At 36.0% G+C, this 72,089-nt stretch overlaps 2 protein-coding genes across 5 annotated transcripts; one reads left to right on the top strand and one right to left on the bottom strand.

Moving 5' to 3' along the window:
- The first annotated feature begins 17,854 nt into the window (after positions 1-17,854).
- Positions 17,855-32,278, top strand: GNPNAT1 (glucosamine-phosphate N-acetyltransferase 1). 3 transcript variants are annotated; one of them, XM_057542917.1, is made up of 6 exons: positions 17,855-18,025; positions 25,886-26,053; positions 27,062-27,124; positions 28,628-28,755; positions 29,688-29,749; positions 31,043-32,278. In XM_057542917.1, exons 2-6 carry the CDS (start codon positions 25,900-25,902, stop codon positions 31,188-31,190), a joined length of 555 nt encoding a protein of 184 aa, XP_057398900.1. In that variant the 5' UTR covers positions 17,855-18,025; positions 25,886-25,899; the 3' UTR covers positions 31,191-32,278. The 3 variants fall into 3 exon arrangements, with proteins under 3 accessions (XP_057398900.1, XP_007192929.1, XP_007192927.1); XM_007192867.3 differs by having other exon boundaries at positions 17,858-18,069; XM_007192865.3 differs by having other exon boundaries at positions 17,859-18,079.
- A 1,516-nt stretch (positions 32,279-33,794) lies between these two features.
- On the bottom strand, positions 33,795-70,770 carry STYX (serine/threonine/tyrosine interacting protein). 2 transcript variants are annotated; one of them, XM_007192864.2, is made up of 11 exons: positions 70,392-70,770; positions 59,367-59,399; positions 57,876-57,929; positions 54,033-54,130; positions 51,178-51,238; positions 50,738-50,774; positions 50,272-50,311; positions 50,129-50,179; positions 47,983-48,055; positions 39,836-39,929; positions 33,795-37,358 (listed from the first exon to the last, which is right to left on the bottom strand). In XM_007192864.2, the coding sequence occupies exons 1-11, from the start codon at positions 70,446-70,448 to the stop codon at positions 37,285-37,287; spliced, it is 672 nt and encodes a 223-aa protein (XP_007192926.1). In that variant the 5' UTR covers positions 70,449-70,770; the 3' UTR covers positions 33,795-37,284. The 2 variants fall into 2 exon arrangements, with proteins under 2 accessions (XP_007192926.1, XP_057398899.1); XM_057542916.1 differs by lacking the exon at positions 50,129-50,179.
- Positions 70,771-72,089: the final 1,319 nt, after the last annotated feature.

Raw genomic sequence — 72,089 nt, 5'->3', positions numbered from 1 at the left:
AAGTGCTATATTGTGTGATGGAGACTTCAAGACTATGAAATTTGGAGAACAAGAGCTAGGCTTCCCGTTCACTTTCACAACGTTATCTTCTCACCTTGGAACATTGGGGCCAGATGGTCTGAGTTGCCAGAAGGACAAACATATAGTCACATTCCACTCATACATATAAACAAAAACAACAGAAGGGAAGAGTACTTTATGAAACACACCTGAAAATTACAGATGCATTAGGGCCAAAGCAACCTGAGAGAAGACAAGAAAAGTCTTTTAAGAGCCACTGTTGAGCTTATGTGTATTTCATGTTTCTCCTTTCCTTTCTTGTTGCCTGACCCTTAACCATTTTGCTTCTTGTTTATTCTTTCAGTGGTGGATACGTAGGACAGGGGAAATAGCAAATAAACTTTAGTATACTATATCTTGTACTCTTTAATAATAAAAGGTATAGTGACGAGAACATTTCAAAGTGTTAGCTAAGCTTTGTGTACGGATATGGATGTGAATTCCAAGATATATTGTTAAGTAAAAATAAAAACAAAACCCAAGGTGAGAATAGTGTGTATTTATGTCATTTCTGTTAAAAGGGTGAAAAAGAATATTTATATTTATGTATAAATGCTTTGGTAAAGATACACAAGAAACTGGTAACATCAGTTGCTCCTGAAAAGAGGAATTGAGTGACGGGTAGACAGGGTTAAAAGGAGAGTTTTCACTGGATACCCTTTTGTTATTTCTTGAATTTTGAACCATGTGTTTGTATGACCTATTTTTAAAAAACAAATAACCTTTTTTAAGAAAATTGGCAAAGAGGAGATTTAGGAATCTCAATCCTTTCTTCTAAGAGGTTTCATGGTATAATAGAAAGAGCGTTGTTTTGGGAGTTTGAAAAAAAAAACAACAGATCTGGTTCCCAAACCTGGTCTGCTGCTTACTACTTTTGTGACCTTGGCCAAGTTCCTTAAGTTAGCTGAATCTCAGTTTGTGCATTAATAAAATCAGTATAACAAAAGCTACTTTGTGAGGATTAGACATTATATAAAACTGCCTTGTGCTTACTAAATGGTAGCTATTATTCTGTGGATTTCAATTATCCCTGCTATTCATTTCTACCAATTATGTGTTGGATGTTGATTAAAGGGAACCTGAGGTATGAAGGAGGTCTAAGAGAGTCTTAGTTTACAGATATCAATTAACTACCTTTGGGAGAAAACTGATCATTCTTTTAAAAATTGTATTCAGGTGCTTTTTGGGTCTTTGGATATAAAGTCCAAGGGCTTTTTAAGGCTTCTTAAGGACTATTCCAAGAGATCAAGCAAGCAATGGCATTTAATAATGGCCAACTCCATAACGCAATTTCATACTGGTTCTCCCTCCTTCCTTGCTTCACTCTTTTTCTTATTCCTGTTTCTTGGACCGGCTTGCCCTAATAAAGTGATACCACATAAGCCTTTTGCCTCAGGCTATGTATACTTGCTGGGGAAACCCAAGCTAAGACTGGGGCCTGCCTAATACTATTGAAGAGAGTCGGGGAGTGTGCAGCAGGTACTATTGGTGCCCTGCCCATATGCCTTCAGGCCTCAACATTAATAGGGCTTGCTTTCCTGACTGCCAGTATTTGCATCTCTTGCACTGCTAGAGAGCTTTCTTTGCCACCCTCAACAAATATTTTCTGCCATTCTGTGGGGTGTCTTTAAATTTCTTGCCCTATAAAGGTTTTAATTTTGATGAAGTCCAATTTATCAATTTTTTTTTTTGGCTGCACGGCACGGCATGCGGGATCTTAGTTCCCTGCCCAGTGATCAAACCTGCGCTCCTTCCATTGGAAGCACGGAGTCTTAACCACTGGACAGCCAGGGAAGTCCCTCAAATTTATTATCTTATCACTTGTCCTTTTGGTGTTTTTGGTATCTAAGAAATCATTGCCTAACTCAAGGTCACTAAAATTTACTCAGTGTTTCTTCTAGTAGTTTTATAGTTTCTTTACACTTAGATCTAGATCATTTTTGGTTAATTTTGTGTATAGTTGAGGTAGGGGGTCCAATTTTATTCTTTCATATGTGGATATCCAATTGTCCCAGCCCCATTTGTTGAAAAGACTATTTTTTCCCCATTGAATTGTCTTGGCATCCTTGAGGAAAATCAGTTGACCACAAATGTAAGGGTTTATTTCTGGATTCTCCATTTTCTTCCATTAATCTATATGTCTATCCTATGCCAATACCACACTGTCTTGATTACTGTAGTTTTGTAGTGAAGTTTGAAGTTGGGAAGTGTAAGTTCTCCGATTTTGGTCTTCTTTTTCAAGATTGTCTTGGCTGTCATATTTGCCTTTTGATTTACAATTTTTGGCTCTTCTTTTTCAAGATTGTCTTGGCTGTCATATTTGCCTTTTGATTTATACTTTTTGGCTCTTCTTTAAGAAATCCTTTTGGACTCCAAAACCATAAAATATTTTTCTATGTGTTTTTCTAAAAGTTTTATTATTTGCCCTTTTCAGTTAGACCTTTGATCTATTTGGAATTTATTTTAGCACATGGTGAGAGGTAGGGGTCTAGCGTCACGCATTTAAATTGTATTAACACTTTTTTTTTAAGTCCATTCTTTCTTCAACTGATCTGCAAAGCAAGCCTGTTACAAATCAATTTTCCATTTAGGCAGGGTTCTGGTTGGGTGTTCTATTCTGTTCCGTTGGTCATTTTTTCTACCCCTGAACCAGCATCACCCTTCCTTAATTACTACATATTTTAATAAGGTAATCTGTAGGGCAATTCTGCCCATCTTGTTCTTCTTCACAAGTGTATTTTTGGCTCTTACATATCAATTATGGATACAGCTTGACAAGTTACACACATACATATACACACACAAAAACTTCATTTGGATTTTGACTGAAATTGCACTGAATCTATAGATCAATTTAGGAAGAAATTATTTTAAAAATAATATTGAGTCTTATACTCAATAAACATGATACATCTCTTTATTTCCTTACATTGGGCCACAGTGTGGTAAAGTTCCAGGGGTGTCTCTCATCCTGAGATCCATTTAGATCTTCTCTCCTTTATGCTACCTGCCTTGTTCCTGAGCTTAAAGAGAATGCTTTCAACATAACAAATTAAGAATAATGTTAGCTGCTGTATTTGGTAGGTAACTTGTATCTGGTTAGAAAGGTCCTTTTTATTCCTTGTTTGTTAAGAAGCATTTTAAAAAAATCGTGTGTTGAATTTTATCATACATGCTTTGTTTCTAATATTAAACTAATCCTGGATTTGTGAAATATACCCGTCCTGGTAATGATGTGTTATCACTTTTACATACGTCAGATTCCATTTCCTAACTGAACTTATTTAAGACTTTCACTATTAAGATTTTCACTCTGGTCAGGACAGGTCCTTTACTGTCTTAAGTTATACTGACATATTGATATCAAAGTTATATCAATTTTATAAACAGAGTTGGGGAGTTCATCTCTTTTTCTATTCTCCAATATAGTTTATATAATATTGGAACTGTTTGTTACTTGACTGGTAGAACTCTGGGTCTGAAGTTTGCTCTGCAGGAAGATTTTAATTGACTGACAATGTATTTCATGGCTACAGAACTACTTTTCAGAGATTCACTTTCTTCTTGAGATAGTTGGAGGAAGTTATATTTTCTAAGACTATCAATTTTCATCTAATTTTCAAAGTTTTTAGCATAAACTTGTTAATATCTTATCTTTTTAATGTTGGAAGCACTTCTAAGCCTCCTTTTCATTCCTATTATTGTTTACTTGTGCATTCTCTTTTTGTCTTGATGAATCTTGCTAGAAGTTTGCTGTTGTTATGACTCTTACATTGGCCTTGTATAAATTTGTTTACATGTTATTATTTTCCTCTCTTATTATATTACTGTCTCCTTCCATACATTTTGTTTATTCTGCTGTTTATTTTCTAATTTCCTAAGTTTTATGCTTTGAGCATTAATTTCCAGCCTTTCTTCAATTCTAACAGAAGGAGTTAAGACAATAAATTTCCCCTGAAGCTCTGTTTAGCTGTCAATTTTCACTTATAGAATTTCCACTTAGTCCTGTTTTTCTAGTTTCCATTTCTCTACTGAGATTCCCCATCTGTTCACTCACACTTTTCAAGGAAAACTTCATCTTTTGCTTTAAACCCTTGAACATATTTATAACAGCTGCTTTAAAGTCCATGTCTACTTATTCCATCATCCAGGGTCACTTATGTTTCTATTGACTATCTTGTCTCTTGATTAAGGGTCACATTCCCCTGCTTCTTGAGTTACTTTTCTAAGAGTTTCTTCCTGTATGTGGAACAATTTTGGCTGCTACACTGTGAGGAACTGTATGATACTGTCTTTCTTTAAAGTGTGTTGAGTTTTTTTTCTGGCAGGTTGTTGCTTACACTGATTCACCTTGATCCTACGCCGGTTTTGTCCTTAATGTAGGGCATGGACCTTACTGGAGTTTCAATTGAATGTTCAAGGTACTCAGTAAGATCCCTCCAGTCTGAATGGATTGGATTCCACACTCTTTCAGCACTGGTATTTCTGTTACGTTCTTAGTCCCCTAACAGTCACTACTGGCAGGCCTCACATGGTCTTGACTTGCATATGGGCAGTCCAGCACGTAGCCATAGTCCTGAAGATGACCTCCTATGAGATTACCCTCTTCACAGCTCTGTCATTTTGGGTATACTGACCCACAAATTGCAGCCACCTCAGCAGCCCAAATCTGACCTCTGCCTCTTCTACTCAGCAAGGCTGCTGCTCTGCACTTGGGCCCACCTCCCTGTACCACACATCAAAAAGCGCTCCTGTTCAGAAAGGCAAGGCAAACATGCAGGTCACCTCACATGTTTCCCTTATGTTAAGGATCATTGCCCTGTGCTGTTGTCCACTGCCTGAGAACACTTGCTTTGTATATTTTGCTACTTTCATAGTTGTTTGTGGCACAAAGCTAAGCCCAATATTAGTTACTCTAGCATGTCTAGAAGCAGCAATCCCCATCATTTTTTAATATGCAATACTTTTATCATTCAGTTTAAACATTTTTAAATTCCCATTATTTTCTTAGTGGTTCATAAGTATGTTTCTTAGTCTCCAAACATGAACTTTTTATATTTTTTCAGTGCATATTTCTTATTTAATCCCAATGTGATCAAAGAAAGCAATATATATGATACCATTCTTTGGAAATTTGTGCAGACTTCCAATATCTGGTCACAAATATTCTGCTTGAAAATGTGTATTCTGCAATTTTGGGGTGGAATGTTCTATATGTGTCCATTGAATCAAGTATATTCATTGTTTTGTTCAAATTTTCTATATTCTTGTTGATTTTTTTTTTTTGTCTGCTTGATCTTTCATTAAGAAATGGGTGTTAAAATCCTTCATTATGATTGTGGGATTTGTCTCCAATTCCTTATTGTTCCTGGTGATTCTTTTATCATATCTAGTGACCTCTTTATTTTTAGTAATGCTCTTTGCTTTAAATTCTTACTTTTTTCTGATATTAATAGATTTATCCTAGCTTTTCTATTTGCCTGATACATCTTTTCCATGCTTTTGTTTCCAACCTTTCTATATTCTTACTTTTAGCTATAGCTTTTGTGAAGATTTGTAGACATTCAGTTCAATCTTGCTTCATTACTGTGAAACAGGTGTCCCCCAGCAACATTTGGCAATAATAGTTTGTCATAAAGATATGCTTCTTCCTTCATAATAGTTTTCTCATTTTTTGTTCAGTTTTGGAAATTGGTAAAACATAGGGAAGATTAGCAGCTGGAGGGTAGAAAGTGATTGAGTATATTAGAATGCCACGGAGAAAAAAAAGTATAATAAATGAAGAAAATTCAAACTGTGGGAGTGATCTTCAGATGAAATCAGACATTACATGAGAGATTTAAGGATAAGAGAAAACAAGAAATTATGGTTTTAGAATCTGTAAGAAAGGGTAGGCTTTAAATAGCGCAATTTCAAGCTAACACCAGTACAACACCCAATGCCTGGACTAAAAGGATCTGAAATGCCCATGAACAGGACTGTGAAAGACCACTAAAAGGATATAAATATCCAAAACTTATAAAGCAAGACTTGGGGATCAAGTAATAAGCATAATTTTGATGAGAACCTGTATTTGCATATCTATATGTAATCTGCACCTGAGATTTTTGTATTCTAAATGGCTTATTGTATATGCTATGTGCTGGTCAACTATGATTCACGACTCTCCTTCCCAAACCTTCTCTTCTTCCAGTATTCCTTATTTAAATAAATGACATCCCCCTGTTTGGTTAAGCCAGAAGTCTGGAAGTAGCCTTGATTCATCTTTTCCTCGCAATCAAAGCCTATTGATTCTGTCTCTTAAGTATCTCTTGAATCAGTCCACTTTTTCTTCCTCTTCTCTTCCAACTTCCTAACTCATTTCCTCTAACTGCCTCCTAACTGGTTTCTCCACATATATTTGTACAGCATCCTCTCCTCCATTCTGTACATAGCGCCTAGAATGATCTTTTAAAAATGCAGGTGACTATGTCACTTCCCTGCTTAAACATATAAAACAAAAAAATTAACAAACAGAAAACTTCAATGGCTTCCCTCCTATTACTCTCAGAATAGAGACCAAACCTACAATAAGGCCTCAGAGATCTGGCTCCTGTCTCTCTCACTGCAGCCCTGCTGGCTTTCCTTTCAGTACTTCAAAATCAGTTCAGTGCTGTTCCCTCTGCCTAAACCACTTTCCCCTCTATTCTTCGCCCAGCCCACTCCTCCTCATTTTTCTTGTTTTAGCTTTGATATCTCTAAAATCCATTCTGACCTCCCAAATAGGTTACATAATCCCCTGTTGAAAGCTCCCACAGGGAGCTTTCTGCTACTGCACAATCTCAGTGCACTTATAGATGCTTGTATAATGTTGGTGTCCCTTGCTCTCTTAACAGTTCCATGAGGGCTGGACCTTGTCTATCTCATTCCTCTTTGGATCACCAGTCCTTAGCATATTACTTGGCACATGGTAGGATCTTAATATTTAGCAAATGATCAACACACGAAAAGAAAGAAAGAACGAATGATCATTGAATAGAGAATTTGTGATATGGTAAAGGAGTATAAAGCAAAGCTCTAGTCCTCAGGTAGAAATCTAAGGAAATTCTCCCTTCAGAGGAGGATTGGTAATTAACATAGGGAACCATCTTTTGAAGGGCCACATGAATGGTTCTTTTATGATTCTTTATTTTTCCCTTTGTTCGGGTTTCTGCCTGGAAGAACCAGGCTCAGGATTTTGGTATACTCAAACCATACCAGTAAAATGCAGAAGGAAGGTAATCTGTATCCCTGTTTTTCAGATGAGGCAATTAAGTTCAGAGATCAAAATTACTGTTCACGGTCTCAAAGAAATTTTGTGACCTTTGAACTAAGATGATGCTATATGTTTCCTGTGTTTGACATTGAGGTATGGCCACTATTCTAAAACTGTTTTTATGATTAAATAAGGCCTGTGAGTAGACAGTCTGATACAGAGAAATGAATCATTCCAAATCCTAAAAGTGTCTCCAACTGAATGTCAGTGTAATGCAGTAATCCTTCCTTCCTGAGGTAACAACATTGTTCTCAAAACGGAGATCGTGCCTCATAAAATACATCATGACTACGGTGAACTGAATTATGAAAACAAAACTTTTTAGGCACCAGACTTCCAAGTTATCTGTGTCACCGAAGTGCAATTCTCTCTAAATTTGTAATTCTCTTTTCCTTGGCCCCAGCTCTTCCAAAATAGCTTCCTAGCAGCGTCATGCATTTTCCTTTCAACATGATGCTCTGGTTGTGTGACTAACACTGACCAAATTTGCCCTTGATGAGAGTCTTCCTCACTGCTTGACCAAGCCTGTCACCACTTCCCTTAAATGCAGGGGTATTCAATGATCTCTCAGACACTCCTCCTTGGGGTCTGGGTGTGGCCTCACAATCTAGCCAAGTCAGTTTGAGAGAGTCCAGTAAACTCTTTGGGCTGAACCAGGCTGATTTCACTTTTTTGCTTCAATCGTTATCATCTAATTGTTGAGACATGGTCATTTTAAGGAAAAACTGACAGAATTTACTCAAAATGTTTGTGCAATGTAGCCTAGTTCCATGGCAACGGAAAGTAAATCACTGAAAGAACAAAATTTTTAGTGGAAGAATCATGATAAGAATATGACTAAGAAAAGTCTCTATTCAAACTATACCTCACATCGGCCAATTACTTGAAAAAAGTACCTAAAGTATTTTTGAACCAGCTCTCTAATCCTCAAAACTTTTAAATTGCTTGTGGATGTACTATTTCGTGCAGCTTACTTTTTTCTTTCTTTTACATTCTCAGCACAGCAACATGCTGTAAGAATGATTTGGGACTGATGTTGTATTTAACAAGGTCATCACTAAGTTTTATTTCTCAATCTATAATTTTCATAGAGAATGTATCATATGTCTAATCACATTAAAGGAATGATAGAAAGGGAGATAAAAAGGTAATGATTAAGAGTTTAACAAATAATAAGAAAAATAAGACTAACATACACAAGTATGCAGGGATAAACAGCAATATGTAATCAAATGCTAGATTGTTTAGTACCCAGAGTTAGTGAGGATGCAGAGAAATAAACAAGTTAAAACATTGTTTCTGAGGAAGTAAATTGATAAAATCTTTTTTTTTTTAATTGAGGTCTATTAAATTTTCTATCATGATTTTGTTTTTCCAAAATGCAGATATAAAATTTGGATGTGGGTTTTACAACCAGGGTTACTTTTTCATTTTTAACTTTTTTTCATGGAAAATTTTAAACACATATGAAAATAGAAAAATGCGTTTTCATGTACACATCACCAAACCTCTAGAAATAATCACAAGGCTGACTTCTTCATACCTTTCAGAGTTTAACTCAAATCACCTCAAAGAGGCTTTCCATGATCATTCTATTTAAAACTGTATCCTCAGAACACCCTCTACATTTCCCTTATTTCCCACCATAATATTTATTACTTTCTAACATATTATACTTTAAAAATATTATATTTCCTATCTATTTGCAATGCAGTAAATGATATGAAGGTAGGGATTATCAAATGTTTTCTTCATTGGTATATCCCGTACCTAGAACAATGTCTGACACATGGAAGGGCTTAATAATGAATGAATGAATGAATGAATGAATATATTGATATGGAGAGATGTCCATGATAAGTTTAAAGAAACTGAACAATTGCAACACAGTTTGAGTAATATTATACCATGCTGAAGGGAAAGAAGTAGATTGTGACAGAGGTAGTAGCACTCACCAGATATTCTTCACTCCACACTCCACATTTCCCAGCTTACTTGCAGCTATGACCAATAAATTGTAATTGGATGCGGAGAATTATGGGCTGAGGCAGTAAAAAGTCCATGTGAGATTTTACAGTCTATTTTCACTGCTATGGTGACCAAAGGGGCCTTGTATTCCAGCGTGTGACCACAACGTGGTGGAATCTCCCTACCCTGGGTCCCTGAGTGACTGCATGGAGAAACCACCCTGCCAATCTGTGTAAGACACGCAGCATTGGCAGGAAATAAGCTTTTGTTGTGTTAAGTCACCAAGACTTTGGGGGTTGTTTGTTATTGCAACATAATCTAGCCTATCGGGATGAACACATGTACAAAAAATTGTATTCATTAAGCACTTAATGAATAGTTAAGCAGGAACCATTATCTTACATATTATCTTATTAAACCCTCACAAACCCCTGTAAGCCAGTACTATTACAATGAGGAAACTGAGGCAGCATGAGGACAAATAACTGGTCCAAGGCTGCCAGCTAAATGAAAAAGCTGGAAATGGAACCCAGGCAGTTTGGAGTAAGAGCTACCAAGCTGTTAACAGTAGCTATCCCTTACAAAACAGAAACAGACTCACAGACATACAGAACAGACTTGTGGTTGCCAAGAGGGAGCGGGGAGGGGGTGGGATGGACTAGGAGTTTGGGATTAGCAGATGCAAACTATTATATACAGGATAGATAAACAACAAGGTCCTACTCTACAGCACAGGGAAGTATAATCAAGATCCTGGGATAAACCATAATGGACAAGAATATGAAAAAAAGAATGTGTGTATGTGTATAACTGAGTCACTCTGCTGTACAGCAGGGATTAGCACAACACTGTAAATCAACTACACGTCAATAAAAAACAAACAAACAAACAAAAAAAACCCGGTAGTTATCTCTGAGGGCAGGGTTATGGGGACTTATCACTCTTTGTTCTTCATTTCTGCAATGTTGCAAATTTTTAATCATTCATTACCTTTGCAGTAGGCAATAAACAAATAGATAAATTATGTTTAGATACTTCAAAACTATGAATTCAGAGATGGAAGTCAAGTGACCACTGGAGCTTGGCATAATTAAGAAATGTCTAAAAATGGCCCTCTACCATCTATAGGCATACCTGGTTTTATAGGTGAATTTCAGCAAATAAAGTGAATCATATTATATTTCACAATAAAATTGGATTTGTTTCATAGGAGAAAAATACCCCTATATGTTTTAACTTTTGGCAAGGAAGGAATTAATAAAATGGCCACGCCCATAGCAGGATGAATGTTGTAGTTTTGGGGATGTTGTGTGGTTTTTCCCGTACTGCTGTCTGTCCCTCAGTACCTGCAGGGGATTGGTTCAAGCATCCCTTGTGGACACCAAAATCCGCAGATGCCCAAGTCCCTTATGTAAAATGGTATAGGGCTTCCCTGGTGGCGCAGTGGTTGAGAATCTGCCTGCCAATGCAGGGGACACGGGTTCGAGCCCTGGTCTGGGAAGATCCCACATGCCGCGGAGCAACTAGGCCCGTGAGCCACAATTACTGAGCCTGCGCGTCTGGAGCCTGTGCTCCGCAACAAGAGAGGCCGCGATAGTGAGAGGCCCGCGCACCGCGATGAAGAGTGGCCCCCGCTTGCCGCAACTAGAGAAAGCCCTCGCACAGAAACGAAGACCCAACACAACCATAAATAAATAAATAAATAAATATTTTTTTAAAAAGGTATATTATTTGCATATAACCTATGCACATCCTCCCCATATACTTCAAATGATCTCTAGATTACTTATAATACGTAATACAACGCAAATGCTATGTAAACCGTTGCCGATACATGGCAAATTCAAGTTTGGCTTTTTTGGAACTTTCTGGAATTTTTGTTTTTAAGTTTTTGATCCACAGTTAGTTGAATCCATGGATGCAGAACCTGTAGATATGGAGGGCTAACTGTACTTAAGAGCGCTCTTTAAAAGAAAAGCAATAATAATAAAATAATTCCTTATAGTTAAACATGGCTTTATTAAGTGTGTATTTTAAATGTTCTATTCAGCCATATTTAAACAAAATATACATGGCATAATATACAATAATCCAGTATACATGTAGTTTTGCTGGCTGCCCAGGCTCTGAATCCCCATTTGGGGAATTGAACAACATATGACTTTTGACAGGAGGAAACTGAAAGGCCAAAATACTGGTCCTCCCAGACTCTGGGCAGCTAACCGGGTTCTTGGGTACCTGGACTCTCTTGGCCTCTATCATTGTCTGAGGCTGGTTCTCGCCAGCCTTCGCACCGATTCTGTAAACTAACAACTCTTCCAGAATTGGTTTCTTTTGCATGGAAGCAAGAACCTGACTACCAACCAGGCAGTAGCTACTGACAGCTATATAATCTGAAGGCACAGTATTAGGAGAAAATGAGCCACCCTTGAAGGATTCAAGAACAAGACAGAAATCTATAATATGATAATAAATGCCATAAAAGCACTTTGACCAGATTTGAGATACTTTCGTACCACCACATTTCTCCCAGGCTTGATCTTTTGCTTCCTCTCCAGGAATTTCTGTTGTATCTGAGTATTCCCTGACTCCACACATAAAACGCCTATGCTTAACTCCCATCTTTCATCTTTCATTTATAACATCCCAGTTTCAAAAAGGTGTCATTATGGATCATGATCTACTCAACAGTAAAAATGCTTTAAATTTGTGGTTGAATGTTACAGAAAACAAATCACTGAACTGTTTTTTTAGGTTAGGTTCAAAAGTATAAAATAAAACACCACCTCACCTATAAGAAAATGAAAATTACCTGAGTTTCATCTGCCTTATCGCACAGTATTCATATGAGGATCAAATGAAACAACTGATGATCATTTTTAGAGAATTATTATTTTAAGATATGAACCACATTTCATTAAATCTTAAGATACACCTATTGTAAGATGCACTATTAGTTTATTATATACCACTAAGAAAGAAAAATATTGCCAATTAAAAACTGCAACACATACTTTCTTATCACTTGAACACTACCATTTAGTAAAAGAGCCCTTTATACTTAACTAGACACAGGTTATTATATCTAGTTCTTGTGCACATACTGAGAGAAAAATATGAATGAAATAAATTGGTTAAGGTAGTCTTAAAACTTCTCATTGAGTCCAACATTCCTGAATCATTTCTCAATTCAATCACTGATATTCATGTTTTCCCACATAATATCAATACCTATTCCATCAAGAATGTTGGCGACGCAGCATTTCTTGTAAGAATCTGTAAAATGTTTTTCTGGTTCAAAATGGCAACACAGGAGAATCCTGAACTCACCTCTCACAGACACACTGAATCTACACCTACACACAGAACAATTTCCTTCGAAAGGTATCCAGAAACTAGTTGAACAGCTCTTACACATTAGAGGAACCAAAAAACCCACATCAAATCAGGTAGGTGAGACGCCATCTCACCATAAACCTCACCCCCATGCGGTGACGTAAAACTGGGAGAGAACTCACAACTCTCGGCTTCTCCCTGAGGAGCGAAGGGTTTGGACCCCACAGCTGGTGCTACACCTTTTAAGACTTCCACCTCAGAAATGGACCCCAAAACATCTAGCTCTGAAAGCCAACAGGGCTTGCATTCATGAGACCCACAAGGCTATAGGGAACTAATCGAATAGACAGTTCTTAGAGTGCGTGGATTCTCGGTGGCTAATCCTCCAGGGCCCAGTGCAGAGGCAGCAGGCTGAAACGCCCAGTCTCTCCAGGAGAGAGGACTATCAGCTTGTTAATAGTTGCGGCCTGAGGGGCTAGCTGCACTCCTCTCCAGAGACCAGGGAGGCCCATGGGGGCCACCTTCATGCTCTCTCTCTGCCCTGCTCCAGACTGCTGGTGCCTCTGAGAAAGGAGCTTACGCACACTTCTGCCACCCGGGGTTCTGGGACTGCCTCAGAGAGGACACACCTCCTGCTAACCTGGCACTGGTGACCAGCGGGCCTTGTGTTCATGGGTTCAATGGGATGATAGCAAATAAAGAAACAGTTTTAGACGGGATATCCCCCCCCCCACCCAAGGCTCAGCGCAGGGGGCGCAGACAGATACATCTCCTAGTCTTTCCCCGAGGAGGTATATTTACACCTTTAAAAGGTGCTGCCTCAGGGTCTGGCTTCCATTCAGTCTGCGTCCAGGTGCTGACTGAGATCCTCCCCTTTGGGATGCTGACAGGGCTTGGCACACCCTCAGCTACTGGGAGCCTATAAAAACACGGAAGGCTGCCAGGATAACCACAAAGGTTTGAGAGAAAAGCATGAGCTAGGGCAGGGCTGAATGATAAGGTGCATCTCCTAAATGAGACCACTCCTTCAAGTCCTGGGAGTCCTAGACAGAGTAATTAGGCAAGAAAAATAAAGGGCACCCAAATCAGAAAGGAAGAGTAAAACTGTCTTTATTTTCAAATGACATGGTATTATACATAGGAAACCCTAAAGTTTAAAGACTTCACAAAAAAACTGTTAGAACCAACAAATTCAGTAAAGTTCAGGATACAAAATCAATGTACAAGAATCAGTTGTGTTTTTCTACACTAATAACAAACTACCAGAAAGAGAAATTTAAAAAGCAGTCTTATTTACAATTGCATCAAAAGAACAAAATGCCTACAAATATATATATATATATATATATATATATATATATATATATCTCTCCAAGGATGTGAAAGACCTGTACACTGAATACTACAAGACACTGATGAAAGAAACTGAAGAAGTCACAAATAAATGGAAAGATATTCTGTGTTCATGGATCAGAAGAATTAATATTGTTAAAATGTTCATACTAACCAAAGCAATCAACAGATTAAATGCAATCCCTATCAAAATCCCAATGGCATTTTTCACAGACATAGAACAAATAATTCTAAAATCTGACCACGAATAGCCAAAGCAATCCTGAGAAAGAACAAAGTTTCAGGCATCACACTTCCTGATTTCAAACTATATTACAAAGCAGTAGTATCAAAACAATATGGTAGTGACTTCCCTGGTGGCGCAGTGGTTAGGAATCTACCTGCCAACTCAGGAGACAGGGGTTTGATCCCTGGTCTGGGAAGATCCCACATGCTGTGGAGCAACTAAGCCCATGTGCCACAACTACTGAGCCTGTGCTCTAGAGCCCGCGAGCCACAACTACTGAGCTTGCGTGCCACAACTACTGAAGCCCGCATGCTCTAGGGCCCATGTGTCACAACTACTGAGCCCGCATGCTGCAACTACTGAAGCCCACATGCCTAGAGCCTGTGCTCCGCAACAAGAGAAGCCACCTCAATGAGAAGCCCATGCACCACAACGAAGAGTAGCCCCTGCTCACTGCAACTAAAGAAAGCCAGCACGCAGCTACAAAGACCCAACGCAACCAAAAATAAATAAATTTATTAAAAAAACAATACGGTATTGGCATTGAAAACAGACACATAGATCAATGGAACAAAACAAAGAACCCAGAAAGAAACACATACATGTATGATACGTTAATTTACAACAAACAAACAAGAATATGCAATGGGTAAAGGATAGTCTCTTCAATAAACAGTGCTAGAAAAAGCGACAACTACATGCAAAAGAACGAAACTGGACCCCTATCTTACATCCTACACAAATATCAACTCAAACTGGATTAAATACTCAAACATAAGACCTAAAACCATAAAACTCCTACACGAAAACATGGGGGTAAGCTCCCTGACATCAGTCTTGGCAGTGATTTTTTAGATTTGATACCAAAAGCAAAAATAAACAAGTGGGACTACATCAAACTAAGAAGCTTCTGTACAGAAAAGGAAACCATAAACAAAATGAAAAGGCAACCTACCAAATGGGAGAAAACATTTGCAAACTATATATCTGACAAGAGGTTAATATCCAAAATATATAAAGAACTCATACAACTCAATAGCAACCCCCCCAAAACAAAACAAACAAAAACCCTCCAAAAGACAGAACCCCAATTTGATTAAAAAATGGGCAGAGGAGCTGAATAGACAGCTTCCAGTGTAGACATATGTAAGGCCAACAGGTGTATGAAAAGGTGCTCAATTGTCACTAATCATTAGGGAAATGCAAGTCAAAACCATAACGAGATATCACCTCACACCTGTTAGAACGGCATCATCAAAAAGACAGATAACAAGCATTGGTAAGGGTCTGGAGAAAGGGGAACCCTTGTGTCCTACTGGTGAGACTGTAAATTGGTGCAGCCACTATGGAAAATAGTATGGAGGTTCCTCAAAAAATTAAAAATAGAACTATCATATGATCCAGCAATCCCACTGTGGGTATTTATCCGAAGGAAACAAAATCTCTATCTTATACATCAAAAGATATATGCACCCCCATGTTCATAGCAGCGTTACTGACAATAGCCAAGACATGCAAACAATCTGTGCATCCACTGACAGGTGAGTAGATAAAGAAGTTTAGGCACACCCGCACATGGTGGAATATTACTCAGCAATAAAAAAGAAGAAAATCTTGCCATTTGTGAAAACATGGATGGACCCTGAAAGCATTATGCTAAGTGAAAAAAGTCAGACAGAGAAAGACAAATACTATATAATTTCATTTATATGTAGAATCTAAACAAAAGACTAATTCATACATACAGAGAACAAATTGGTGGTTGCGAGAGTAGGGGGATGGGGGGTGAAATGAGAGGAAGGTGGTCAAAAGATACAAACTTCCACTTATAAGATAAATAAGGTCCAGAGGTATAATGTGATATATGGTGACTATAGTTAACAATACTGTACTATATATCTGAAAGTTGCTAAGAGAATAAATCCTAAAAGTTCTCATCACAAGAAAAAAATCTGTAACTATGTGTGGTGATAGATGTTAACAAAACTGACTGTGGTGATCATTTCCCAATATTTACATATATCAAATCATTATGTTGTACACCTAAACCTAATATAATGTTATATGCCAATGATATCTCTATTAAAAAAAAGAATCCATAAAATAAATAAAAATCACCAGAGGACACACCAACGGTTCTATTAAACTAGAAGTTGACATTGTCACCTGGCTACCTTGGGCTGCTCATTGCAACAGTCAAAGAAAGAGGGTCACTGTCTGGTCAGAGTGACTGACTTTGTTGCAGAGGAATTGGGTTCCTATGGCACAATGAGGGTAAGGAGTAGTATGTCTCAAATGCAGATCTTTTGGGGTACCTCTTAGAACTCCTGTGGTCTCTGATACATTTTATAATTAATTGTTTCACTCTGATAAATGATAAAATTTACAGGGTTCTTTTGCTCAGGAGGAGCTCATTGTAAACATAGGGCCAGAAGTCTGAAAGAAAACAAGGCTATATGTTTCCTAAGATTAGTGGTGTTTACTTTTGTTTATGTCTTAATTCTTTTGTATGTTTAAGGGTAAAAACAAGGATAGATACAGAGATATTTGAAGTTATGAGAATACATCAATCATCAAAAGAGTTATCTGAAATTTAAGTCTCACAAATAAGCAGAAAATATTATTTCTGGCAGACTATATATGGTGTTAATTCTTTGCACCGTATTAAGAACAATTTCAATAAGTTGAAATTTATGGTACAAGGCAAGGAATGGGAGCTACTAGCCACGTAACTTCGGCAAATTACTTAACATCTCTGAAACTCTTTCCCAATCTGTAAAATGAGGGCACGTGCTAGTTAGGTAAGACGCTTTGTAAGTGGGAGTTCAGAGAAAAGTCAGTTTTCTTCTCCTAACCCAGGGTTTCTCAACTTCAGCAATACTGACATTTCAGGCCAGGTAATTCTTTATTGTGGGGAGCTGTCCTTTGTATTGTAAAACATGTCGCAGCGTGCCTGATCTCTACCCATATCTACCCGCTATCATCTGGAGAGATGCCAGTAACACCTCTCTCCCAGACTTGAGGTTGAAAATTACCACACATTGCCAACTGCCTCCTGAGCGGCAAAATCGCCGCAGCTGAGAATCATTGTCCTAACCTCCGTGTTCATCCAAAAAGGATCTGAGCGAGAAATAAAACGTAGTCTCGGAGTAGAATGCAGGGGTCCCACCTCACAGAGCCAGGATGTGTGACTCAGAAAACTGGGGATGAGAAGCTTCGAGCCTCCAGCGAGTAGCCGAAGTCCTAATCAATGAATTAACTGACTACGAAGGGAAGGTGCAACGAGGGGCAAACGAAGAGGGCAAGAGGCCGAGACTCTGGTCTCTGAGAACCAAAGATGCACACACTGGTCACCACTTACAGTGCTTTGCTGACTCCGAGGCAAAATTACGTCCAGTTAAACCGAGACGCTGAGGCCGCGGGGGAAGCCTTAGGGAGCGAGGAGCAGGTGCCGCGCGGGGCCGAGATTCCTTGCCGGCATTCGTTGCCGGCACGCCTACCTGGTGGAGTCCCCGCGACGTCTCCGCCTCCGCCTCACGTGCTGACGCCGGCCGCAGGCCCCGCCCCTGCCCGACCCCCAGGCTCTCGACCCCGCCTCCTCCCGCCGTCGCCTCCTCCGCCTGCGAGCGGTCCTGCGTAAGCGGGCAGGGGCGGGCTGGAGGTGTCGGTGCTGCCACGTCTTGGCGGCGGCTCGCGGAGCGGCGGCCTTGCGGGAGACTGTAGCGCCGGAGGTGGAGGAGGTGGGGCTGCCGCTGAAGCCGGATGTGGATCTAGTGTTGTGTACCCGGGTGGGTGAGAATCCGACGGGCTTGGAGAGGAGCGCCGACTGCAGGTCTCTACGGGTGAGGGGGACCGGGGGTCGGGGAGAGAGAGCGGGGCCCGGCCGGATGCCCTGGCTGCCGGCTTGGGCCTGCCCTTCAGGTATCAAACAGGTGTGACTGCTACCCCCGAGCGAGACGAGCTAGGCCCGGTCCGGGGCGGGGGGAGGTTCCGTTCGGGGAGCCGGGCATTTATCTTCGCCAGCTGGGTGCGTATGAGGGCGTAGAGGGCAGTTTGGAGCAAGTTGAGCGGACACACGCGTGGAGCAGAGGTTAAGGGTGATGGCCAGTGGTCCAGCCGTGCAGGAGGTGGCCCTAGCAGGCAGGAACAGAGACTGGGGTCGAAACTAATTCTTCGTTCGTCAGGCTTTAGCGTGGGGGATTGAGACAGTTGTTCACAGTCTCTGCCGCCATCGGTTTTGAAATGGGCACGAACGCCTCTGGCCCTGTTTTCCACCTTTCCTTTCCGAGTAGCACCCCACGGCGGTCAGGAGCTACTTGAGGACATGATTCTGCTCCGAAGATCACCTGTACTGACTAAATCGGGGTTTTCACCGCAGGAAAGACGGACACCCTTGGTCTCTTCCGGGGGCTTCTACCCCTAGAAACACTGAGTACTGTGATTTCTCTTATAGGAGCTGTTTATGTAAATCAAACTCTTAAAATTTCATAAAAAATCGAAGGGCGACTATACTTTTGTTAGGATATACACTCGTGAATAAATCCTAGAATGGATCTCAAGAAATCATTTAGGTCAGTTTCATTAGGTAGGATTCACTGACATTTTTTAGAATAGGGGAGACACCTCCCTGTCTGGCACGATGATGTAAATATTGGCTTCTATTGAGTATGGTACTGTAGAGCTCAAGACGGGAGAACAACATCGGAGGATTTAGTCCCAATTCACTCATTGGCTGTGTTACCTTGGGGTCAAGTACTGAAAGCTCCACGTGCTCCAGCTTGCTCATGGGTAGACTGGGAATAATGCCTAAATCACAGGGATCAAATAAACTATCAGGAAATTTTAAAATTCTCAACTTAAGTGTAATTGCATAATTTAATAAATATAGCTAGGCCTATTAAAATCATCACCGAATGAAGTGTTCTTTAGATTCACAATTCAGTCAGATTACTATTGAAATAGTTATAAAATGTATGTAGACGAACCCCAAAGTCTCAAACAGCACACGGGCCCCCCTCCTGCTTTAACCATGTACTGAAGTCATACAGTACTGCCCCGAAAGCTCTTGAGATATATAAAGGCCATTTAGATTTGACCTTAGATTATGTTTAAAATTTTTATATCCACTTTTGAAATCTTCATTTCCAGTATCTTATTACTTGTTGCTCTCAGTTGCTTGATTCTAGCAGCAGCTAGAATGTGTATTCTAGCTGGAATACATGTGTATTCTAGTGTATTCTAGTGCACTATAGATGCTGAGAAACCTGTTGAAACTGTGTCCAAAGAATGGTCAACCGACTGAAAGCCTAATGTGATCTTAGTAAAAATGAATTTGGTGTATGGTTTTTGTGATGTCACTTGTAGCAGTTTGGTAATCTTTTTTTCTTCTAGATTTTCTGAAATGTGATCTCCAGATAAGTCTTATACCATTCGTTATTCATTCACTAGGCATATTTATTGGGCTAAGTTTAGGCATACATGGGCCTTTAAATGCTTGTTAACTTAGTAGTTAAACAGAAAAGGTACTTGAGAAATACTTAAGAAGGGTTAGGGTTTACTTTTTAAAATTAATCTAAAATCTTCAAAATAAGACCCCAATGAGGGAATTCCCTGGCGGTCCAGTGGTTAAGACTCGGCACTTTTACTGCTGTAGGCCCAGGTTCGATCCCTGGTTGGGGAACTAAGATCCCACAAGCAGCGTGGCCAAAAAACCCCAAAAAAACAAAACCAAAAGAAACAAAACAAAATAAGACCCCAATGATAATGGTGAAATTCAGCTTCAAACAACTGTGCAGTTCTGTTTACTGAAATTTCCTATGTTGTGGTACCTGGGGGCACTTTAAGATGCTGAAAATTATTTCTTTTGTAAACCAAATAAATTTACCTGTTTTGCTCTTTTATAAATGCTTTTGAAATTTAGTATCAAATCACATCTTACTTTAACTTGCCCAGCATATTAATTGGGCACCAGCAGAATTTACTATATGGGGACAGAATAAGATAAAAGAAGGTAACCTTAAGTATGGCTCTGTTTTGTAAAAGAGCTCATATAAACATTTTGATATTAATTTTTTTTAAGATTTTTTTGATGTGGACCATTTTTAAAGTATTGAATTTGTTACAGTATTGCTTCTGTTCTGTGTTCTGGTTTTTTGGCCACGAGGCATGTGGGATCTTAGCTCCCTGACCAGGGATAAAACCTGCACCCCCTGCAATGGGAGGCAAAGTCTTAACCGCTGGACTGCCAGGGAAGTCCCTTGATATTAATTTTTGATTGCTATAAGAATATGGATTCTTATTTCTATCCAGAATGCATTAAGTACTTTAACTAGCCTGAAATTCTTACTTTCCAAATATAAGTGCTGCTTTGACTAAATTTTAAACTCTTGCACAATAAAGTAGAGAATTCACCTTCACTAGTGCCTCTTCAGTACTACAGAGTATAGAGTCTGGAGTCATGCAGGAATGGTTGCATAATTTGTGGCAACTCGTGAAAAATGAAAATGCAGGGCTCTTTGTTTAAAAATTATTAAGAATTTCGACAGTGGCAGCAGAGAATTAAGTGCGGGGCCCTGTGTCCTTGAAGCTGGCCCTGCTACCTGGTTGTGAATCCTCACTGTTCCTTATTTGCTCTGTTATCTTGAGCTAGTTACTGTGCCTGCCTTCTGGTCTGATACATCTTTCATTGTATTTTCATTTGTATATAAAGTACTCAATAAATATTAGCCAGTATCATTTATTTTTATCATTCATGGAATAAGACCATCGATTAAAGAAAAGCACAGGACAATATTAGTATTTACTGTTTAAAATTCTTTAAAGGCTTCGTAATCCTAATTCTTCTCCTGTGTACCTCTCCCCTCTCTCTCAGAAATTGTTAACCGTATTTTGCGAGTTCTCTAGGCACATTTCATTGTAAACTCAGGCAACTTTATAGGAAGAAGAACTCTGGTTAACTTTAAATTATCTTAATGTCCATCCACATTTCCTTTTGAGCTTTCTTTAAACTTCATGCTTACTACTGTATGTTAAATAGCATGAACATCAGAATGTTTAAATGGTATGTTGTCTTGAAGGACTTAAATTTGTAATACTTTCTGACTTCTGCACTTAATGTACACATTTTACTTTATTGATAAATATTTAGCCTGTTTATCTGTATACCTGAAAAACAATGTTGTTATCCATCTTTCAGATTACACCCAAAAAGTACACCCAAAAGCCTCAGGGGTCCAGTTATCAGGGACAAATACTAAAGTGCATGCACTAAAGTTAATCTACAAAAAAATCTGTTTCTAGTGGACCATAAGCTTGTTAAATTTTATGAATGATTGTTTTAATCATCACAATTTCCTTTCCTTACTATTCTTAGATCCAGGCATAGTTTTTACAGCATAACATGATCTGAGTCCTTTTTGAGGGAAAGAAAACAAACCTCTCAGTATTCTACATAGTAACTATTATTTTTAAAGTTCTTTCTTTCCTTTCCAAGAATGCTAACTTTCAGTTTAACATAAACATAATAATATTTTTGTAGCTCCTGTACCCAGCACAGTGCCTGACTCATGAATTAATTTAAAGGTGAACAAAGTTAACGAGAACATATAAAAATAAATTTTAAATTAGTTGCTAACTGAAGTATCAATGTATCTTGTTGAACACTTGCCCTGTGCCAGGCACTGTTAGGTACTTGTATACAGTAATTCATTTCTTCCAACAATTTCATCTCCATTTTACAAATGAGGAAACATTCTCAGTTTAACTTCCTTAGCCATCATCACACAGTTGACGTTTGAACACCAGGTCTGACTCCAGAGCTCATGCTCTTTCCATGTCTAGATTTCAATTTCAGCTTTGCTAATTCTGTGACCTTGGGCAAGTTACTTAACTTGTCTACACCTGCATTTCCTCATCTGTTGAAATGCAGATAATAATCATCCCTACCCTGTAGGATTGTTATAGTAAGTGAATTAGTAATGTGTAAAGTTCTTTGAACAATGCTGGCACGTAAGTGCTGAACAAATGTTAACTTCTATTATTACATCACAGTACCTTCCCAAAGCCTCTGCTATACTGCAGCAGAGTATATATATATTATATATATATTACCTATATATAATAGTTACGTAGGGTTATACAGTTTAGTCGACCTTTAAGGAAAAGTTAAGAATAGTTGCCCTTAAGCATATTGTGACTTATGAAATAGGGAACATCTGGGAGTTGGGTTTTGGAGGAAATTGTTCTGTTATTAAGTGGACTTTAATTTTTCTGGTATTGCTTTCTTGTTTTATGGTAGTATGTTATGGATGTATATCTTTAAATTCTTTGTTTTAAAGAAGTAGAGGCAGGTATCAAATAGAATACAGTTGACCCTTAACAACACGGGTTTGAACTGCAAGGATCCACTTATATACGGATATTTTTCAATAGTAAATATTATACTACACATTCCAAGGTTGGTTAAATCCACGGATATAGAACTGCAGATACAGAGGGCCGACTATAAGTTATACATGATTTTTCGACTGCACATTTTTGTGTGGAGGATTGGCACCCTAAACCCACGTTGTTCAAGGGTCAACTGTGGTTTCTTTAGCTGGGCATGGGCTTACAAATCAAAGTTCAGGGTTGCCTTACAATCTCCTAATAATTGTTAGGAAGACTTTCCTCCAGCAGCTCTGTTCCACAGACGTGTGCCCCACCAGCCTTTTTTTTTTTTTTTTTTTTGGCTGCGTTGGGTCTTCATTGCTGCGCGCAGGCTATCTGTAGTTGCGGTGAGCGGGGGCTACTCTTCGTTGTGGTGTGCAGGCTTCTCATTGCGGTGGCTTCTCTTGTTGCGGAGCACGGGCTCTAGGCGCGCGGGCTTCAGTAGGTGTGGCTTGCGTGCTTTAGAGCGCAGGCTCAGTAATTGTGGCGCATGGGCTTAGTTGCTCCGCAGCATGTGGAATCTTCCCGGACCAGGGCTTGAACCTGTGTCCCCTGCATTGGCAGGCAGATTCTTAACCACTGCGCCACCAGGGAAGCACCGCCGCCCCCCACCCCAGCCATTTTTATGCTTAATATGTTTTTCATTCTATCATTATCTTATTTAGTCTCAGTTTTATTAGACCACACCTAGTAAGAACCTGACCATTTCTGAATGTTCGAGAGAGGAAAATACCATAATTGATCATTTTTCAATAGCATGAAAAACACTGGCTATTTTTTCTTTTAACATCTTTATTGGAGTATAATTGCTTTACAATGGTGTGTTAGTTTCTGCTTTATAACAAAGTGAATCAGTTATACATATACATATGTTCCCATATCTCTTCCCTCTTGCATCTCCCTCCCTCCCACCCTCCCTATCCCACCCCTCTAGGTGGTCACAAAGCACCGAGCTGATCTCCCTGTGCTATGCACCTGCTTCCCACTAGCTATCTATTTTACATTTGGTAGTGTATATATGTCCAGGCCACTCTCGCACTTTGTCGCAGCTTACCCTTCCCCCTCCCCGTATCCTCAAGTCCATTCTCTAGTAGGTCTGCGTCTTTATTCCTGTCTTGCCCCTAGGTTCTTCATGACCTTTTTTTTTGTTTTTTAGATTCCATATATATGTGTTAGCATACAGTATTTGTTTTTCTCTTTCTGACTTACTTCACTCTGTATGACAGACTCTAGGTCCATCCACCTCACTACAAATAACTCAATTTTGTTTCTTTTTATGGCTGAGTAATATTCCATTGTACATATGTGCCACATCTTCTTCATCCATTCATCTGTTGATGGACACTTCGTTTGCTTCCATGTCCTGGCTATTGTAAATAGAGCTGCAGTGAACATTGTGGTACATGACTCTTTCTGAATTATGGTTTTCTCAGGGTATATGCCCAGTAGTGGGATTGCTGGGTCGTATGGTAGTTCTCTTTTTAGTTTTTTAAGGAACCTCCATACTGTTCTCCATAGTGGCTGTATCAATTTACATTCCCACCAACAGTGCAAGAGGGTTCCCTTTTCTCCACACCCTCTCCAGCATTTATTGTTTCTAGATTCTTTGATGATGGCCATTCTGACCGGTGTGAGATGATATCTCATTGTAGTTTTGATTTGCATTTCTCTAATGATTAATGATGTTGAGCATTCTTTCATGTGTCTGTTGGCAATCTGTATATCTTCTTTGGAGAAGTGTCTATTTAGGGCTTCTGCCCATTTTTGGATTGGGTTGTTTTTTTGATATTGAGTTGCATGAGCTGCTTGTAAATTTTGGAGATTAATCCTTTGTCAGTTGCTTCATTTGCAAATATTTTCTCCCATTCTGATGGTTGTCTTTTCGTCTTGTTTCTGGTTTCCTTTGCTGTGCAAAAGGTTTTAAGTTTCATTAGGTCCCATTTGTTTATTTTTGTTTTTATTTCCGTTTCTCTAGGAGGTGGGTCAAAAAGGATCTTGGTATGATTTATGTCATAGAGTGTTCTATGTTTTCCTCTAAGAGTTTGATAGCATCTGGCCTTACATATAAGTCTTTAATCCATTTTGAGTTTATTTTTGTGTATGGTGTTAGGGAGTGTTCTAATTTCACTCTTTTACATATAGCTGTCCAGTTTTCCCAGCACCACTTATTGAAGAGGCTGTCTTTTCTCCATTGTATATTCTTGCCTCCTTTATCAAAGATAAGGTGACCATATGTGCGTGGGTTTATCTCTGGGCTTTCTATCCTGTTCCATTGATCTATATTTCTGTTTTTGTGACACTGGCTATTCTTTTTTTTAAAATTTTATTTATTTATTTATGTCTGTGTTGGGTCTTCGTTTCTGTGCGAGGGCTTTCTCTAGTTGTGGCAAGCGGGGGCCACTCTTCATCGCGGTGCACGGGCCTCTCACTATCGCGGCCTCTCTTGTTGCGGAGCACAGGCTCCAGACGCGCAGGCTCAGCAATTGTGGCTCACGGGCTTAGTTGCTCCGCGGCATGTGGGATCCTCCCAGACCAGGGCTCGAACCCGTGTCCCCTGCATTGGCAGGCAGATTCTCAACCACTGCGCCACCAGGGAAGCCCGACACTGGCTATTCTTAAGCTGCTTAGATGCAGCTGAGAAACTTACAGATTTTTAGAAAGACTGCTGTGAAAACAAAATCCAGTAGATAGTCTTGGTGTGAATCTATCATAGCTGAGACCAAATATTCCAGTGAACGCAGAGAATTTTCTGTTCATGGTTCATAATTTTTAAAAAAGTTACATGCCCAGTAAGTCTTCTTTAGTGTCAGGTAAAACTGATGAGTTACTCCTTAGCCCAATAATAAAATCCAATAATGTAAAAAAAAAAAAAAAAAAAAAAAGAGCGAGCTCCTGAAAAGTCAGCTATTCACAGTGCTACGCTAGTAGCACTGACCCAGAGGAAAAAAATGCTTTAAAAGTCCTATTAGAAAATGGAGTTTTCAAGTGTAAAACTTCTAAATTTAGTCACTTGTTTACTGTCTGATAGAATCTGTGAATTTCTATAGAGCTGTAGCTGTGGCATTTGATGTTAAGAGTCAGGATAGGCTAAAATAAAATATCTTGCATACCTGTTAAAGAATTTTTCTAATTGCATTAATTTTTATTAAGAAGTTGACATTCTTGACAATCAACAATTTTCTATTAAACAAAATGCCTTAACGTTTAAAATTTTATTTTAGACCTTACTGCAAAGATGAAACCTGATGAAACACCTATGTTTGACCCAAGTCTACTCAAAGAAGTGGATTGGAGTCAGAATACAGCTACATTTTCTCCAGCCATTTCCCCAACACATCCTGGAGAAGGTTTGGTTTTGAGGCCTCTTTGTACTGCTGATTTAAATAGAGGTATGGACTCAGTTTACGAATTCTGGTTAGACTTATAGTTAGCATTCTGTGTTCTCCACAAACATGACGACGATGCCTATAATTTTTAAAACTACTATTGGACTTTTATTTTTTGTGCTTAAATTTTAAAGTGACTGAGAACTCAATTCCAATGTGTATAGACCAGATGTTACTGTATTACAGTACTGTATTACAGTATTTCAAATGACTTAAGTACAACAGTGTTCCTTCCTAATTAAGCAGCCAAAAAGGGGAAATTATCTTGTATAATGACACATAAGGAAGAATCTTCTCTAAGAAGCTGGATGGGGAATGAGGATAAAGATAATTTGCCTTGGATAAGGTGCAAAAGGTTTTGTCTACACGTGTTCCTTTTTTTAACATCTAAATTCTCCAAAATGATTTCCTTAAATTTCAGTAATCAAAAATCAACTTTTTACAGTTTTCTTCTTGGTAGGAAATCTTAAGAAACTATTATATTTTGGTCAAATTAATTATTGGGTGTATAGAAGTTTAGATTCTCAACATTCTATGCTATTCACATTAATTTAACGTAACATTAATGAAATTAATCAGGAATCTTTAAAAACTGTAGTCTCAACAATGTTATTTATATTTTATTTTACAGATAGTATCATATTTGGTCATAATGAGAATCTTGCATTTTTAAGTAAAACCAAAGCACATATTTGGGAGAATTTGGCATCCCTTGCGTTGAATGTAATGCAAATTACATTGAAAACTGTACATGCTGGTTCTGTAAATATTGAGTATTAAGGTCAGCACTATTCCAAAAATCTTATGCAGGCAAAAACATTGGTAAAACCTATTACTATTTGTTTTACGTAGTGATAATAGAAAGAATAATGGGTTTCAGTTTAATCTTTTAAAATAGTTTATTACATAAAGTTTTGAAAAAATAATTGCCCACCAGCTAGACATATTACTTCTTTTGATATATATTTCATTTGCTGTTCTCATGACTTGAAATCTGTTTTTCAAAACTAGGTTTTTTTAAGCTACTAGGTCAGCTGACAGAGACTGGAGTTGTCAACCCGGAACAATTTATGAGTAAGTCCTACAGTCTCTTTTTCCTGAAGGAAAAGAAATAAAGGGAAACAAGATTTTATTTTTGTTTAGAGCTCTGTTCAGTGTCTACTTGTGGTTTTGTTCAAATAGCTAGAAATTATTCAAATAACAAATTAGCTATTTTCTTATTTAAATGGTTAATGTGGCTGAACTGTTTTAGAATGCAAATGTAGCAACTACCAAGTTTTACAAAATACCTGGCTACTTTTAGATAATTACTGGAGCATAGAACCTGGGTGGCAGCCTTAGAGATTGTTTTTTATTGTAGTGTTTACCTTTCATGTGGTTAGGTCATTTCACAGAAATTTCATCACCCAATCAAAAATGTAAGAAAATACGTTCTAAATTTATTTTTTGGTTCATTTATATTGAATTTTAAGGTTGGCAGGTATCTTTTAGTTCATCCCTCCCCCTTTTTAATACATATGAGAGGATGGAAATTAAAAGAGAGGTCAAATGACTTACCCAAGATCACAGGTAAGAAAAGAACTACAACCTTCCTGACTCCATCCAATGCTCTTAACAGTGTCTTCCTATTTTCTTCATTTCCTTCAATAGGTAATTTTATTTTGTACTCTATATGACCTTCCTGAGATGAAGATTATTATTTCCTGATTCTCATTGTTTCTTTTCCTTCATTGAATTTATTTCTTCCCACTCCAGACCCATTACTAGAACAAGACTGTGGAAATAAACAGTATGTTGAAACTGTTAGGCTCAGTTTTTATTCCTGAATTCTTCTTTGCAGGCATATCAGATTAGATGAGAAATCATGTTATTTCATCAATATAAGTACTAAAAGTCAATTTGAGGGGAAGATATTTATTCCACTTTTGCTCCTGTTTGCTATGTGGCTTTGGGAAAATCTGGGAAATGAAGACTTACTTTTTTATCTACTTCACAAGGTGCTTTCAAAGCAAACAAAAATGATGATTCTGTTTCTAAAACAGGTCATGTAATCATGGAACACTTGAGAGCACAAAGGGAAAATTGAAAACTACTTTGTCAAATTATTTTAAAATCAAAAGACTAAAAATTAAAGAATGGAGACACAAACATTCTCTTGTTAAAATTTGCAAAGAGTTTTGTTCTGTGTGAATATCTGTTAAGTGAAAAGGTTAAAGGAATCAATTTAAAGTTAACTAGTAATGAAGATATGAAAGTTTTCATTCACTAGTCACAGAAATGGCAACATGTACAACTTATTTGTATTTTAAGTGCTGTTCATCTAAAATAGCTATATTAGTCTTACTTTATTTTGCTAGAAGATTTTTTAAATGTATGGACTATGTTCCAGTTGATACTGACTGCTGATATTTCAACTACTTGGTCATTTTTAATAATTGATATTTTCTTTAAAATTACTGTGGTAAAATAGCTATAAATATTTAATAATATTTATTGAAGTAAGCTAATTCTAGTATTTTTCTGGCACCTAATAAAGTTTAATGTCTACCACATAACACTATTTTCCAATTTCCACAGAATCTTTTGAGCACATGAAGAAATCTGGGGATTATTATGTTACAGTTGTGGAAGATGTAACTTTAGGACAGATAGTTGCTACAGCGACTCTGATAATAGAACATAAATTCATCCATTCCTGTGCTAAGGTATGTGTTCATATTAATGCTTATGAGTAAAATGGATATGTGTTTTCTAGCAAAATCGACTTTGACTTTCCATTAGACAAGTCTGTTTTTCCACTGCTTTTTATTGTAAAATGAGAGAGCTAAATATTGGCTAGAATAGAAGTTTTGCTTCTTAGAAATCACTTAGTAACAGTCAATTTCCCATTGTCTTCTAAGAGTTATGAGGAAGAAAATGTGTTAATATGAATTGTTTCCTAAAAATTGTTCTGTAAGGTGTTAGAATTGGTATAGACATAAGAGAAATCAAGTCAGCATCGTGGAATTTGGCAGTAATGTTTGGAATCTCTAATGCTAATTTTTTTTCAAAAACAATACTTTGAATATACTACATTAACACAAATTCCCATCAGTTTCCCAGTGGTAAAGGATTCAGAATAATATATTCTGTTCTAATTGTGACACTTCTAATGCCTGTAGAGTTCCTTCACTCCTCATGACTCACATGAAATAGTAAAGAAAACAAAACCTAGGTAATCCGATGAGAATATGATAGAAAACACTTGGAATTATTCTGTGAAGTATGAATTTTGGTGTGGTTTCTGTACTAGAAATTAATAAACTGTATTTGGATGTCTGAAATAAATTGCAATTAAGCAAGGAGTAGGATGATGGATGTAGTACGTTCATGACAAGATTACATTTTGGTGATGTGGATTCTGAGACTTGCTTTAAAATAATGGGGTGGGAAGGTTTAAGATACAGACAAAGCAAAATTAGGCCACAAATTGATTCACTGTATTATCTCCTCTATAACAGTAAGTTAAAAAATTTTGCATTTTGCAAAGTTAACGTTTACAAAACATTTATTTATCAATTAATTCTTACCGTCACTTGTTGATTTAACTAAAACAAAACTACATGCTTAGTCCTTTAAACACTGTAAATATTTTCAGAGAGGAAGAGTAGAAGACGTTGTTGTTAGTGATGAATGCAGAGGAAAGCAGCTTGGCAAATTGTAAGTAGGCAGAAACAAGGTAACCCCGGATAAATTAGATACTCTTTGTGTTTCAGTTTACAGTTTCTTGCAAGATACTTTTTAAAAAATGTTTTCCTGTTTGAAGTTTTTTAAGCATCATTAATTATGAACTCATTCTCACTCCATAGCTTACACTGAATTTAATGAAGAAATAAGGTATTTTTATATAATTTTTACCATAAAGTTTGGAAATTGGAAGTGTACTGTTAAAACAGCAACACCTTAGTTATTAACTTTTAATAGTAGTACTCTTATTGTAGTAGGAAACAGAAACTTTTGGTGAGCCAAGTAATTTGTCCATTTCTCTGTCATATTTAAAAACAAAGGAAATGTTCTCAGTTACAAAGTTTTAGAACCATGTACTGAAACGGCCTTCACAGTGTAATCCTCTATACATTTATCTAAATCTTTTAAAGTAAGTTTCATAGGTTTATTGCCTATTTATAAAATAGAACTTGCTTTTTAATATTATCCCTTCTGAGTTTTAAGGAATTCACTCAGTAAATATTAAGCACCTGCTATACGCCAGATGCTATTCAAGGTATTTGGTGTACATCAGCAAACGATAGAGACCCATTTCTAGTACTTCTAGTCCATGTAACTTAGTCATGCCTTTTATAATTGTGTAACTTCAATCAAGAGGTTTTGTCTTCAGAATAAGATTTTTCAATCTATACAACATGAGAAAACCCTTCAGGTAAATTTTTGTAGATCTTTCCCAGTTTTTATAAAGATGTATACATTTTTGCTTTCTTTACACTTCGTATTAATTAGACCAATCCAGAGTTAACCTAATACATTCTTTCACAAATATTTAAGTAACTTTAAAAATGATAAAGAACAAAGCAATTATTTACCCATTTTATGTTGGCTATTCCTAAATAGTTTGAATAGATCTAGAGAAAAAGATTAATTTTGGCCATATTTTTTAAAAGGTTTCTAGTCTTTGGTGTTATTATTAATTTTAAACCTATTTTTAAAGAGGGTTTAGGGTGAGTTCAGGGTTTAGGGTAATATTTGTTCTATTTATTAATGGGCTGGAGATTACTAAAGTATATTTGAAACAAAATCAAATGCTTTGGGTGATTTAAATGTTTAACCACTTACAATTTGAATATTTAAATGAGTATAGTGGGAAAGGCCATGATCTAATAAACCTATTTGTAATACAAACTTGAAGTTTTATGTGATATTCACTCACATTGTTACTAAAATCCATTTTTATTAACAAATGCTCTATGCCTTGCCTACCTTTTTTTTCTTTAATTTCAGGTTATTATCAACCCTTACTTTGCTAAGCAAGAAGCTGAACTGTTATAAGATTACCCTTGAATGTCTACCACAAAACGCTGGTTTCTATAAAAAGTTTGGATATACAGTATCTGAAGAAAACTACATGTGTCAGAGGTTTCTAAAGTAAAACCTTTTAAGAAAGACATCTGTCAAAGGAGCTGATGCAACAAGGCTACACTCTCTTCCTAGAGTTAAAATATTTTGTTGCTGCAACCCAGTGACCTCCATAAATACTGGATAGAAAAAAACACTGTAATACAAGTATAATGACATTTAGAAGATTACTTTGGGCTGGTGAGACATGCTGAGTTTAGATTACAGATGAAATTATTAAGGGGATGATTTTTAACCAAAGGAGTATATTTTTAACTTGAATCTTTTCTTGCATTGTATTTTTCTAAAGTTTGGCTTTATTTCTTAGTAGTCAGTATAGGTAGTACGAAGTTATATGTCTGCTATCTATCTGTACTGCTCATTAAAAAAAAAAAAAGCATACAGTGAATAAGGCTGTTTCTTATCACATTCATAAAATTAATATTTTTTTTCAAAGAAATGTATCTAAATACCACTTAGGGGTGTATCATTTCACATATATTACGTGAAATTGGATGTTAGATATATTATAACTAAATGTAGTTCAGTCCAACATTTGCTGATCCTAATACTATACTGGCAAACAACCTGGTGAGCCTTTAAAATAAGGAGAAATGAAAATTAACTTCTTATAAAATGTGACAATTTAAATGTACATCTAAAAGTTGATATAATTCTAATGTAGCTGAAGTACCTACCACCTGTCTTACATGTGAAATATAATAATTATTCATTTGTTTAAAATATCTAAGAGAAATATAAGGTACTTTTTAACAGTGAATTAGTAAATCCTGGCATATTATGTATTTCTAAGCTGATTTCTCATTTTTCCAGGGGTGCCTCTTTTCTGAGTAACATTTTTATGAAAATGGATTACAAAATTGAGTGGAGTATTTTAAAATGTATCATACTGCATTTATTACATTCTTAAAATGTTGATGGAGGCTTTTCTATTTAATGTGATTATAATGGTACTATTATTCTGGTCACTATCCTATTTTGATTTTATTTATTTTAATTTTTTTTAAGTTGAAATAAGAATTAGATACTTCACTACTGGTTCGAATCTTTTACGTTTCATGTTACATTAAACCTGTTCATATGAATAGTCTTTTGTTAGAATCCGAATGTTTTCTGTGCTTTTCTTGAGTTGTCTATTGAATTATTAGGTCAAGTCATGGTTCATAAAATCTTAGTTTTGTGTACCCTTTGTAAAAAGGAGCTTAGAAAGTAAAGACCACCTGTTTCTCATCCCTTTGATTCACACCTACCTCAACTAGATTTCAGATTTCCCTCCATGCAGTAAAGCTAAAGTTGGCTTTCTAAAACAATAGAAATTCTTCACCAACAGAGGGTGTACTACTCACCTGCTGATGACATAGGCAGATGAATTGATCTGTCCCTAGTGAAAGCAACAAAGCTTAAGTTTTGCTTTTTTAGGAGTCCTGTAACCTTGGTAACAGCAGCTTTACTAGGTACAGTCTGGTAATTTAAAACCTATGTTAACAAATAAACCTAATAGGGACTTCCCTGGTGGTCTAGTGGTTAAGACTCTGCGCTCCCACTGCAGGGGGCATGGGTTCGATCCCTGGTTGGGGAACTAAGATCCCGCATGCTGTGCTGCGTGGCCAGGAAAAAAACACCAAAAAAAAAAAAAAAAAAACCCTAATAAAGGGCAAAGTTAAATGCTTTATTTCATTTCTTACCACTGAACAATTTGAAGTAAAACTATAAGGTGGCTATTTCAATAAATCCCTTTAAATAGTGTTCTTAAGGTCTTATCTTAAATCCCCCCCTATAGGAAATAAAGTTGTAGGTAAGGTATAACACATAAAAATTGTATCATTGAGGAAACTGATGATCTGTATTTAGCTTTAGTTAGCCAGAGAAATTTGATTTTTCTAAGCCATTTTGGGGGTAAAATTGAGTATGAAAAAAACTGCACAGAACATTTCAATATATACATTTTTGAGCATTGTTTACTTTTGAAAAGGTATAACGAAGTGGCAATTGTGATTTTTATTTTGCTCCATGTATTTTATATATTTGTATTTCACTGACTCTCAAGCACTTTTTTTTCTTTTTTACATGTAACATTTGGAAATCTGGATGCATTTTATGATCAGTAGCTTGTCTTAGTTTATTCAGCAATATTTTTTGCCTTTTAGTAGGATCAAAAAGATGGTGTAGTGATGCTAATGATGATGTCTTAGATTTGATGAAGAATATTATGTAGGTAGGCTAACAAGGGGAAAACTAAAAGCAAAAAGTATTTTTTTAATGAGCTGGAAGCTGTTCTATGGATGGCCTTACCCTTTCCTTCAGTCACAAATTCCCTCACTTTCAACTCCAAACTTGTTCAATTAATTGTTTAAAATATGCTTGAGCTGAAACTTGGGCCTTCCCTGAAGTGACCATAATTTTTATGTGTGACCACAATGTTTTAGAAAATACTCTTAACTGCTTCTCAATATCCAATGTTCATTCATCCTTCTTAATCTGTGTGGGACTAAAACTGGGTTACTCTTACCTAGAAGACAACAATCTAAGTAAAGAGGTTCTGAGGCATAAGCGGTATAAACGAGCTTTTCAATCTTTTTGAGGTATAATGGCACACCAGTTTTAATACAACCACCAATCTTCACAAAATAATTTTAATACTTTGTGCCTGAGCTAGCAGCATCTTGCACTGTGACATTCCTATACATACATAAGCATTTGATCCAAGTACAGATGTTAAAAGCAGAGTAACTTAAGCAATTGTCTGTACAAAGGTAAATAGACACTGTAGGTTATTTTTCTTTTTGAATCATTTTTGCTGCATAGTAAATTGCAATTACATGTCAGTATAATGTTACTGATCTACAAAATACACTTTGAACTGTGAGGTATGGCAACTCCCTATGAGAGAGAGCTAGCATGTAAACCTGAATATTTTGAGTGATTATTTTTTTTTTTTTAGCTGCCATGGATGGATAAGACAAAAAAAAAAATCCAGCATTCAAAGACCCTAGAAACTTATTTTTCTAATCATAAAAAAAAATAAAATCTTTTAGTAATTTTCAGCTGTTTCCTATCATTTACTTATTGGAGCACTGATGAATGGACAAAATAAATATTGAAGTGAAGCTGAGTTCGTTATGGAATTATGGATTAAACAGTTATCTGAAAAAAAAAAAAAGTCTGCCAGGTAACTGCTCATTTACTTTACATCAAGTTGAGATTTTGATATATATCTCTATATATGCACCCCAACTTTATAATTCAAGATTGCAGTTAAATACTTCTAATTCATTTAAATTACCATGGTAATAAGATAATTATAAACCTTATATTTTCTTTAAAAGGACATGCTTAACATTTTCTGACATTACTTCTAAACTCAGATGAAGCACAAAATCCTCCCAAAACAAATAGTCTGCTCTGAAAGTTAGGTGGTTGAGAGTTGGTAGCAAAGGGTATCATGGTTTAATACTTCCACCACAGAGTAGATACAAATAAACAAAGGTAACTGCTGTTTAAACATCTGATAAGAAATTAACAGGAACCAATGGACTGAAATTACAAGGTAAGAATACTGCCATTCCAGTTTGAATATTTTCAATATTCAAGTTTCATACTTTCAAAATGGACAATAAAGCAGTTCTCCTATGTTTTGATGCAATATCATTTTAAATTCTGTGCCCAGGTTAATATTTAATGTTTAAAATTGGGTGCTGGGTCACTCATACATTATTCAAATATTCTAGAAAATAATTCAGGATTGGTTAAATGTACTGTAGTTAGCTATCACAAAACATGAGTGGAGACAGAGGAATTATAGAAATGGAACCAAACAGAAGAATAGGAAGAGCTACCAGAAGAACGAGTTGAACACTGGGTGGAAGAATGAACCCAAGATAAAACAAACTTGCAGTATTCTTATAGAAAGAATAAACTTTTTGTCCATATTAATTTGTACTCAAGAAGATGACAGTCCTTTTTTCTAGTGTTTGTGAGAGTCTTTTAATATACAGTGCTGGGCAGGCACTTTAGTGCCAACATAAAAATTACAGTGGTTAGAAAAAGTGGAAAATTACCAACTGTAAATTAATAACCAAACCTGTACTCTTGGCCAGACTACTAGAGAGGATATGTGTATTTAAGAAATTAATTTAGAAAATCTTAACTGCCTCATTTTTAAAACCTAAATGGACTATTATGAAGATTCTTTTAAGCCGTTTCTGTGGAATGAAGCATCACAGATTATTAGTTTGCAAAAGAGATCTTTGCTGGCCTAACCAATAGTGATCTATATACAGGAAAGTTGTATTTTCTGGCACGTCACCAGCTGGGATTTCTGAACACTCAATGCAAATCTTGACTATACTAGACCACCACACCCAATGACCTAATCACACAACAGAATACAAGACTACAATGGGATTGACAATATGCTGTTATTTTAGGGTGGTAAAATAGGGAAGGGAAGGGAAGGGAAATCAGAAGAGGAATACCACCTGGGGCAGCAGAATTAACAAAGCAGTTTTGATTCACTGCCACTCTCCTGCTACGCTGGATAAAAAAGCTTTTACTGTATTATTACACGTTAGGGAGGAAAGCGAAGTAGGTAACTTGCTACCTACCTTACAAGTCCCAACAGTAAAGCACCTCAAGAGAGGACTGAGAAAAGGGAGATACAAAGGAGTTTTGTTTGTGCTACCCTAAATCACCAACTATAAAAAGTTAAAAACACTCCTTTCCTCCCCAACATCATACTTAAAATAGCAAAAATGTTTTTCTTAGAACAATTTTTATATGTATAAATAAAAACATGGAGAACCTAGGATCCATAAAGTGACTTTGCTAATGCAAATTATGGGGGAAATTTGGATTAACGCAATGCCAAGAACTGATTACAACACTAATTTATAATACACTGAAGTCTCCCACACAATCACTTTTCCCCAATAAATGTATCCTCAAAGAAAAGCATTTGTCTGAGCCAGAACAATCTCACAGAATCATTAAGACAACATAAAAATGGAGTAAATGCTCCATATTCCAAATAATTTACTAAGGTTTCTTCAATCCTTAAGACTTTCAGTTTGAACTAATTTATGGTTTAAAAAAAAATTACAGAAAAATGTTCAAAACTTTTCACTGTTCTACATACTAATTTAGAGGACATGAGGATTTATTTTTTATATTTTCTAACGAGGCAAGGCACTTTTCTTTTTTGGGCTTTGTTTAGGAAAAAAATAGTGCTACACTGGTTTATTATATTCTATTTAGAACCATTTTGGACAAAGAAAAAACAGGCTACACAACTCAAAAGAACAAACACAACATCTGGCTTTTAAGAATGCTAAAGGAAAGTCACTTGAGTTTAAAACTCTCCTTGTTTTTGAGCATCTGGTATTATAAAGCGAAACATTTTCTTTTGTTCATTAAACTTTTTTTTTTCTATAGGATAAAATTAGGAAGGTAGTAGGAAAAGAAGCAATACTTGGATCATGTTAAAGTAAGGACAGTTGGCTAATGTCATGATTTAAAGATTATTAAGATGGGATCAAGAAGTTTAAAAAAATTAAAAGATAATTAAGCTACTGAAGTATATTAAAAAAGAAATGTGGCAGATTCCCGCATTTGTTAATGTTTCTGTAAGAGGCTCCATCATAAAACTGAACTGTAAAATTATTTTTAAAATGTAATACGTAGAACACAAAATGAATTTTTGCAAACTTTAGGAAATTCTTTTGTTATAAATTACCCAGATTTTATAAACAAGTCCCCCTAACTTGCATTTTGTTTAAAGTAACAACTTTATATCATACAAATAAATTTCAAGTATGAAAAGTGCATTATTGCAATAATACCTCTTTGCAAGTCCAAAATTCTTGGTTTATAATAAAACTGTAAAGAATTAAAAAAAAAAAAAAAAAAAAAGAATAAAACCATCAGTGCCATCTATTGCAGAAGTCCGACATCTTAAAATGTTGCTCAACAAGTCGCAGAGAAACACGTCTGGAAGCAACATATAATTGAAAAGAAACTACTTGTGTTTTTACCATTTTACATTATTACTGTCTGTAGTATTTTCTCCTTCCCAAATAGAAATTCACATCCTCTATACTGTTGCTCTTGAATCAGCCATTCTGCGCAGTCGCCACTTGCATGTTTCCAAAATCATCTTCTTCTTCATGTGTTCTCTTCAAACTGCCTAAAAGTTATTGCATGAACATAACATATAATGGGAACTTAAATAAATTCATTCATTAGAATGTTACAACTAGCAAAAGCTTCATTTTTCATGAAGTGTTACCATATATATGACTATGAAAATTCTATGACTGAATTTTTAGTAAACTGTTGTAAATTCTTTTGTTATAAACTACCCAAAGAACTTTATATCTTCATGACATTTTCCCTCTTAAGAATTAAGTATTAAGGTATTTTATATAATGAACATTAATTTTTAAAATAGTTTGAAAATAGAATTTTTAAAGGGATAACGGTTCATAATTGGTTACTGAGTTTGTTTTTTAGGCTCCATAAACATGTGACTTAGGACACTGTACATTTGTACAATTTTATTTTGTAGATGTAATTATCCTTTTGCTTCCACAGATGCTGCCAAAAATATTTTTTTCACTGAAACTGTGATTTTATTACCAACAAGTCTAGAGTTGGGAGAAAGGAAGCATGTAGCAGATAAGAGATTTTCTTTTATCTACTCTTCACATCAGAGTCTGTTAGTACAGAAATTTCCCACACAGAATCAGAGCTATCCCCATATGCTCAACAGTTATAATCAAGAAATTTTGAGTCTCAATGGAGGAGAACTTTAGGGAACAACTGAACTGGTAGAGGGTTTGCTGTGTTATCTGCCTAACAGTCGCATTACCTTAAACTTATGCCCTAAAGGTTGTGCTAAATCATGGTAATAATACAGAGGGTGGATTCCAACAGAAAACTAATGTTTCACTGTAAGATTAAAATTAAGGATAGAAATATAGTATTGATGGAATAGAGAAGAAAATATGCTAGCCATAAGTCTAAATACAGTGGTTATAACAGTTTCAGATGCAGTGTTGCACCTGCATTCTAGGAAGGGAGGTAAGAGACATAGGTAACTAATACAAGGCAGGAAGTGAGGAGGTACAGATAAAGCTCTATGGCAGTTTTGAATAACTAGAGATTAGAGGAAGAGTAAGTTAATCATCATGTTTTCTTGAGGCAATGACATCTGAACCAAGTTTTTATGGACAGAGAGACTGAAGGTGATGCTTTCTAGGTGGAGAATAGAAGACACGCACAGGAAACCATTAGTAGTCCCATTTTCTGGAGTGCATATATAGAGGTACAGTGAGAGATACAAATAAAGATCAAAAGGGCCTTTAATTACTACCTATGATGTGTTTTCTTCAGTAGAAATGATGCCAATGGGGACCTCCCTGGTGGTCCAGTGGTTAAGACTCCACACTCCCAATGCAGGGGGCCCGGGTTCGATCCCTGGTCAGGGAACTAGATCCCACATGCATGCCGTAACTAAGAGTTCGCACGCCACAACTAAGGAGCCCGTGAGCCGCAACTAAGGAGCCCACCTGCTGCAACTACAACCTGGTGCAACCAAATAAATAAATAAATATTTTTAAAAAATTATGCCAATGAAGACTTTTACACAGGAAGAATATCACTATTACAACTATCTTTCATGAAAATAAGTCTGGCCACAATGTACAGAACAGACCAAGTAACAAGAGTTGGAATAGGAGGCCAATATGGACCTGAACATGACCGAAATGAAGGGTACTATAAAAGAGGGAGGGAATTCTAGGTACTGAGGAAACAGACCATCCCATTTTGGAAAATGATTAGATAGAAGTTGCAAAGAGTCAATGACAACTGGGAAGTTGAGCCTGAAGGATGGGTATATAGTATTATCACTAAGGAAGTACAATATAGTGCTGGACTTGTGGAGCAGATCACCAGTGTTAAATTTCCAGGTCCAACACTAACCAGGTACGTAACCTGTTTCTCCTAACTTACAAGGTTGTAGGTTCAAATAAGACTGAAAGGAACTCTGGGAGAGAAAAACCATAAACTAAAAAAATTCCATGAATGCTCTAATAAAAAGAAAGGAGACAAAAAAGGGTAGCAAGGTCTTGGAGAGGATGGCAAAAGTTAGGATTTTGAGAGCATGCCTGGATCATTAACTTTTAAAATGGGGGAGGGGACACTGCAATAGGGAAAGGAGAAAGGATTCAAATACTTACGGCAAGAGAAAAACTGAGGTAGCTTACATTTAGTCACCCTGCTTTTACTTACTAACCACCTTTCATTTTTAATAAGACCACCTAAGTGTATTTAGGGCCTCATCTCCAGACCCCTCTTATTATTTTAATCTTTGCAACACAGTTATACTACTTAAAGATTTAAAACTCAACAAAGTAGAAATCTGATCTTCCAACCAACACGTTCTAATTAACTAGTGGTGTACACACAGAAGCTCAATACATATTTAATTACAAAGTTAAAATTTGAAATTATTTTAATTCAATAGTCCATCCAAAAATTTTCTAAACAATCAAAATTGTTCAGTGTAACCTGTTAATGAGCAAAAGATGCTTCTTCTCTTCTATTCTTCACTACCATCATCTTTCTTCCCAAATTTCTCCAAAATGAAAAAATCCTTACCTGTGGTGCCAGAATGAACAGATAACGACCTTTCTATCTGAAGTGGCGACATCATCTGTATTGTTAATTTCGCTAGGTAGATGGCTTCATATTCCTAGGAAAGATTTTAATTAACCTGAATATACATTTAAATTCTTGGATACCCAAAACAAAACAAAATTTTAAAAGTGGTTAATGCATACATTATTGGTATTCTTAGTTTATATTGAAAACTCTGGTGCCATATTGCTGTAAAAGAAAGGCTTACAATTCCTATCTTATAATTTCACATTTATTGATGAGACTATAAATCAAGTCAAGCAAATAGCTTGCACTATGGCACTGCACACTGAACTGCCAGTCAGTATGTATGCTCTGCCACCCGGCATAAGCTAGCTATATGATCTCTCACTTCATCTGTTAAAACACATACATACCCCCAAAACCCAAACTGGCAATCTCAAAGAATGATTATAAGAATAAAAAGAAATAAAACATTTTAAAAAATCAGATTAATATAAGGCATTTAATTGATTCAAGTATATATTTGGTTCTAATTCCTTAAAATCAATAGTCCTCTACTTCCAGTTAAAGATGGAGTAATAAAGGCATTCCTATCCCTCTCCCCTTTCTGAAAACAAGAAATAGAGAACTCCTTATTCGAAGAAACTAGGAAACATCCATAACCCTGAATATGAGAAGAATGAAGAGAAAAGTAAGGAATTAATTATCAAATAAGTCAGGATACTGGCTACCTTTATGATGGGAAAAAGAGAATTATGATTAGAAAGAGGCCTCAAGAGGGCTTTTGGGATTCTGGCAAACATTCAATTCGTCACCTGGATGGCAGTTACATGGATGTTTATTCGCACTTTATGCATTTTTATATATGTGTATTATATTTCACAATAACATTTTTAAAAAAATGGAACCAGACTAAGCTATGCACAAAAGACGCCTGACTGCGGATATCAGACAGAATGGGTACAGCTGACAAACCTAACAAGCCGTTGCCTAGTATGATACAGCCAGGAAGTGTGCGTGGGCTGTGGCAGGAGGAAGGGCATATTAAGGAAAACGTGAACATCCACACCTGGCATTTCTGCAAGACGCAAGCGATGTGTAGGAGAAACTGGGTTGCATGTTGCCAAGCATCGGCTGATCTTGGTCAGCTGAAAGTAAAGGCTAAACCATTGATTCTCAAGCCTGGCTATACCTGAGAATTACCTGAGGTGCCTTAAAACCTGTAGGTATATAGTCAGCTCCTCTCCTCCCCCCACCAGAGATTCTCATTTAACTGGTATGGATAACGTTCCCCAGGTGATTCTAATGTGCATGCAGTGTTTATCAATCTAAACAAGAAGAACCTGTGACAAAAGGGGCTCTTTTTTTTCCCACTCGCTAAGTAGAGTCATAACACTGGAGAAAAGTGTTGGTGAGAAAGTCTTCCAAGACAACTGGGAAAATTTAAGCTGCCTACCTTTCTCCACCACTCTCCTGGTCCCTTTCCCACAACTTTATTGTTGGGCAAATAGCTTACCTAAGAAGAATGTCTCCAGTTCAAAGATGACCAATATCAAAAAGGAACCAATGTACGTCTTATGTAAAGATGTTTGCAAGGGAAAGAAAAGCAACATTATAACCAAAAGTCTATATATAAAGAACACTGCATGAAAATTACACCATGGAGCAGGTGAAAATTATAATTCCCCATGAAATCGATGAGAATACGGCATTTCTGAAACGAGTTCAAAGAAGAGATAAAAGGATTCATGGAAGAAATAGGACAATAAAAGAGATGACTATGCCATTTCCTACCATTTCAGAAAACAAACAGAACGCCCCTCTTAATCCTAGTTTCCCCTCCAACTACTGTTTCATTTCTGTTTTCCCCTTCTAAGCATAATTCCTGGAATTATCTATTCTTGCTGTTCACATTCCTCTCTTCCCATTTTCCTTTCAACTCTGAGCAATTATTGCTTATCTTCCCCCCTCCACAAAAATTGTCAAGGGCACCAATGACATCATGTTCCTAACCTAATGTCAATTCTCAGCCCTTATCTTATTTAACCTATTATCAATCTTTGAAACGGAGGGTCATTCCCCACTCTTCTAACACCTTCTTCACTTGACTTCCCAAACACCAGACCATCCTGATTTTCTTCCCAACTCACTGGCCACTCTTTTCAGCCTCCTCTGCTGATTCCCCATCTCCACAATCTCTACATGCTGGGAATAAATTAAGGTTCTGTTTTTGAAATCCTTCTCTATCCGCATTCACTTCTCTAGAGATCTCATCCAGTTTCAAAGCTTTCAATAGCATCTATATATTGATAACCCCTAGAAATACAGTTCTTTCTCATGAAATCCAGGCTTATATGTATACCTGCCCACTATCTAATAGCTCTCTCAACCTTAACATGACCAAAACCGATTCTTGATTTTACTCCCTTCCAATTTCATGCAGTTTCTCCCATACAAGCAAGTAGCAGTTCCTCTTCCAGTGTTCAGGCTACAAGGCTTAAATTCATCCCTATCTCTCTTCACATCCAATCCATCAGCAAATTCCATCAGCTCTACTGTCAAATAAATCCAGCATCTGATCTCTTCTCACCTCTCCCCCTGCAACCACTTTGATTCAAACCAGCACTCTCCTGACTCCATCACTGCAACAGCCTCTTAACTCAAGCACTTGCTTCTGCCCAAACCCCAACAACCCCTACAGTATATACACAGTATACTATATTCAACACAGCAGCAGGCAATCTGAAGTTGTTCCTTCACTTAAAATAAAAGCCAAAGGCCTTACTTATAATGGCCTATAAACGTCTGTCATGTGGCCCCTTACCTCCCAGCTTTAATCTCCTACCGTTATTTGCTTACTCTGTTGCAGCCACACTGACCTTCTTGCACTTCTCGAAAATACTATGCATACTCCCATTTCAAGGCACTTGCACGTATATTCCTGCTACCTAGAATGCCTTCCCCCCAATATCAGCACAGCTTGTTCTCCTAATTTCTCCAGGTCTCTGCTCAAATATCATTTTTGCAATAAGGCCTTTTCTGATCACCATTTAAAAATGCAATTCATGTCGCATCTCCTTATGTGGCCTTATTTCTCTCTCCCTTATTTTTCTCTGTGACCCATTACCATCTGACCTACTACATTTCACTTTGTTTACTGTTTAATTCTCTCATTAGAATAAGTTTCATGAGGTCAGAGATTTCTATTTTGTTCTCTGCTTTACTGCCATTGCCTAGAACAATGCCAAATGAACATTTGATGAAACAATGAAGTATGGGAAAGGGAAGAAAAGCTTGAGAAAAATCAAGCCAAAAGAGAAAAGAACAAAGTTGAAAATAATTACAGAGAAAATGGCAGATATGGAAGAAAAAGGGAACCAATATAAAATATGTCTCTGGGAGAAAAAGCCAGGCAAATGAAACAGAACAACAAAAACAGAAGCCAAATACATAGTAGAAGAAAACTTTCTGAAATAAGGGAAGGTGTGAATCTGTAAGTGCTAAGGGCATACTAAGACTGAGAAGTTAATATAGAACAATCAACAAGATATACCTTGATAAAGCATCCTATGTTCATCCAGACAACACCTCCTCCTCCCAATCAAGTCTTTTAAGGGGGAAAAATTTTTTAAATTAGGCTCCCCTCAGACTTCTCTGGAGCAATATTCAATGTCAGGTCTGTGTGCAAACCCATAAGGGAAAAAGTATTAAACAAAAAATTTTTATCTAGCCAATTGTCATTCAAACATAAGAGCAACAGAAAAATATTTTCCAAAATGCCAGGACTTACGGAATATAGTTTCCAAGAACTCTTCTTGAAAATAATGCTCAAAGACAAACTCCAGTAGTTGAATAAAGAAGCTAGAATCCTATTTAAATGTAGAACTAAGGATGAACAACTAGAACATGCGGTTATAGGATAGAATATAAATATTATAATCTGTAACAATGTAGAAAAAGTATAATCTTTTTTTTAAAAAAAGGAGATGGCAGGACATATAACAGGAGGTAGTTTAAGTAGATGATCTTATATTGCTAAGTAACAAGAGGTATAATATTTAAATATTTTTAAAGGTATAAGAGGTAACTCCTAGAAGAACTAAGACTAATAACAAAGCAGGTAGTGGAGGGGAAGGAGGAAAGAAGTAGAGGTATATAAATTTTTATCTTTTATAGTGGAAATCAACTGATAGTTATTTAAAAGTGGTAACTCAAGAAACATATGTATATACTATAAAGTTACAATTGTGCCCATTAGAACTAAAAACAATAAATTTAAAAATTATCAAAAGAATACAAACATAAAAGAATTCATAAACTTTATAGTGAAAAGTTTAAAAAAGATGCACTTAAAAGAGAAAGCGTGACATGAAATAAAAGGAGAGACAAAAGTATATATCATTTTTAGTGCAAGAAAGTGGGATAAATTCACCTATTAAAGAAAAATAGTGATAAATCAAATAGCAAAATCCAGCCATAGACCATATATAGGAAATGCATCTAAAACAAAGTGATTTAGAAAGGTGGAAGAAAAGGAATGAAGAAACTCACAAGGCAAATGCAAACAATATTACACAAGGTTAATTTCAAAGTAAAATAATTGAATGAAGGAATAATAAATATATAACTACAATGAAGACGTAACTTGAATTTTACCTACCAAATAACACAGTACCAAAATTGGCAAAGAAACTAGAAGAACTAAAGAAAAAATAAACAGAAACATAATAAAGGAGTTTCAATTCACCTCTCAGCCCAAGACAGACGAAGCGAACAAATACTATCAGCCCTCTATGCACGGATGCAGAACCCACAGAAACAGAGGACTGACTGGACTATGCCATTTTATATAAGATTTGGAATTCACGGGGCGGCAGGGGGAGGGGGGTGTCCTGAAACCAATCCCCCACGGATACTGAGGGACGACTGTATATTGAGCTTTATGCCCTGAAAACAGAGAATACATCTTCTTTTCAAGTGCCCAGGAGACAGTCATAATAACAACTGTATATTAGGCCACGAAGAAAACATTAAAAAATTCAAGAAGTAAATAGTATTAGAAATGAACAAAAATAGAAAATAAACCTTGTCACCTATATAGTTAGTTTTTAAAAAAAAAAAACTCTCAAACAAATGTTAAGTAAAAAATAAAATCAAAAGTGAAATCACAGAATATCAAGCTATAACAATAATAAAAATATTGCATAGCAGAATCTATGTACGATATGTAGAATATGGCTAAAGCAAGGCTAAGAGGATAATTCATGGTCTTGAATTCCTGAAAGAATGAAAAACTAAGCTTTCAACTCAGGAAATTCACTAAAGAATAACAGCAGCAGCAGCACAAACAACAAAAACCTAAGGAAAGCAGAAAGCAAGCAGAAATTCAAATACAGAAAATTTATATAAACTAACCAGATCAAGGAAAAAAGAAAGCACAGATACACAAAATTAGAAAAAAGAATGGAAAAATATTTTCCTCAATTTTATCTCAAATCCTATGAAATGAATGATTATATAGGAGATTATGAAACCATCCAAAGTGACCTGAGGAGTATATGAAAATCAGACTTAACCTACCAAACGAAGAAAAGCTGTCCAAGAATTGGTCCACCCTCAAAATATACAAATGAATGAAATAATGAATAACTGAATTAAATTAAAAAATCAAGGTCCAATGATTTCACAGGTACCACATATCAGAACACCAAGAAGCCCGTAACTCCAATCTAATTTACATTGTTCTAGAGCACATAAAGAGAAAGCAAGTTTCCATTTTAAAAATGAGAATCACGTGATAAACACCCAAACCAGAAGAGGGTAGTATAGAAAAAAATTACAAACCAATATCACTTATTCAACTAATTCCAAAATCTTAAAAAAAATACTGACAAATAGAATCTAGCAACACATTCACGGAACATAGTCTACCATAACCAAGTGAGATCCATTTGTGAACCAAAATGATGATTCAAAATTAAGAAATCTAGCATAATGTGATCCAATAATTCAACTCACCATATTAATGGCTTAAAGGAGTAAAACTACAGTCATTTCATAAAAAAAAATTTTTTTAAGCTAAAAATCAACATCTATTCCTGGTAAAATCTCTTTACATAGGCACAGATGAATACATACATACATACATACATACATACATACATACACACACACACACACAGTGCAATACTAGAAGCACTGACATTGAAATCAAGAATAAAGTACAAGTACTATACCACTATTACTTATCATGATTCTGATACAATGACCATCCAATGAGAAAGAAAAAAAAAATTAGAAAAGTTGCAAAATTATTATGATTTGGAGATGAAAATCTAAGACAATCAACTAGAAAATTTTTCAGAATTGTTTAGAGTTTAATAAGGTTGCCAACTGAAAACAACAAAAATCAATAGCTTTCCTATATACAAGTAAGCAATTAGAAAACATACTGGAGGAAAAAAACATTTTATTTATAATGGGAATAAAAGAAAATAGGAATAAATTTCATAAGAAATGCATATATTCTATATAAAGAAAACTTTAAAACACTAAAAGACATAGAAATTGACTTGAATAAATGGAACATACTCTTAGAGAGGAACATACTGAGAAAAATTTAAAGGTGTCAATTCCTTCTGAACTGTGAATGTAGAGATAATGTTATTAAAAACAACTACAGGACTCTTTCCAGTAAAGGTCACACCAAAAAATAAGTGTTAAGAACATGCCAGGAAAATTCCAGAAAAAACATTAATGAGGGGATCTTGATTAAATTACTTGATATAAGTAATATAAATTACTTACATAATATTATAGTATTTAAAACTGTTTGATACAAGTGCAGCAATAAGCAGATCAATGGAACAAAATACAAGGTCAGAAACAGACTCAAGTATAGATCAGAATTTGGTATATAATAAAAATGGCATTTCCAATCAGTTGGATAAAGATAGATTTTCTTAATATACAGAGTCCTTACAAGCCAATGAGAAAAAGACCAACAACCTAATAGAAAAATAGGCAAATCATAAGGAGTTGTCACTTTTACCACCATGATAACAATGATCAAGAAGTTGCATAAAACACTTTCACTATTGGTATTGATTAGGTATGGGTAAACAGGTACCCCTTGTTTCCTGAAGCCTTTTTAGAGGCAATTTGGCAACATCAAATTTCAAATGCCCTCTGACCCAGCAATTCTACTCTGATCAATTATCATACAGGTGCATTCACACATGTAAACAAAGATGTACCTACCAGGATATTCTTTCCCATGTTGTTTAAAATCGTGAAAGGCTGGAAACAATCTAAAGGTCCATGTATAAGCAACTGGTCTTATATAACTGTGATACATACATACATCTATGTACATATACACATAAAAATATTATGCAGGTAGAGCTATATATGATCTTCAAGATATACTATTAAGGAGACTTACTTTTCAAGTATTCTTCTTAGGCATTATTGAATTTTTATTTTTTTAACCGTAAGTATTTTTTTCTCTTTTAAATGAAGTAAAAACTAAAAGTGAATTAAAAATAAAAATGAAGTAAGATTTAAAGTTTGGTAACTGAGACAACCCATTTTGTAGTGCTCTTGATGTCTCAATGTGAGATTTATTCCTGCATAACTGGATGGAATCAGCCAGAGCACATTCTTCACCTATGATTTTCCTTCTTGGAAAAAAATTAAATAAATTAATCAGATAAATTCACAGGTTTACTTTACTGTCTTTTTACTGCATCTTCTAGGCATCATCAAATGTGAAAGAATATGGAAAAGATAAAGCATATAAAACAGAAAAGGCTGCTATATGTAATACATTTAGAATCAAAACTCTCTTATGCTCTGTATGTGTGATTAAAATAAAGAAGTAATTGAAGACATTTCTAACATCAATTATTTTACTTTAGGTTGAAAAATGTGCCTTTAACTCTTTTTTTCTTGTTAATGGTAGCTTTTAAGAAAATATTGATAATTTTAAATACAGATGTAAACTTGAACAAAGAATCAAATTAATCAGATTATGGCAATTTTTAAGTATTTACAAAGTAAATACTACAACTAAATTACATGAACATAAGATTTTAATTATCCTACTTTCTGACTGCCTTAAAGAGGAAGAAGAGAGAAGTTACCTGAAGCTGATGGACAAATCCAGCGTTAGGATTAATACAAAATCTTCTTTCTTGAACGTAAGCAAATGCATCTCTGAAAACAAAAAAAGAAAACTAAGGCGATAATATTATTTCATGAATTAATCTCAATTTTTCCAGAATTTATCTAAAATAGGAACTTACCTAACAATTTACCTAAAATAGAAAATCATAATCATACAGCTTGTACTACAGAGAGATAGTGAATTGTAGTGGAAAAACTGAAAGCATGGTCAGACTAAGTATCACAATTCGTTTGCTTCCCAGCTGTGTGTCCTAGGGGACACTTCTCAGCTTCTCTAAGCTTTATTTTTCTCATCTGTAAATTAGGCATTATAATAATTCCTATCTTGGAGCACTACTGTAAAGATGGAAAATAATAAGTATAACACATCGTGTACAGCATCTGTCACACAGTACATGCTCAGATATTATTACTGGTTAATAAATGAGAAGTATAGGGACTTCCGTGTGTTGTTGAGATAAAAGTGCCTAGAATAGTATCTGGCACATGGCAAAAACCCAATAAATGGAAGTTATTTTCACTATTAATATTATTACTGACACATCACCAAATAATAAAGAGAATATATAAAACAAAATCTAGCACATATTACTCATTTTCAGTTAAATAAAAGCATTTGTATTCAAATAATATTTAAGAATTAACACTTTTAAGCAAACTTTTCCATTATAATTTTAAGATAAAAAATACCAAATAAACTAAAGCATTTGGGACTTCCCTGGTGGCACAGTGGTTAAGAATCTGCCTGCCAGTGCAGGGGACACGGGTTCCATCCCTGGTCCGGGAAGATCCCACATGCTGTGGAGCAACTAAGTCCATGCGCCACAACTACTGAAGCCCATGCGCCTAGAGTCCGTGCTCCGCAACAAGAGAAGCCACTGCAATGAGAAGCCCACACACTGGAACGAAGAGTAGCCCCCGCTCGCCGCAACTAGAGAAAGCCCACGTGCAGCAAAGACCCAATGCAGCCAAAAATAAATAAATAAATAAATTAATTAATTAAAGATAACTTGGAAAAAAAAAAAACTAAAGCATTTGAATGTCTACTATATGTGAGGCATGTGGATCCAATGCTGAACATAGCTCAAATGGAGAGGGTTAATTGGGAACACAGCATTAGAATGCAGAGATTGATAGGGGCATATCATGTGAAGTTTCATTGGCCATGTTAAGAATTATTAAGGATCAGAAACATTTGAAAGCTTTTTAGGGTAAGGTAACATATGATCAGATTTATCTTTTGAGAAAATCATTCTCACTGTGGTATGGAGAACAGAACAGACTAGAGAAGGAAAGAAAACATGAGACCACTAAGAAGGTGACTACTGGAAGAGTCCAAAGGAAACATGACTAGAGCTTGGATTAGGGAGATTAAATAATGATAAAGAGAAAGAGCCAGATTCAAGGAATATTTTAGGACAAAAAACAGACAGGATTTGGTAAAGGATCAGTTTGGGACATGAGGAGTGAAAGAGAAGGCGGTATCAATGATTACAACAGATTTCTAACTTGTACAAGACACACTAAGAAAGAAAATACTGTGCATTGGCCAGCTTTTTTGGTTTGTTGTAGGGTGAAAAGCTCATCAGCCTGTCTCTCTCTCTCTCTTTTGTCTATGCAATATGCTTGGAAAAGATGATTTTGGATAAGACAAACAATGGATTGTGAACAGACACTAAAACAATTCTTAGGTAATTTTTCACCCAACTACTGTTAAAGGAAAACATAATAAATTAATCTTTTAAACAAAGCAAGCAATTACATCTTTGTCTAAGAGTTTTTAAACTCAGATTAACCAATTCCCTAGTAGTAAGCAAGCAGTTTTCCATGGGTTATTCCAACTATAATTATCTTTGGTTTTTAAAATAACAAGAGTTGCACTAGCTCCATAAAATAACAAACATTAGCCTAAGTGGATCTATACAAGGTAGACACGCTACAAGGATTAAGCGACTTAACCATGGGATAAAAGGGCCTGCTTAATCAAACATGACTAGATGACAAAATCAGGAGATTATTAACTTAAAGCTCCTAAACCGTCTCCATTAAGCTTTATTTTAATGAGAATCTAAATTGTGGCTAGGTTTCAGAGTACTTTCTTACCTGTACTTCATTCCAAATGTTTCCATAATGTATGCAATAACAAAGGCAGCACTGAAGAGGGGGAAAAAATTTTTAGAAAAAAACAGAAAACACAACTCATTAATTAAATGCAAGAGAAAGAAAGATTATCTCTAACTTCATACCTCCTGGAGATCCCTGCATTCCCATGGACAAGAACTTTTCCTGAAAAACAAGAAATAGTTATTCTGATAGAAAGATACCTGATTCAGCAGCTAAAATATATTAAAACTATGTATCATACTACAATAAAATAAATCTTTTCTTAAACATTTTGTGTATTTTATATGTACAACTTGGATACTTATTAATTTTCAAATCCTTGAATTTATTTATATTAACTGTGTGGAGATTACAGTAGACTTTTAGGTTAAAGAGATTTAAAGCTGACCCAGAACATGAAAAATAGTTCTATAGAGATATTTAAGAAAGCCTATCCAAATGAAACAGAAAGTTGGGAAAATACAAATTTGGGAAGACATAAATGCAGAATATGAAAGTTGTAATTAAGAAGAATACTAACTAAAAAATTAACTATCATAAATAATCTCCTAAAAATAAACATAAGCTAAGTAAAGGAATATTATTTACCTCCACTTTGTAAGCTCCCATCAATAAATTCTTTAGTCTGAAGGCAAAAGACAATGTGTTATAATAAAACATGTGGAGTAACATAAGCATAAAATACATACATACATACAGTGAAACATATTGAAAATAATTTCCTGATTATTTATATGAATAAAAATTACCTTATGTCAAAAATCTCCAAAATGCTACAAATACAACTATTACAAGTTTAAATATTAGTTTGAATTTAAGAAATTTGAAGTGTGATTTCTCAAATATTTGGAGATCATAAAAAAGTTTTAAAAATAATAAATTTTTAAAAAAATATAATCCCACAATTTTCAGACATAACAAAGTAAAAGCAGTACAGGAGAAAATCATGTTTCATTAAGTTTTAGAACCACAATTAAGAGGTCAAATCATAAATAAATTTTAAATGATATTAAAATATTGATACCTACCATGGGGAAAAAACGTATTATATTTTCAACTGGATTATCTGCAATATCCAAGACTAAATATCTGAAAATAGAATATTTTGTGATAAGCACATTTTCAGATAAAACTCTCTTCATATATAAAAAATATGAAAATTTTTTGGCAACCATGAAAATAATGCAAAACAACTTTCAAAATATCATATTCCCAAGAACCGAGCCATAGATTTTATACTGCTTGAAGGCACAGATAGCATTTAAAGCCTTAAATAACAAGTTAACATTTCTCTGATATCTTAGTATAAAAAAAAATCTATCTGCTTAAAATAGAAAAATCACAAGTAGGAAGAAACCTTCCTCTAGATCAGAGTGGACCTGGAAAATAAAGACAAAAATTGCCTGTTTTCCTTATTGTTATTCTTCTATTTCTACCAACTTCCCTAGGACTAAAAGATTTTTCTCTGGATGGCCCTGCCACCTTTCCTCACAACCCTAGAGAGGACAATTCAGAGGAAGCCCAAAGTCTGAGAGAGAAGAAACTAACCAAAATAGAAGGCAGCAGTCTGACAGAGCCGTGAGTCAAACATTCATTGTTTGAACTAACCTTCAGTAGAACAAGCAAGAAAAGACCACCTGTCCTGGAATTTTACACCTTCAAAAACATTTAAAATAAGTCATTTTAAAACACTAGCCTTATTTTGTGAAAAACTTCTATTTCTGGAAATTCCCTGGTGGTTCAGTGGTTAGGACTCGGTGCTTTCACTGCTGGGGCCCTGGGTTCGAACCCTGGTCAGGAAACTAAGATCCCGCAAGCCGCGTGGTACGGCCAAAAATAAAAAATAAAAACTTCCATTTCTAACCTATCCAACACCACCTGTTTATTAACACAACTTAGTTAAGTAATTAAGTTATAAAATTTAAAGTCAATATTGCTTTAATGATCATTTTGGTGGCAGCAACTTATCACACAGAAGCTGTATCCAGGACATTTTGGCACTAAAAACAAAAATTCTATACAAATTAGAAAGCTATATAGTATGGCATTTTAAAATATAACATTTTCATTTTCTTTAATATACACAAGTCTATATGTGTGTATACATAATACACATATACAGTAGAGAAAGTTTAGAAGGAAATATACCAAAATGTTAAAGTTATGTTCCTCTGGGTTGTGGATTTATGGATGATTTTTTAAATATTTTTCTTGGTGTCATTCTGTATTTTCCAACATATCTATAAAGAACAAGTATTTCTTTTGCAATTAGAAAAAATTTGATCTATTTTATTTTAGATTACAGATATTCCCTTTTTAAAACTAGTTTTTATTAACTGAAAAATGTGTACACACAGTAAAAAATTCTAACAGTATAAAGACATCTGCAATGAAACCTAGGTCTCTCTACCATCCCAGACCCTAAATTTCCCTTCTCAGAAGTAACTACTGTCAAGTTTCTAGTCTGTCAGTCCAGAAATTTTCTATGCATATACAAGAATATATACCTAATGTACTGCATATATTTTTAAACACATGGCTCTGCACCTTGCTGTTTTCATTGAATAAATCTTGAAGATTAGTCCATATGAGCACACATAGAAATATTTCATTCTTTTTCATGGTTACAGTATTCTATTGTGTATTCACACAATATATTTTATAGTCTCTTATACTGATGGACATTCAGGTTGCTTTCATTTTTACAAACAATAAAGCAGAACATTAAAACAGTTTTAACATATGTGCTTTTATACAAATATTTCTAGAATGATATCAAAAAAAGAGTTAATAGTAGCTGCCTCCTAGCTAAAGATAGACTAGATAGCTGGGTTTAGGGGAAGAAAGAAACATTTTCCTTATATACCTTTTTGACCCTTTGGCCTTTGTATCATGTGTAATATATGCTTTATTTTTTTAAATGAAGCTAAAACAAAGAACATTAAAAACCATCAGATGCTCAACCTCATCATTTTAAGATAAATGAGAAAGGCAAATTAAAACTACACAAGACACCTTTTTTACTCCAGGAGATTGGGAAAAATTGTTTTATAATTTTGTCTTAGAGAGATACCAAGGAAAGAGTCCCTCTCATTTACTTCACAGTGGGAATGTAAACTGATACAACTCACTGGAGGGCAATTTGTAACATCTATTAAAATTTAAATGCTTACGTTCTTTAATCCAGCAATTCCACCTCTACAAATTTATCCTACTGATATATTCACATATGAATTAAATGATATATACAGGGATACTCACTACATTAGCAAAAGTCTGGAAACAATCTAAATGTCCAACAAGAGGAGATCGGTTGAATAAATTTTAGTACAGTAATACAATGGATTACTGTGCAACTTAAAAAGAATAATGCGGGAGTTCCCTGGTAGCCTTGTGGTTAGGATTCTGGGCTTTCACTGGTCAGGGAACTGAGATCCTGCAAGCTGTGCAGTGTGGGGGGAAAAAAAAAAGAAGAATGCAGCTAAGAAATAATATGAAGCAATCTCCAAAATACGTAATTTTTAAAAAAGGCTAACTTGATCTGTAAGAATATGTTTATATATGTAACATACCTCTGGAAACATACTCAAAAACAACGGATACCTGCAGGGAGGAGAATTGAGTATCTAGGGGACAGAAACAGGGAAACCTACTTTTCAGTATACATGTTTTTGAACATTTAGAATTCCACATTCTGTGCATGAATTACTTTTTAAAAATATTTTAAAGGAAGTTTATTCTTTAAATGATGTACTGTATGACCCATCTTTATAAAACATATATATACAGGAGAAAAATCCAATATAATAAAATCAACTTGAAATAAAAACATTACATGTTTGCTACCCTTAACATTTTTATAAATTATAGCAACAATTCTTACCTAAATAATTGTTGAAAGTTGGGTTTAATAAAGTTTGCTTCAATATTTTGTCTTATACATATTATATGAGTTATTCCATGTTTCTGTAGTATAGGTAGCTATAAAAAAAAAGGGAGAGAAATAGTTTAAAATACAAAACATCATCTTATTGTAAAACAGATACTTGAAAATACACAGGACTCAACTTTAGAACTAATGTAGCCAACGTCTGAGCTTTAAGTACAGGGGATCAAAGCTAATTTCATAATAACATACCTGAAGTGATCAGCAAAATATTTCAATGATTCAAGGTTAATATACTACATGTCCTCAAAAGGCTAACAGGATTATTTTATATCTATAATTTTAGAGCTTGATATGACCTTAAAGATAATTTATTTGGGAAACAATACTACACCTTCATTATATACCTTATTGTACACTTTGACCTTTGTATCATGTACTTTATTACATTATTATACTTTATTACTTATTTATAATTTACATTTATATACTCTTTATTATTTATTTATAACACTATATAGTGGTTAAAGGCATGGGCTTTGGAGTCATGAGAGACCCCAAGCTCTAGATCCCAGCTCTGCTAATGACCTGAGCACTGTGGCTCAATTTTCTCACATGAAAATAAGGAAAACCCTACCTATTCACTGAGTGGTTGTGAGAATTATATAAGAAAATGTTTGGCATACTGCCTGGAACACACAGCAAGGGTTTTCAGTTAATGGCAGTTACATATATTGACTACAATTTTTATTTTTTAGAGAGGACTACTATGACATAAACAGTTGTTCAACATCACTGATTTCTAGACTACTCCCTGCCTCTCCCAGTACACTTTTTCTACTATAAGCCAGAATTAAGTTATACAATTCACAAAACCTAATTAACCTTTTAGGGTTTAAAAATTCTCCTAAAGTTAAAACTGGCAACTCCAAAGGATATTATATTCTGTGGTGCTTTTGGGCTCTACATTTAAAACAATTTAACATGACAACTCTAAGAACTATCAAATAAATTTTTATTTGCAAGTGACTATAGGTTTCAGTGAAATTTACAGGTGACGTTATTTTAATAGTTAGAACATAAATTCCATGAGAATAAGGACTTTGTTCACCGATTCATGCTAAGTATGTATAAAACAGTGCCTGGAACATAGAACTTGTTCAATAATTATATGTTCAAGAAATGAATGAACAAATCATGAAGAATCAGAATTAATAACCTTGAGTTTTCTATTTTCAGTTTATAATCCTATATATTTAATTCCCTTTCTGTAATAAACAGTCCAGAACAGCAATACTAATAATTCATGAAAGAAGTCAAAGAATAATTTCTATTTGTTATAGACTGAATGTTTGTGTCTCCCTAAAATTCCTATGTTGAAGCCCTAACCTTCAAGATAACAGTATTAGTTGGTGGGGCCTTTGGGAGGTAATTAGATATAGATGAGGCCATGAGGGTGGAGCACCCATGATGGAATTAGTGCCCTTATAAGAAAAGGAAGAGACATCAGAGCTTCGTCTCTCTGCCATGTGAGGATACATCAAGAAGGCAGCAAACCAAGAAGAGGGCCCTCACCAAAACCTAACCATGCTGGCACTCTCATCTCAAACCTCCCAGCCTCCAGAACTGTGAGAAATAAATGTCGGTTGTTGAAGCCATCCAGTCTATGGTATTTATTACAGCAGCCTAAGCTAAGAAAATGTGGTTTTTTAAATGTTAATTTTTGCAGCTAGGTTTCCTATGTCTGGCATAGATTAGAGTTCAATTATCTTTGTATTTCCTGAGTACATCCTGAGACAGGGGAAAGGAGGTAAGCATTTGGTAGGATTAACAATGAATCAATGGGGACTTCCCTGGTGGTCCAATGGTTAAGACTTCACCTTCCAATGCAGGGGGTACATGTTCGATCCCTGGTTGGGGAGCTAAGATCCCACATGCCTCGTGGCCAAAAAGCCAAAAAAACATAAAAAAAGAAGCAATACTGTAACAAATTCAATAAAAACTTAAAAAAAAAATGGTCCACATCAAAAAAAATCTTAAAAAAAACCCAATAAATCAGTGTTCCGTATTCACATTTACGGAAACTCCAAAGTAAATTCAATATTCATTCCTTTGTTTATGATTGATCTATGATATGTGAAGTTTTCATATCTACTCTACTAATGTGAGAAACTACAAGAAGACATATATAAAATTAGGGATAAAAACATGTTTTAACAAGCCTGGAAGGCACATTAGATTACTAAGTGAAAAACAAACCTTAAGATAGAACCCAAAAGTAATAGCACACAAAACAGTTTTTATTTTTCAACAGACTTTCATTTATACAAAGCAAATTATGACCTTATCTCACACCTACAAACAACAGAAAAATTTTAGAAAAAGAAATGGTTCACTACTTACAAAGAGCCTAAATATGTCTTTTATTAAAACTGTATTTGAATGTAATAAAGGATAGGCTAAACAAAGTGAGTTTATTAGAACAGGAGTTTATTCCCTAAGGTTTCTTTATCTCCGTTATTCTTTTGTTATTTTTTTGGATGATGAAATGAAAAGAAATATGGGCTGTACTATAATGACTCATGGTGGGAAATAATCAAATTGTGCCATAGAAGCTCTTCTTCAGTCTAATGAGACTATGGTGAAATTAGGGGGAAGAGATTTTGAGACGATAGATCTGTAAACAAACATTTATAAATTAATGTGAGAAAGAGTATAACAGGTATATTTATAAAGTGCAGTGAGAATACAAAAAGCAAATAGTCTAAAATCATCCTGAAGGCCAGTATTTGTGAATATTACATTATTTGGGCATAACTTTGTTTTCACAAAGTAAGTCACAGTTAATTCTATAGTTATCTACCATATTCTTTCCTTAGTATTTATTTACATAGATATTTTTTTATCCATGCCCCACCTTTCCAACTTAGCTGTAGGCCATCAAAATGACTAGGGTTACTCTTAGATAGTCCTCAACAGTCAAAAAGCCTTCCAATACCAAAAGGAATGACATTAACTTTAAAAAACTCCCAATCACCTAAAATTCGTAAATACAACAAATTATTTCATAAAAGCTTTAAATTCTACAGTTTTTATAAAACCTACTGCAGGTAAGTATCATACACAAGAACACTGACTTCTAAATAGGCAGGTTACTAGGGAAAACATTTGTGATATAATGTTTCACATTATAATTCAGAGAGAATTAGCACTGTCATAATTCATAGGGCTGAATCCTCTAGAAGTGACAATAACACTGTTACATATATTTGAATGAGATCTACCCTTTTAACTGTGTAACTGAAGAAATACATTTCAGGTTAACTATATAGGACATCTAGATATATAGTACAATACTTTACAACCTGGAACATCCATACCTCTAAAGTCTGGAAGAACAGAAGATTTGAGTCACTTCAATTAAAATACGTGGGTGCGTATGAGTGCATTCATACTCTCTTACCCTTTAACTAAAATGTTAAATAACCTTATTTTGGGATTTAATTGTATCTCATATTTTTCAGAAACTATGATTAGCAATTATAGATGTCTAACATCTTAGAGGGTAAATAAATTATTAAAGGTCAGTTTTTGGTAAGTCTTTTAAATACATGGATATCATGAGGAAAAAATACAAAAACTCATTTGTGATTTGTGGTTAAACATGAGAATCACTGGTCCAGTAAAATTTGGAAAGAAGTAGGTGCTCCAGAGTGACAACTACTGTTCATATGCAATATCGGTGCACCCTTCCTCAAATAAAACTCTTTCTACTAAAAAAATTTACTCCAAATAGTTGGTTAATAAGGTCTCTTGATGAATCTAATCTAAAGTTCTTACCTTGCTTTTCATGGCAGAAGAATATGGGCCTAAAAATAATCCAGGCAAAATTTCCTAGGAAAAAAAATTGAGCTATTTACCATCAGCAATTTAAATCTATACAAAATATGTACCATATAAGTGGATTAGCTGAGTGTTTTCATAGTTGTTATAATAATTTGCTAAAAAGCCTGTTATTTAGGGAGTATTTTCTAGCCACACTGAGCAAATGATTGGGAAGAGAAATGCAGATGTGCTTTATATAATCAAATGACACATTTAAAGTTTAAATGTAGTTCTGAAAAGTCAGGTATTTGAACTTCCATAGTGCTTTTTATAAGCAGTTTGAGTAGAATTACTATATTGTATTGTTGTCTTTTAGATTACTAAAACACCCCTAATTTTACTTCTATTCTCTGCTATAGTTTAGAAATAAAATAGGTATAAAGAAAATCATCCCTTTGGAATTACACAAAACCTTATTCAGTCAAACCAAAAGTAATACAAGATAAAACAAGATTACAACTTTTACCTATGTAAAGTATTATTGCAAAGCTTAAAAAAAAAAGACTATTGACTATTGACAGAGTCTCAGCAATTTAAATAAATAACTTCTGAATGGTGAATTAAAATTTATTCTATGTGAATTCAATATAGAAAGCTTTCAATGTGAATTCTATGTGAATTCAATATAGAAAGTTTTTAGTATATAGAGTATATATCATACTCTATATACTAATATAATTTTGTAGTTCGGTTCTATGGGACATCAGAATTATTTGTGTATAGGTGTGATTTCTTCTAATAGCTTCTTGTGGGCAGAAACTAAATTTTACTCATATTTGCATTCCCCATAGCAGCAAGTAAAATGCCCCACGGGTAATCACATATTTTTAAAAAGTGAATTTTCACAAAGAGAGAAAGGGAACAGATTTTTAGAAGTCAAGAGATTCCTGAGAAGGGGAGACATTGCTTGATCTTGGGAGTAGCAAAGTTGAAATGCAACACAAAAAAAGTACTGCTATGTGGGTTAGCTATCACTAATTCATTCATTCCATACTGTGAGTATTCAACTCAATCTTCTGGAGAACTTCACTATGAAAGTTGACTGGGAATCAGACACAAAGATGAGCAATTAGTCAAAAGGGTGATGTGCTTTACAGTCAACTCTCCTGAGTTTATCTAAGCTAGACAAACACAGAAAGTAAACTGCTTTCAGAAATAATACAAATATCGTACCCAATTTTTCAGATGAAGAAAAACAAAGTGACTCATTAAGCACAAACATGTATTACTATGCCCATGGTTCTAATCTAAGAAAGAAATTTCATCTCCCATCTTTTTAAGAGCCACGATTAACTTTAAATATGTTAATATTTAAAATACTCAATGATGAACCTACAGATCATGAGTCAACAGGACTCAAATCCTTTGTGAAATTAGGTTAAATTATTCAACAATGATAGTAACAGTAATACAGGCTGGCTGGAATAAATGAGAAGGTTGTCATACCTGCATCTCTCGTCTCATAGGGTAGGTCCACTCCTTAAAAATGGAAGGAAAACATAAGAAAAGTAAATAACATTATGAAAAATGTCACCCAATTAAAAGTTAAAGATGTAATATACAAGTGTATGGATTTTTAAAAAATACATTATACTTATAGAATATTCTATAAAAATAGCAGATTCAACTGGCTTCACAAACACCTGAAAATTTAAGTGACAAGAAAACAACGATTAAGGTAATTCTTTAAATAATTGGGCTTCCAAAATTATGATTATGTTACTTTATAATGGATGGAATAGTTCAATAATAATAAGGATAGGTATTCCAGAAGTTTCTCTCAAAAATGATCCTCTAAATCAGAGATGTCAAATAGACTTTTTGTCATTCGTGCCAACTCTAACCAACTGGCAGTAGATAGCTAAAACCCTATGTGGAGAAAGACTCAAGGAAGGAAAGAGTGCTGTGGTCATTGAGCAATATCTGCAATGATGAAAGAACAGAATGTGATAGGTATTTATTTGTCATTCCTGATCTAAACTGCCAGATGCTCATCAAACAGCCTTTCCCATATCTCACTTGGGCTTAAGATTCTGTCTAGTTCAAGTTCCTTTACAGATACACTTCACCGAAGTACAGAGTTCATTCTTGGAATGCAGACCAAGATAAAGAAGTTGGAAAATAATGCAAAATGCCAATGCAAAATGGCAAAAGACAGAAAATATTTTAAAAGAAAAAGAAAAAAGCTATTACAGTGAATTGAAATGAAGAATCAAATATAGGACAGATAGTCCTCATTTGTAAATGGACTACATTCCAAAAGTTTCTAGTTTGGTTGCTTAAAACTCAGAATTATAAATAGTAATTAGGTTTCTAAAGTTAAAACTGCAAAAAGTTAAAAAAAAAAACACCTTTTTATTTTGAAATAATTTTAGAATTACAGAAAAGTTGAAAAAAATAGTACAAGGAATTCCCTTTACCCTCCATCCAGATTCCCCAAGTCAGAAAAGTATTTTTAACATATAAGGTAGAAATGTTATATCTCTGTAATGGAAAGAGAGAATAGTACTCCTACAAAGACAGTCAGCATTTTTTTTAAAATAGAGAAACAAAATACATTTTTCGTTTTTAATCTTGAAAATTGGTCTCAGCAATGTAGTAGAAGCGGACTATAAACCCTGAGAAACCATCTATGAAATGACTGTTAAAATATATTTTTAAAAGTATCTTTAAATGCACAGCTGAACTAAGAAGTGAGGGAAATCCCCAGAGAGACACACACTCATGAACACAAGAAAGCACAAACACAGCAAGGGTAGTAAGCACTGAAACAGAGCATACTGAGAAGATCTGCTAGTCTTTTCATGGCCTTATATTTCTTTCTGTTCTTTTAAAATGTAGGTATAAGAGAACTTATAATGAGGTGTTAAAATGCCCAAATCTGAACGTAGAGCTCAATCAATTTTTACAAACATACATACCCATATGATCACCACTCAGACGAAGATTTCCACCATCCCAGAAAGTTCCTTCATTCTTCTTTTCAGTCAATATCTCCTGTTTTCAGAGGTGACCACTAACTTCCATCACTACAGATTTTAGTTTTGTCTGTTCTGGAACTTCATGTAAATGGAATCATACAGCAGTACTATTTTATGTCTGGTTTATCTCACTCAGCCTAATGTCCATGAGATTCATCCATGTTGTTGTGTATGTCAGTAGTTTGTTCCTTTTCACTGCTGTGCAGTATACTAGTGTATAAATATTCCACAATTTACTCACTCTCCTGTTGGTGGGGATTTAAGTAGCTTCCAGGTTTTGGCAATTATGAATAAAGGTGCAATGAAAACTCTTTTATATGCTCTTTGGTGGACATACGCATTTATTGCTCTTGGATATATAAGTGGCAATGGAATGACTAAATCACAGAGTAGGCCTATATTTGGCTTTACTAGACACTGTCAAAAGTTTTAGAAGAGCAATTTACACTCTCACCAGGAATGTATGGCAGTTCTAGTTGTTCCACATCCTCATGATGGCCTTAATTTTAAATGGCACGGCACATGAGACAAAGCCTAGGACCTGCTCAAAGTCAGATCATGACCAAAAAGCTGGGACCCCCAAAGGGCAACACCCTCAGTGAAAGATAAAGTGGAGGGAGTGGGGCCTCACTTCATCCCCATAAAAATGAGTACTCTTGCCTTTCCTAGCTTTGGTTCTGAGTAGGTGGTGGTGGTGGTAGTAGTGGGGTGGGGTGGGGTCTTCCTAACCAATCTGGTCTTCACTCTGGTTTGGCATTAGAATGCAATTATCTTTGTGAGGCCAAGTGAAAATTTAATGTCAAGTGGTCCTGGGTAAATAGTGTCCATGGGTTCCTGGGAGAAGCAAATGCATTTTCTCTCTGGAGGAACATACCCTAAACCTAGATCAGAAATAATTCAAACAGATAGGTTCCAATGAACTCGCAATATAAAATTCATTAAAAAAAAAAAAGATGAAACGAATCACCATGAAAAGCGATACAACTGAATCACAGCCACAAAGACGGCAGATATTAATTACAACAATGAAAAATACAACACATTTAATATATTTAAAGAAATAAGAGTACCATAAGTATGACCAAAAATTAAGAAACTAATTTTTAAGGGAGCCAAAAGGAATATGTAGAACTGAAAAAGTATAACTGAAATGAAAAGTCAACAGATAGGCTAAACAGAAGGACATAGAGAGAGAATCTGTGAACTGGAAAACAGAACTAATGAAATGACCTAAATTCAGAGATGGAAAATATGAGCAGTTAATAGACATATAAGATAGAATTAAATGGTCTAACATCCATAGAATCTAAGTTCCAGAAGGAGGGGTGAGAAAATAAAGGAGAGATATTACACCAGATATTAATGAGAATTTTCCGAAAGTAGTTAAAGATACCTCAGAAATAGGCGGCCCAGTAAATCCCAAGCAGGATAAAGGAAAGAAATGCACAGGTAAACAGTGAAACAGCAGCACAGCAAACACAGAAAGGAGAATTTGTTTTTCCAGACTAAAAGCAAATAGAAGACTGGAAAAGAATAGAGGCCAAAAGACCTACATATATGCAGTCAATTACTTTTCCTGAAAGACACCAAGGCAATTCAATGCAGAAAGAAAAGTCTTTCAACAAGTGGTGCTGGAACAACTGGATAAATGTCTGGAAAATAAAACGAATCTTGATCCTGACCACACGTGTGTGTGCGCATGCACATGCATGCGAGCACACACACACACAAACATCTCATCTGTCTTCATTGCTGTATCTATTTCCAGCACTTGATGACAGTACCTGGCACATAGTAGGCACTCAATAAATAATTGTTGAATGAACGAAAAAAAGTGTGTGTGTGTGTATAAACATAAGTGCAAAAATGATATAACTTCTAGAAGAAAACATAGGAGAATATCTTTGCAACCTTGGGAAAAGGAAAGATGTCTTAAAGAGGGCACAAAAGGTACTAAGCACAAAGGGAAAAAACAATTTAGTAAATTCGATTTCATGAAAATTAAAAACTTCTGCTCAAGGAAATACACTGCTAAGAAAATGAAAGATCAAGCCACAGACTGAAAGAAAACATTTGTAATACATATATCCAACAAAAGACTTGTATCCAAAATACAAAAATACACACCAACAATAAAGTGAAAACATAATTTTTAAAATGGGCAAAGAAGTAGACAGACATCTCATTATGGAAGATATCTAAATGGCCAATATCACATGAAAATATGCTCAACATTAGGGAAATTCAAATTATATTAAAACAACAAATTCAAATTCAAAGCATAGGATACCATTACATATCCACGATTGACTAAAGTTAAAAAGTGACAACACCAAATGTTAGTAATGACGTGGAGCAACTGGGACTTTCAAATACTGCTGAGTATAAAATGAAATGCTAATAATACACTTACCCGATTAATCCAGCAATTCCACTACTAAGATTTACCAAAGAGAAATGAAAACATACGTCCACAAAAAGACTTGTACAAAAATATTCAAAGTAGCTTTATTCATCATAACCCCAAATAACCCAAATGTCTATCCATGGTATACTCATACAATGAAACAGTACTCAGCAATGAAAAAGAATCAACTACCCATAAACACAATATAGATGAATTTCACAGGTATTATGTTCAGTGAAAGAAGCCATAAACAAAACAGTCCATTTTGCATGATTCAATTTATATGAAGTTCAAGAACAGACAAAACTAAACTATGGTTACAGAAATCATCATATTCGTTGCCTAATGTGGGGTGGGGTAGGGGTTGCCTGGAAATGGATATGAGGTAACTTTCTATGTTGGGAGAAATGGTCTACATCTTGATACAAGCAGTAGATACACTGGTGTATATATTTAACAAAACTCACTGAATTGTACATTTAATATCTGTGCATTACACTCTATGTAAATTTTATCTCTATTAAAAAAAGAGAGCATCCAGACAAAAAAGATAGATTACATATAAAGGAAAGACAATATGACTGACCCTGACTTCTCAACTACAAGAATGGAAAGGCAGAAGACAGAGGAACAATACAAAGTGGTGAAATAAATAATTGTTAGTTTAGAATATATATTGAGAAAATCGTCTTTCAAGAACAAGAGTGAAATAAAAGACAATTCCATACAAACAAACAAACAAAAGAGAATTTATTACCAGCAGACTCTTATTAAAGGAACTTCTAAAAGATGTTTTTTTGAAGAAAAGGTACTACTGTCTCTATTTTACATTTCTATTTTAGGTACAGAGAGCCTACATAACCTGACTTCAAGTTCACGTAGTCTGACTCTAGAGTCCATTCTCTTAATCGCTACACTATACAGCCTCTCAATGTAAGAATGAACTATAAGGCAAACATATAGTTATATTTAAACAAATACTGACTACATAAAATAATAATAATGATTAGTTTATAGCGATTAATAGAATAGAAAAAAGTATGTAATTTACAAGCCAGTAGAGGGGGAAATGTAATCAAACTGTACAGACTGAATGTTTACCTGCTTTGTTAACTTACCAATATGTTACAACTTTTTTTTTTTTTTTTTTTATAGCTACTTTATTTTATTTATTTCTTTATTTTTGGCTGTGTTGGGTCTTCGGTTCGTGCGAGGGCTTTCTCTAGTTGCGGCAAGTGGGGGCCACTCTTCATCGCGGTGCGCGGGCCTTTCACTATCGCGGCCCCTCCCGTTGCGGGGCACAGGCTCCAGACGCGCAGGCTCAGTAGTTGTGGCTCACGGGCCCAGCTGCTCCGTGGCATGTGGGATCTTCCCAGACCAGGGCTCGAACCCGTGTCCCCTGCATTAGCAGGCAGATTCTCAACCACTGCGCCACCAGGGAAGCCCACCCCAACTTTTTTATATTGAAAAACTGTTAAAGAAGTTAGGTCAAATATTCTTGTCATTTTAGTCACAGAACCGCTAACCATTGAACACAGTGCCTGCCAGAGAATAAGCACTGAGGAGATCCACGGTACTAGATTCTATGGATCTTATTTCTTTCTCTTTTCTTTTCTTTTTCTTTTTTTTTTTTTTTTTTAAAAGATTCTCTAGTAGTCTAACAGTCAGCCTTATCTTCCGGAAAAAACTGGTCAGAGCTGTGAGAAAGAAGAAAGCGATTAAAGAAATGTGTACTTTTGCGTTTACCTAAAATGAAATCTCTACATTATGTGTGATGAAAGAAGAAAAACAGAGGAACATATATAGGGAAATGGTGTACATATATTCCAGGGAATACTACGCAATATGCCAGATGGCACTTAAAGCCACAGGATAAACATGTGCTTCTTTCTGGTGTATTAATTTTATCAGAAGTTTTGTTTTTTGTTTTTTTGTTTTCCTGGAGAAAAAAAGTATTTTCACTGACCACTAATTTAAAACATTAAAACAAACATGAGCATATAGAATAGAATGCAAAATTTACACGAATTTTTAAGTGAAACAGGCTTCAAATAAATTTTGAGCTTCTCATAAGGTTGTATTCAATAGAACATGTATGCTGTATTTATAGAAGAAATATTACAGGAGTAAAAAGCAAGCTGTATAGAAGAGAATGAAAAATTACTCCTATTCACAGGACAGACAAGCATGCAGCCTACTTTAGTTAGCATGACTTGCTGTAATAGGCAATACTCCTGATCTCAGGAGTTTACCCTCTTTGTTTATCTAGCTCTGATTACTACCTACAGAACAAATCTTAAACCTGCCTTGTCTACCAATTCTGCCTTTAATGTACTACATCAAGATTTTGAAAGTCATTCATGCTTACAGTCGTGCTCTACCAGACACATATCTGTCTGAACATGTCTCTAATAACCAAGTCTTGGGTGTATCACACTCAATCTCAACCTGCCCACAGTTCCTAAAATCCATCAATTTAGAGATGGGAGTATTAATGGGTCAGACTCCCATTATAACTGCCAATGATCTATTCTGAATTACTATCGTAGATAACTAGTAGAATCAACTTCCCAAGCTTCAATGATTAGCAAAGCAGTCCAACTATATTTCTCAAACCAAAGCAAGCCTGCTAAGCTAAAATATCCTTAATTGTGAAATACACCATGCTTCTGACAGAAATTCACAAGTGAAAATCCTTCAATCATCAATATGAGATAGAAGGTACCACATACTAAAACACCTTTCAGGCTCTCTTCTTCCTTCTCAAGAAAATGCAGTTACACGATCTATAAAATCACACTTAGGGGACAGGAAAAAATGCTATAAAAATGTTCAAAGACCAATAAACAAATAAATAAATTCACCAAAGGACACAGGCTGTAACCTATAAAAACTTAATTCTTATCATCAGATGGATTAGGGTAGTTGAAACATGTAACTTTTAGAAATACCAAGAGGATTTTTTTTTTTTATACAGGTTGGGGGAGTTCAGGAAAACACAAAACAAAACATCAGAATACTATACCTGAGCTGGTACACTTCACAAAACAGAAAAAGTAGTATTACAGTTTCTCTCCTCCAAAAAAAACAGTCCTCTTCAGAATAAGCTCTTTCCTTTAGTTCCCATGCCTAACTCAAGCTTTACTTAAACCAAAGGACCAAAAGAGATTTTTACTCAAAAATGAGAGGGTTGGGGGGATATGGAGAAACAGAGGGGCATTTAAGTAAGATGCTTCTAAATCAGTTATTCCTAAACCTGGCTGCCATTAGAATTATCTAGCTCCATCTTAAACCAGTTAAATCAGAATAGGGGCCCAGGCATGGTTATTTTAAAAGTTCCTTGGGTGATTGTACTCTACAGTCAGGTTAAAAAAGCACCATTCTAAACTTAAAGGAGCTAGGAGAGGGATCCTCAGTCAGACACATTAAGCAACTCCTATTTTTGATTCTGTACTAAGAGAATCAAAAGAGAAAAGAAAATGGAAAGGCTAACATTTAAGTTGCCAAACTGCAGCTGAAAAAAATATGTCACTTTCTATCTGAAAGGAAGATAAAACATTAATTCTCGAATTATAAAAGCAACAGCCCTACCTATGTAACTAATTTGTTTAAAAATTGTTACTGTACGCTGCTTTTTTTCTTCACATGTAAAAAAAACTACTGTAATCTTGCCACAAGTAAGACTCTACTATTAAAACTAATCAAGATTCTTTCATTAAGTCAAAAAACATTCATCAAGCTTATGATATATATCAGACACTGTTAAATGAAAGAAACAGTGGCAAATAAGACAGAAATTTATTGGTGACCAAGCCTCCTTATGAAACTTTTAGGCTATAGTGGAAAATAGACATTGATCAAAATTATAAGTATGATAACTGTTACAAAGTTAGGTATAAAAGTAAAAGTAGCAAGTGCTACAGAGGTTTTTAAACCTGGGGGATTGAACTAGTCTGGAGAATAAGAGAGGGGACAGGAGGAAATGGCAAAATCAGGGAAAGTTTCTCTGAAGAAATGATGCCTCAAGTGAGATCTAACCCAAGAGCAAACAGTTAATGAGGAGAGGGCAAGGGGAATGCTGGCAGTTATGGTAGGGGAAAATAGTAACGTAAAGGTCCTGAGATAGGGGGAAAACATTGAAGCATTCCAGAAACTGAGAGAAGATGACTATGGATAGGGCACACGGAGAATGGAGCAAGGGGAAGAGTAGCTCATAATGAGATTAGAGAGGCAGGTGATGCCAGTTCACACAGGACCGTGCTGATGACGTTAAGGGTTTGAACTTCATCCTCAAAACAATGGTTCTGAAAAACCTAGGGGCAGGACAGGAATAAAGATGCAGACGTAGAGAATGGACTTGAGGACACGGGGAGGGGGAAGGGTAAGCTGGGACGAAGTGAGAGAGTGGCATGGACATATATACACTACCAAATGTAAAACAGATAGCTAGTGGGAAGCAGCCGCATAGCACAGGGAGATCAGCTGGTGGTTTGTGACCATCTAGAGGGGTGGGATAGGGAGGGTGGGAGGGAGACGCAAGAGGGAGGAGATATGCGGATATATGTATATGTATAGCTGATTCACTTTGTTATAAAGCAGAAACACACCACTGTAAAGCAATTATACTCCAATAAAGATGTTTAAAAAAAAAACAATGGGAAATCACAGCAGTTTTAAAGGAATGATGATCTTTTTGCAAACCCATCTAAACACAGCTAAATTTCTACTAACAACTATCCTGTAAAGAGCGCTCTAACCAGTATTTCACGAAACTTAGAAGTAATATTTTTATAGAAGTGACAGGATCATCAAGCTACCATAGCCTGATCACAACAATCATTAAGAGCCTTCACTGAAATCTCTGTACTTGAATTTTTTTTTTACTTAAGCAAGATTTGGATTGTGATTGGTACTGCTTCCTATGTGGAAGGAACTATGCTGGCTGGTCACCATAACCATGTAAAACTGTTTGCCACTTTATGTATCTCACTGGAAATTAGAAAATTACATTCTGTTTTATTAGTCAGTTTATCATGAGTAACTATATGCCCTATTTAATGGTTATTTACAGTTTTGTCTGTCCAGAACGCATCCTCCATCTTTCGTGAAATGCTCCTACGGTTTTGGTGGGAGGGCTACTAATGAAAGCTTCACTCCCGTAGGTCAGATGCTAGGAAGTGAGCATCTGACCTAGACTGGACCCCTCACTGTATTCACCCCTTCCTGGCTCTCTTGACTGATCCAAAGGATGGGCATATGACCTAAATTGGGCCAATCTTCTAGATTTTAAACACTGAAGCTTAGAGAAAGGCACTTTTGTTCCTCAATGTGTATGCTGTAAGCATATGACCCTTGAGCAACTGATGGCCAAACTCCATACCTGTGCAGAAGCCCAAGAAAAAGAACAGACCTTGACAGAAAGTAGAGACAAGGACTAATGAAAGGCAGGGGCAGCTCTGATGCATTATAATACCACCTAGTCAAGTCCCTGAGACCAGCTGCACTCCAAACTTTCTGGATTTAGTTACTTCTTTTCTTTTTTGCTTAAGCTCCTCTGGTTTTTGTCACTTGTAACCGAGAGATAACAAACATCCAGTGCTATGAAATAAGGAATGAACTGGCTTTCAGTAGATAATATCATTATGTACTAGGTTTAAGCATTACTTCTGTCCGACACAGGAAAGAAGCTATATTCCTCCTAAGATTTTATAATCTTTGCAAAGATAAGATACATTATTTACACAATAAAAGATTAAATACAAAGTCTGTAAACATTTTAAACTAGAACTATTAAGATTAGAACAGGGAAGAATTGAGGTGCAGTAAAAAGGACAATGAATTAAGAATGAGGAGACCAAGGTCCTCACTTGTGTCTTGCGCTAGGCATATCATTTATTCTTAGTAAGCTACAATTTCTTCACCTGAGAAGTGGGAATGCTCTACATTATTTCTTAGGTTACTGCCAGTGATGAAATTTCTGAATCATTTTGAGGATATAAAAGCATACTCTTCATTCACATGATTCCATATAAAACAAAGAAAAATGTGTAAATTCATTTTTAACCTAACCTAAATTCTACTTCTTTTCCTATTTAAGAGTCTACTCTTAAAACATGAAATTCTCAAGGATTATTATCACAAGCAAAAGATCCGCCCCCGATAAAAAACGTGAACCACAAATGAAGACACTCAATAGAATGAATATTTGGTATAAATTGAATGATCTCTTAAAAAGAGATTTTAGATTTCTTTCTTTCTCGATCCTACTAAAGCATATCTGAATATCATTGTCCTGTTATAACTGAGTCTTCAGAAAAATTCTAATTTAGTATTCTGCAATACCATAAAGTATTCTAAACTAGGAATAGATGGGAAAAAACTCAGTACAAACGTTAGGGAAGGAAGAAGTAAGGTGGGGTAAAAAGAACCCCAAATTAGAAATCAGGAGAACAAGTTATAAAGAATTTTATTCCCCATATTAACTTCCCTCCAAAGGGCAAGGTTTTGGATTGAAGTTCTCAGATTCGAACGAGCTAGCTTTGTGACATTTACTCTGCTGGTCACGGCTTGCCTCAAAAACACCAAAAACCAAACCAAAACAAAACAAACCAACTACTTCGGGAAACTTTTTGAAGGCACACTTAGCGAGTTCAGGGCCCACGACTATTCCACACGTGGGGCCGTGTGTCCCACAAGTGAATCGACGACACCAAAGATTACCCCTCAAAAGGAGATTAAAAACATTACCCTCGCATTGCTTTGGCAAAAAAAGGGGAACCTTACTCCAAGTAAGGCCTCGACGCCGAACCTGGGGGGAAAGGGCTGCTTTTGCTCATCTCATTGAATTCAGCTGACCAGACCCGGCTCCGGCGCCGGAGACTCAGGGGGGTAAGAGGAACTCAGTGACTGGGGTCTGGGCTGACGGCCCCGGAGGGCGAGGCTCCGCCCCTGGGTCCCGGGACGCCCTCAAGAGGCAACAGGACTCCGGGGAGCCGGAGGCTTCGACGGTTGGGGCCTGGGGTCGCCCCTCGGCCGAGGAGCCACAAGGGGAGGCCTGTTAGTGGCAGTCACCGACAGACTCACCTCGGCGTCTTCTTTGCACTGTGGGAGCGAGGGGAACTCCAGCTTCACGTCCTCCATGGTCCCGGCCCGCGGGCTTGTGGGTGGGGTGGGGTGGGAGTGGGAGTTACCCGCCGGCCCGACACTCGGGCTGGCAGTGGCGGTGAAAGGAAGGAGGGAGGGTAGACCGGAGGACTGACGGGGAGGCAGCGGGCTTACAACTAACACACGCAGACTAAAGGGTCCCAGCGACTCCGGCGGCGGCGGTGGCGGCGACGACAGCCGGAAAGAGGAGGGCTGTGCGGCTCGTGCCCGGCCGCCATGCTGCTGCCGTCTCCCTCCCCCGCCGAGTCTCCGCGCCCCTAAGGCCGCCCAGGCTCCCGCACCAACACGAGCCCTACTACCGTCTCCCCTTTCTACCCCGCCCTCCCCGCGCCGCCCCAGCCAATCCCAGCCCACGCTCGCCTTCGGCCCGCCCCCCCGCGGCCGCCAGGTGTCAGAGCGCCACCGCCCCACCCCTTCGCGAGAGCGCAGACGCGGGGGGGCGGGGCCCCGGAGGCGCAGCGACGGGAGCTTACCGGGGGTGGAGGAGGTGAGACTGCGGTAGGAGGGAAAGCACGAAGGACGGTCCTGGGAAAGGGAGTGAGATAATCCGACTCAGCTCTGCCCTTTCCGGATTGGACGCAAATCCCTTCTTTGGTGTAAGAACGGGGAAGACATCCTAGCCACCATAAACTGGCATACGAAAGGAAACTATAGTTTTCTCCCCTCTCAGAATCCTGCCCAATATGGTGAGGGTATAACCCAGAGTAATGAAGAGTTCACCTGAAAATTACGTTATGCCACAGAGAGAATGAAACACCAGCACTTTTAAGCAAATCGAAACGGTGTACTTTTAAGAATACTTGGGAATATGACAACTAGAAAATATCAAGAAAAAATGGCAAATAGAAAAAATCCTAAGAAATAGAAACAATTGATAGCCCACTAATTTGTACATAATACCGAAGAAAGGTCTCTTCCTTTAATTCTAAGCTTATTAACACTTCAACGTATTATTAAACTATATGGCTTTCAATATCTTTTTAAAAGGAGTTTGAGTCAGTAAATACTATATTGTTAATAAAGTTCAGGTATATACTACTTTCTCTGGGCTTAGGGAGATAATGTTATCTTTTTTGTTTTTAAACAGATGAGGAAAATCAAGCTTAGAAGTGGAAGAACCCACACATAAACTTTCAAGATTTGTACACCAAACTGATTCCTTAAAAAAAACACCACCACCACCACCAAAGTAAAAAAGCGAGATAGTCATTCATTAACTGAATTGCAGATTACATTGGATAAAGTAAAAAGGACCACATGGATATCTGACCTAGACCTGACATACTATTACTTTTTATAGTCATATTTATGAAATACACTACTAAACATATATAGAAATAGAACTGTTCAATAATTTGAGTATTAATTAGATGGCTAGTTTGAGGGCTCCATTTTCTCTACCACTATGTAAACTGTTCTCTCCCTTTTAGTTATAAAAAGGCACACATTACTCTGCTAGCAAGTTTTTAATTTGAAGAATGATTATATTATTACCTGAGTCATATATCATTCATTCTTCAGTGTTTATGAAACTGAAGACAGTTTCTTTTTCTTAACAGCACCTTTAATAATAACATAATCTTAATTGATGCCCAATGATGATTTCCTATTGTAATT

Source organism: Balaenoptera acutorostrata, chromosome 3 (genome assembly GCF_949987535.1).
Source record: "Balaenoptera acutorostrata chromosome 3, mBalAcu1.1, whole genome shotgun sequence".
Taxonomy (NCBI): domain Eukaryota; kingdom Metazoa; phylum Chordata; class Mammalia; order Artiodactyla; family Balaenopteridae; genus Balaenoptera; species Balaenoptera acutorostrata.
Note: the sequence above shows the minus strand (reverse complement) of the source record. Positions and strands in the feature narration are given on the sequence as shown.

Coding starts and splice junctions, on each gene's coding strand:
- STYX (XM_007192864.2), bottom strand. CDS start 70,448: ATGGAGGACGTGAAGCTGGAGTTCCCCTCGCTCCCACAGTGCAAAGAA. Junction 57,930..59,366: donor CTATGAGACGAGAGATGCAG/GTATGACAACCT, acceptor TTTTTTTCCTAG/GAAATTTTGCCTGGATTATT. Junction 48,056..50,128: donor ACATTTGGAATGAAGTACAG/GTAAGAAAGTAC, acceptor TTTTGTTTTCAG/AGATGCATTTGCTTACGTTC.
- GNPNAT1 (XM_057542917.1), top strand. CDS start 25,900: ATGAAACCTGATGAAACACCTATGTTTGACCCAAGTCTACTCAAAGAA. Junction 26,054..27,061: donor TACTGCTGATTTAAATAGAG/GTATGGACTCAG, acceptor TTTCAAAACTAG/GTTTTTTTAAGCTACTAGGT. Junction 29,750..31,042: donor GGAAAGCAGCTTGGCAAATT/GTAAGTAGGCAG, acceptor CTTTAATTTCAG/GTTATTATCAACCCTTACTT.